General features: G+C 44.0%; 1 protein-coding gene across 2 annotated transcripts; it reads left to right on the top strand.

Annotated features, from left to right (window-relative positions):
* Positions 1-28914: 28914 nt before the first annotated feature.
* Positions 28915-52484, top strand: LOC132822871 (androgen-induced gene 1 protein-like). 2 transcript variants are annotated; one of them, XM_060836248.1, is made up of 6 exons: positions 28915-29286; positions 34400-34549; positions 34678-34779; positions 34988-35103; positions 35473-35624; positions 42809-44382. In XM_060836248.1, the coding sequence occupies exons 1-6, from the start codon at positions 29128-29130 to the stop codon at positions 43426-43428; spliced, it is 1299 nt and encodes a 432-aa protein (XP_060692231.1). In that variant the 5' UTR covers positions 28915-29127; the 3' UTR covers positions 43429-44382. The 2 variants fall into 2 exon arrangements, with proteins under 2 accessions (XP_060692231.1, XP_060692232.1); XM_060836249.1 differs by lacking the exon at positions 42809-44382 and adding an exon at positions 49628-52484 and having other exon boundaries at positions 28952-29286.
* The last annotated feature ends 19605 nt before the right edge of the window (positions 52485-72089 follow it).

The raw sequence follows: 72089 nt of genomic DNA, 5'->3' as shown, positions 1-72089 counted from the left end.
AGGAAGAGCATATCGCTCTACTAAAGGCCATTTTTGCTCCTTCACAATCTATAAATCCAGAAAATAGCACCATTTTATTGCTCTAAATAACACTGCTCCAGGCGAATTTACTATTTATGGATTATGCTTTTAAAATTTAATCAAGAAACAGATTTCAATAAAACACATAATCAAGAAAGAACCCACTCTACTCACTACTGTATTCTTACAGCAAGGTTACATGTGAAAAACTATGCATTTATCTGTTCCTGTGCTGTAAGATCTCCCACACAGGTTCCTCCAAGATCAGTTGTGAATTTCGCTGTTTGTTACGTTTTCCTAGACACACTCCAATGTTCAGAGATGCATGAATTCAAACAGCAAAGGCAGATTCATTGCTGAGTTAGTTAGCAATGTAGGTTTCTTTCTGTCTCCCCCACAGAGACCATGCAGTGGCTGCCTTTTGTCTGTCTTTCTCCCTTGTAAACGTGCTGTGTTGTTTACTCCTTTTTCCACAAAGCTTCCAAACAATGCAACAGCTTATAAAACAGTTTCTGGAATTCGAGGAAATCACCTCCAACACCTGAAATACCTCAAAAAAGGAGCAGATCTTACAGCCACAATTTTTCCGTCCTCCATCTTGGATTACCCGAGAACTCTGTGGGAAGCTAGGGAAGTGATTACTGGGCCCCTTGCTAGATATTTGTATCAATGATAGTCACAGGTGAGGTGCTGGGAGACTGGAGATTGTCCAACGTGATGCCACTATGTAAGAAATTGGTAAGGAAAAAACAGGGAACTATAGACTAGTGAGCCTGATATTGGTGGTGGGCAAGTTATTGGAGAGAACCCTGAGGGATAGGATGTACATGTATTTGGAAAGGCAAGGACTGATTAGAGATAGTCAACATGGCTTTCTGTGTGGGAAATCATGTCTCACAAACTTGATTGAGTGTTTTGAAGAAGTAACAAAGAGGATTGATAATGGCAGAGTGGTGGCTGTGATCTATAAGACCTTCAGTGAGGCATTTGACAAGGTTCCCCATGGGAGACTGGTTCGCAAGGTTAGATCTCACGGAATAAAGGGAGAACTAGCCATTTGGATACAGAACTGGCTCAAAGGTAGAAGATAGAGGGTGGTGGTGGAGGGTTGTTTTTTAGATTGGAGGCCTGTGACCAGTTCAGTGCCACAAGAATCAGTGCTGGGCCCACTGCTTTTCATCATTTATATAAATGATGGTGAGCTTAAGAGGTACAGTTAGTAAGTTTGCAGATGACACCAACATTGGAGGTGTAGAGGACAGCAAAGAAGGTTACCTCAGAGTACAATGGGATCTTGATTAGATGGGCTAATGGGCTGAGGAGTGGCAGATGGAGTTTAATTCAGATAAATGTGAGGTGCTGCATTTTGGAAAAGCAAATCAGAGCAGGACTTATACACTTAATGGTAAGGTCCTAGGGTGTGTTGCTGAACAAAGAGACCTTGGAGTGCAGGTTCATAGCTCCTTGAAAGTGGAGTCACAGGTAGAGAGGATAGTGAAGAAGGTGTTCGATATGCTTTGCTTTATCAGTCAAGATATTGAGTACAGGAGTTGGGAGGTCATGTTGCGGCTGTACAGGACATTGGTTAGGCCACTTTTGGAATATTGTGTGCAATTCTGGACTCCTTCCTATCGGAAGGGTGTTGTGAAACTTGAAAGGGTTCAGAAAAGATTTATGAGGATGTTGCCAGGGTTGGAAGGTTTGAGCTACAGAGAGAGGCTGAACAGGCTGGGGCTGTTTTTCCTGGAGCATCGGAGACTGAGGGGTGACCTTATGGAGGTTTACAAAATCATCAGAGGCATGAATAGGGCAACTATACAAGGTCTTTTCCCTGAGGTGGGGGAGTCCAGAACTAGAGGGCATAGGTATAAGGTGATTGGGGAAGAAAAGGGGACCTAAGGGGAAACATTTTCACTCAGAAGGTGGTACATGTATGGAATGAGCAGCCAGAGGAAGTGTGGAGGCTGGTACAATTACAATATTTAAAAGGCATCTGGATGGATATATGAGTAGGAAGCGTTTAGAGGGATATGAGCCAAGTACTGGCAAGTGGGACTAGATTAATACAGGATATCTGGTCGGCTTGGACGAGTTGGGCAAAAGGGTCTGTCCCATGTTGTACATCTCCATAACTCTATGACTCTGTGACTGACTTCGAGCTGGCTAATATAATATATAATCAGTGTTATTCACCACATCCGACATCTGCACACACACATGATATGGGTGCGGGGCAATAAATAAGCACTACACTGTTTGGCAGTAGTGTGGGAGAAAGCAAGATGAAGAAGGGGGGAAAAAACCCAGATTAAGTTGCCCTTTGTGGATTTTGTCTTCATGTGTGGACTCTGTCATTATGTATGGACTCTGTTTTTATGTTTGGATTGTGTCTTTGTACATGTACCTTGCCTCTGTGTCGATATGTAGAGCTGACCTAACAGATAGCTTGGCCTGTGTATCGGCCGACCAATAGCTTGGCCTCTGTGTAGGCTGACTGATAGCTTGGTCAGTGTGTAGGCCGACCGATAGTTTGGCCTATGTGTAGGCTGACCGATAGCTTGGCCTCTGTGTAGGCTGTCTGATAGCTTGGTCAGTGTGTAGGCTGACCGATGGTTTGGCCCGTGTGTAGGCCGACTGATAGCTTGGTCGGTGTGTAGGCCGACCAATAGTTTGGCCTGTGTGTAGGCCGACCGATAGTTTGGCCTATGTGTAGGCTGACCGACAGCTTGGCCCGTGTGTAGGCCGACTAATAGCTTGGCCTGTGTGTACTCCGACCGATAACTTGGCCTGTGTGTAGGCCGACTGACAGCTTGGCCTGTGTGGAGGCCAATTGATAGCTTGGTCTTTGTGTACTCCGACTGATAGCTTGGCCTGTGTGTATTCTGACCGATAGCTTGGCCTGTGTGTATTCCGACCGGTAGCTTGGCCTGTGTGTAAGCTGACTAATAGCTTGGCCTGTGTGTACTCCGACCGATAACTTGGCCTGTGTGTAGGCCGACTGACAGCTTGGCCTGTGTGGAGGCCAATTGATAGCTTGGTCTTTGTGTACTCCGACTGATAGCTTGGCCTGTGTGTATTCCGACCGGTAGCTTGGCCTGTGTGTAAGCTGACTAATAGCTTGAAGAATGTGTGTTTGTCTGTAAAATTTTGTACTACTGATTGATATGAGATTTGCTTCTACACAATGTTTATGTCAATGCCTCTGTTCTTCAGCAATTTGTCTGATGTATGGTGACTTTGCCATGTATCATGGCTGATGTATCATGGCTGAGACACTACCTTTATATGGACTAGAACTTACTGTTTAAAATGCGATGTGCTTTTGCGGATGTTCTCCATAGTTTGTCATGTCGTATTTGCAGCATCTTATGTGGACTTCAATTTACTGTTTGAACTGAGACATTTCTCTGTAGTATGCTCTTTGTAAAAAAAGATATAACCTGGCAATGAGAATATTCTCAAATCGGGTGACTGACTCTGAAGTGGCTGGCCACAGCCAGTGTACTGGGCACAAATACAGGGTGACAGGGTACCGATCTCTCTGCAGTTATTTCACTAGGACTCCTAAGTCTCTTTGTGCTTCTCATTTCCAAAGTCTTTCCCCATTTAGAAAATAATCTATGCCTCTAGTCTTCCAACACTTTCCCACATCGCATTCCACCTGCCACTTTTTTGCCCACTCTCTCAGCCCATCAAAATCCTTCTGCAGCCTGACAGCTTTCTCAACACCGCCAGTTGTAATGATTGTAGCAAGGTCAGCCAGGTGGACTTCATACAATATGGGTTCCCTTACTCAGGCTAATAATCTGTTCCAGTTGAGAGTGTGGTGCTGGAAAAGTCCAGCAGGTCAGGCAGCATCCGAGGAGCAGGAGAATCGACATTTCAGGCATAAGCCCTTCATCAAGAATGCTGTCAATTCTCTTGCTCCTCGGATGCTGCCTGACCTACTGGACTTTTCCAGCACCACACTCGCGACTCTGATCTTTAGCATCTGCAGTCCTCACTTTTTCTTAGTTGATAGTCTGTTCCAATTAGGGACAGATAAAAAGAGGAGTGTCAGATATTCTGACAGTCTGAGAACTGGCTCTGAGGGAGCTGGATCAATGTTTAGGACTTTCTGTGTGTAAATAAAGGATGACTTGGTGACAGGATACCGGCCTCTGTGGAGTTATTTCAATGGCAACAAGAGAAAAGCATGGTCTTGAAGAAATTTGTTCACAACAGTCATCTTTTGAGTTGGGGTAAACATCTCTGGCACCATACCATTATTTGGGAAGCTTGACTTATTTGATCTTGCCATCGAAGACTGGTCCCAGTATGTGGAAAGGATGTATTATGTTTTCCAGGCAAATGATGAAAAGCAACAAGTATTTCTCCTGACAGTTTGTTGACCCACAGCTTTTTTTGGTTTTTTTGGAAGCCAGACTTTCCCTGAGGCACCAGATAATAAAACCTTTCTAAAGTTGACAGATATAGTTAAGGAATCCTGAGTCATTATTGTTTTTACTCAGCAATTACAGGAATCCATGTTGGGATTTATGACTAGGTTAAGAAGACTGGCAGAGGCACATGAGTTTGGTTTCACCCTTAATGAGATACTGAGAGTCCAGTTGGTTTATGGGATTAATGTTGTAGCCATGTAAAAGTGCTTACTAACAAGGTCCATCTGGACTTCAAACAGGCACGACAACTGTCTTTATCATTGCAAAATGCAGTAAATGAAGCATATGTGCAGCAGGGCATTCTGGTGGGAGTGGACACCCTCGCCAGTCTGACTGAACTTGGGGAACACTGCTTAAGTGAAAGCAATCGCATAGCCTCACTCAGGACATAACCTAAGCAGTGGGACCCCAGGTCAGCACACGGCAAAATCCCAAAACAAAGCCAAGCCTCAGCCAAGTGGCTAAAAGATCCTTCAGGATCCAGGCCGGCTAGCCAGAGACACTAGGCCTAGAACGAGTAAGAGAACTCATGGGCCAGTATTCAGGAGAGTGCACACCCTGGAAAGTCTACCTGCATCTGATTTGGAACAGTTAAATTGCTTAGCAACATCCAAATCATAACTAATCAAAATAAACCTCATTTGAAACAGTCACCCAGTTCTAATGGAGGTTGAATGGTTAGATGGATTAGCCATGGGACGTGCAGGGTTGGAGGGATGGGATAGGTCTGTGTGGGATGCTCTTCAGAGGATCAGTGTGGACTTGATGGGCCAAATGAGCTGCTTTTACACTGTATGATTTTATACACTATATGAAATGTTTAAAAAGTAAGGGTACAACTTTGGTGCTGGTCTCTTACGAGAAGCAGCTGGTTTAGTTACCACTGATTGTAGTAAAAGGCTCAGGTGCAAATGTGTTGCTGGTCAAAGCACAGCAGGCCAGGCAGCATCTCAGGAATAGAGAATTCGACGTTTCGAGCATAAGCCCTTCATCAGGAATAAGAGAGAGTAGCCAAGCAGGCTAAGATAAAAGGTAGGGAGGAGGGACTAGGGGGAGGGGCGATGGAGGTGGGATAGGTGGAAGGAGGTCAAGGTGAGGGTGATAGGCCGGAGTGGGGTGGGGGCGGAGAGGTCAGGAAGAGGATTGCAGGTTAGGAGGGCGGTGCTGAGTTGAGGGAACCGACTGAGACAAGGTGGGGGGAGGGGAAATGAGGAAACTGGAGAAATCTGAATTCATACCTTGTGGTTGGAGGGTTCCCAGGCAGAAGATGAGGCGCTCCTCCTCCAGCCGTCGTGTTGTTATGTTCTGCCGGTGGAGGAGTCCAAGGACCTGCATGTCCTCGGTGGAGTGGGAGAGAGAGTTAAAGTGTTGAGCCACGGGGTGGTTGGGTTGGTTGGTCCGGGCGTCCCAGAGGTGTTCTCTGAAGCGTTCCGCAAGTAAGCGGCCCGTCTCCCCAATATAGAGGAGGCCACATCGGGTGCAGCGGATGCAATAGATGATGTGTGTGGAGGTACAGGTGAACTTGTGGCGGATATGGAAGGATCCCTTGGGGCCTTGGAGGGAAGTGAGGGAGGAGGTGTGGGCGCAAGTTTTACATTTCCTGCGGTTGCAGGGGAAGGTGCCGAGGGTGGAGGTTGGGTTGGTGGGGGGTGTGGATCTGACGAGGGAGTCACGAAGGGAGTGGTCCTTGCGGAACGCTGATAGGGGAGGGGAGGGAAATATATCCTTGGTGGTGGGGTCCGTTTGGAGGTGGCGGAAATTGCGGCGGATGATACGTTGTATGCGGAGGTTGGTGGGGTGGTAGGTGAGAACCAGTGGGGTTCTGTCTTGGTGGCGGTTGGAGGAGCGGGGCTCAAGGGCGGAGGAGCGGGAAGTGGAGGAGATGCGGTGGAGGGCATCGTCGATCACGTCTGGGGGGAATCTGCGGTCCTTGAAGAAGGAGGCCATCTGGGCTGTGCGGTGTTGGAATTGGTCCTCCTGGGAGCAGATGCGGCGGAGACAAAGGAATTGGGAATATGGGATGGCGTTTTTACAGGGGGCAGGGTGGGAGGAGGTGTAGTCCAGGTAGCTGTGGGAGTCAGTCGGTTTATAATAGATGTCTGTGTTGAGTCGGTTGCCCGAGATAGAAATGGAAAGGTCTAGGAAGGGGAGGGAGGAGTCTGAGACAGTCCAGGTGAATTTCACGTCGGGATGGAAGGTGTTAGTAAAGTTGATGAACTGTTCAACCTCCTCAGGCCCAAGCTTGATGGGGTGAAATTGGTTGAAAAAAAATCACCAAGATTGTTTGAACATTTTTCAATTAGAAAATGGCTGACTGAATGAAGTCCTAATTAAATAGCCGAACATTTTTCAATAAGGTCTAGGAACTATCAAAGGAGACAAGGCCACCTGACATGTTGATCAGGACGTAACTCCATGGTTCTGTAAGGCCCACCCAGTGGTATTTGCCTTACAGGCAAAAATAGAGGCAGAAATCAGAAGACTGAAAAGCAAAGGAATCATCAAACCAGTCCAGTTTTCAAAGGCTGTGAAGTCCAACAGGCTGGTTCACCATTGTGGAGGTTTTAAAGCTGGATATACACATAGTGGATTTATAGATATAGCTATTGGAGGGGTGGGAGCGCGCTGGACATGAACCATGAATACTTACAATCACGGTTAGATGAGGATTCCCATACACAAGCTACAATTCACACTCATAAGGGTTTGTACCAATCCGCAAGACTACCATTTGAGGTATTATCAGCTAGTACAATTTTTCAGTAGACAAAAGAGAACATTTTACAAGGTATACCCTAGGTGGCCACTTGACTAAATGATGTGCTAATAACAGGGAAGATCGATACAGAGCGCTTAGAGAACTTGGACATAGTCCTTAGACGTTACTCCCAGGCAGGTGTATGCTTCAGAAGGGAACAATCTGTATTCCAGGCATTCCAAGTTACCTATTTAGGCTAAAGAGTTGACAAGACCAGGTTACACCCATTGGAAAATTAAGTGAGGGCAATCAAAGGTGCCCCGGCTCCCATTTCTGTACCAGAGCTTAGGTCTTTCCTTCAGCTGGTGAATTATTGCGGAGAGTTCATACATAACCTGGCTTCCATCCCGGCTTCCATTCCTAAAAAAAAATCACGTAACCAAGCCATAGCTTTCAGGGAATTGAAGAGACAGCTATCATCCTATGATCCCAAGCGAGATCTGGTATTGACATGCGATGCCTCATGAAGGTAGTATTAGCTCCTAAGTGGTCCAATGTAAAGGAATGTCCAAAAATGCAGATCATAAATATACCCAAGTAGAGAAGGAAGTTTTAATGGTCATATTTGGAGTCAGGAAGTTCCACCAATAGCTTTATGGATGCCAATGTGTAACAATAACAGACTAAAAGCTGGGTCTACTTAACGAAGGCAAGGTAGTACCGCCCACAGTTTCAGGCTGATATCAGTAATGGGCTGTAATACTAAGTGCGTATAATTACAAGTTGGGACATCATCTGAGAAGTCAAGTAGCAAATGCAGGTGCATTGAGCTGTCTCCAACTGGCAAATACACCACTGATAGTACCGCCACTAGAAGAATGATTTTAAGTTTGCTGGACACACTTCCCAGTCACAGCTGAGATTACACATTGGACACAGAAAAATCTGGTCCCAGCAAAACTGAAACAACTGGTGGTAATAGGGAAACCCAAAGGGCCATCAGAACTAAAACCTTTTTGGACCCAATGAGACCAGATCACAGTTGAGAATAGCCTATTATTATGGGAAGCAAGAGTAATTGTCCCAAGTAAAGGTCGCAGCCAGATACTGGCTAAGCTCCACCAGTGTCATCCAGAGGACTTCCAAATGACAATGTTAGTGAGAGGTTAGGTCTGGTGGCCAGAATTGGATGGAGACATAACCACATTGTTGGGGTAGTGCTCAGAGTGCCAACAAGGGCCAGCAGCTACCCCACATTCGTGGGAATGGCCAGATAAACCTGGACTCAGTTACGCATGGGCTATGCAGGTCATTTCCTGGGCCTAATGGTCTTAGTCATTGAGGATGCCCACTCAAAGTTGGATGTGTATAAAGTTCAATTGTCAAACTTTGGGGATATCGACATAAAAAACTACTTGCATCCTTTGCAATACACGGACTCCTGGAAGTGTTGGTCAAAGACAATGGGCTTTCTCCAAGTGAGACAGACAGTATACTACAGGGAGCAAGGTTTGGTGCAGGAATCACGGAAATAGCCCTGCATGGGTGAGAGCTTGGTCTACATGAGGTCAGGTCGAGTGACATATAAAGTTTGGGTAAGAGCGATGCTCCTGAACAAACACATGGACTATATGAAAGCTGCAAACTCACAAACGGTGTAGGAACAAAACACACCTTGCTCTTGGAAGAGTCAGAAAGGTTGTTGAAACATGTGGGTTCTCCCTCTCCATCAAGTGATTTCAGAATCTGAGATGGACATGGTGGATGTCACCTCATTGACTATTTCACCACCAGAAGAAGAGAATGAAATTCCTTAGACATGTTCCAGGTACAACAGGCAAGTTACTGTGTGTTACATGCTGTCCTTTTCTAGAGTACAATCAGAGGAACCTGACCCAGTGCTAAAACACCCCAGGAGAAACTGCAAGAGAAAGAGCCAGCCGATGTCCTTGCACTCAAAGGAGGAGGGATACAGTGATTGTAACAAGGTCAGCCAGGTGGCCCTCATAGAGTATGAGTTCCCTGATTGGGGCTGTTATTATGGCCCAATAAGGGAGTCCTGGCTGACAGATGAAAAGAGGATTGTTAGAGACTCTGGTACAATGAGAGTTGGCTCTGAGGGAGCTGGATCAGTGTTAAGGACTTTCCATGTGGAAATGAAGTGACTTGGTGATGGGATACTGGTCTCTGTGTAGTTATTCCACCTGTCCTTTCACCTATCTTTGTGTTGGTGGATAGAATTGACCCCTTAATTTGGAGAAGAGAGGGATATTACCTCAGTAACGACAAGTGACAGACCTGTAATATTACCATGTTATGTGTCTACGTGCTGACTATTACTTTCTCGTTTTGCACATTTTTCTGTTTATGGTACCATAAATAGAACATGAGTTAGGTAGAGAGTAAACTTGAATGGGGAATACTTTTTGTAAATCCTCCTCTTCCTCATTGAATGTCACTCTCCCTTTCCATACCTCTTTGATTTTCTCTGCCTCACTCTGTACCTCTCTGTCTCATTCTGTACCTCTCGCTCTCTCTTAGTCTATATCTCTTTCTGATTTGGAGATGCCGGTGTTGGACTGAGGTGTACATAGTTAAAAATCACACAACACCAGGTTATAGTCCAACAGGTTTAATTGGAAGCACTAGCTTTCGGAGCGACGCTCCTTCATCAGGTGATAGGACTATCACCTGATGAAGGAGCGTTGCTCCGAAAGGTAGTGTGCTTCCAATTAAACCTGTTGGACTACAACCTGCTGTTGTGTGATTTTTAACTTTGTATCTCTTTCTGTGACTGTCTCACTTTGTACCTCTCTCTCTCTTACTGTCTTGCTATGTACCTCTTTCTGTAACTACCTTGCTACGTGTCTCACTGTCTCACTCTGTCTCTCTGTCTCACTGTCTCACTCTATACCTCTCTCTCGCTCTCTCATTCTGCATCTCTTTCTGTCACTATCCTGCTCTGTGCCTCTCACTAACTCACTCTTTATCTCTCACTGTCATGTTTCTGTATCTCTTCAACCATCTCTTTCACTCTCTCACTGTCATGCTCTGTACCTCTCCCGCTCACTATCTCTTTCTGTTACTGTCTCATTCGGTATCTCTCTGGTACTATCTCACTCTCTACCTGTCTCTCTGTCTTGCTCTGTATCTCTCTCTGTCTCAATAAGACCATAAGAAATAGGAATAGGCCATTCAGCCCCTTGAGCCTGCTCCAACATTCATTGGATCGTGGTTGAGCTCTGGTGAGTAGAGTCACTGTTTACCGTCATTCATAAGACAATTCCCCCAAATGAGAGATCATTCTAGTGAAGATTCTCTGATCTGCCTCCAGTGAAATGATATTTTTCCTTAAATAAAGGAACCAAAACTGCTCACACTACTCCCGATGTGTGGTCTCACCACTATTTTGTACAGTAGCAGTAAGAATTCCCTACACTGTTCCAACCCCCATGAAATAAGGGCCAACATTCCATTACCCTTTCTGATTACCTACTGTGCGAGTTTTCAGTGTTTGAGTAGTGAGTACCCCAAGTCCCTTTATGTTGCAGCTTTCAACACCTTTTCTCTACTTAAGTAATACCCTGTTCTTTTGTTCTCTCTTGCAAAATGAACAACTTCACAATTTCCCACATTATACACTATTTGCCAACGTTTTTCTCACTTAACCTATCAATATCTCTCTGCAAACTGTCTGTATCTCTCTCACAGTCTGCCTTTCCACCTATTTTTGTATTGTCTGCAAACTTGGCTCCAGTAAATTAGCTTCCTTTCTCCAAGTTATTAATATATACTGTAAGTAGTTGAGGTCCCAGCACTGATCCCTATGAAACTCCACAGGTTACAGGTCGTCAATGTGAAAAAGAACCCCCCTCCTGACTCACTGTTTCCTGCCCATTAGCCAATTCTCTATCCACGCAAATACTAAACCTCCAACACTATGGGCTCTTATCTTTCAACTTAACCTTTTGTGAGGTACCTTGTTGAATGCCTCCTGGAATTCCAAATGCAACACGTCTACCAGCTCTCCTTTATCAATTCCGATTGAGACTTTTTCAAAAAAAAACTCAAATAAATTAATCAGGCACAATTTAGCTTTCACAAAGCCATACTGAATATGCTTGGGTAGATTATGATTTTCCAAATGTGCTGCTATTACTTCCTTATTAACCGATTCTAACATTTTCCAACAAAAAATGTTAGGCTCACTCTGTACCTCTCTCTGTCTATACCTCTACCTGTTTATGCCTCTTTGCCAGTGCCTCTCTCTCTGTGTGTCTCTCTCTACTGATCTCTCATTCTGTGCCAGTGTCTCATTTTGTACCTTTTTCTGTCTGTACCTCTCTCTTTCTGTGCCTCTATCTGTACCAGTGTCTTGTTCTGCACAGCTCTGTCATTTTTCCTGCTTCCTTTCACTGGTTCTCCCTTCCCATCCAGCCTTTCTCTGCTTCCCTTCCTCTGCCTCCCATGTTAATATGTTTGTCCCTCTCCCACACTCTGACTCCCTCTGACATTGCTTTTTCCTCTATCCTTCTCTTTACCTCCCTATCTCTGTCTACCTCCCTCCCTCCCTCCCTTAGACTGCTATGGTCTCTCTCCCTCACTTTGCCTTTATCTCCCTCCATCTCATCATTCTCTCTGCCCACCAATCCTCTCCGTTTTCTCTCTCTCTCTCTCTCTCTTTCCTGCTCACACTCTCTCATTTTTCCCCCACCTTCCAAACCACATCAATTCCTCACTGGGTTTCTGGAAATTTGAAAAAAATGCTTTATAATAGAGATTTGATACAGAGCGTGTAATATTGAGAGAACACGTTTCACCAACAAAGTAGGAGGCTGCCTGTTGCGATTTCTGCAGTAATGTTATTTGGTGAATTCTCCTGCCCTTCAGAGTCTACCCCCACCAACAGACCCGGTTGCAATCTCCACAGCCTGAAAGAATCGGGACCATATTCTACCTTTCAGCCTCTTACACAAGAAATAGCAAAGGCCAAGATCAGAACATGGTAAAAGGAGCTGAAGGATAGCAGCAGTTTTAGCTGAGACTGGAGAAAGACCCACACACAATGCCTCTAACCTGCTGATGCTGGGTGTTGCTTTGCTGCTGAGGGGAGCGGATGCTTCACGGTTAATCTGGAGCACAGCCACTTCCTACTCACTCTTCACATTGATGAAGGTTGTCGTCTATTCATATGTCCGCAGCACTGCTGCCCACACAAGTGTGGGAAGTGTTTTCAGAGCTAAGCCGAGCAGTCTGGAGTCTTGGAGCACTGAGTGTTTTCCAGCAGGGGTTGTGTGGGTGTACATAATGACAGGCCTGGCTTCAAACCACACAGCAAGGGCTGAGGGAATCATCACCACATTCTGTGAAACATAGCACAGCACTGATCAGCCCACCGTGCTCCCGTGCTCCCAGATTCGGGGGGGGTGGGGGGGTGGGGAAATATGCTGGCAATCTCAATCGAACTGTGTAAGCAGTCTCCAAGTTACTAACGGAGCTTCACATCACCAACAAGGAGTAGCTCCAATGGAGGACTTTGCAGTGAGTCGAGAACCCAAATAAAGCAGCAACTGCGATATTTCAGGAATCTGATCAGAATGTTGGAACAAGAGGAGGCAGATCCAGATCTATGACGTTCACTCCTTACTCATCTCATCGGCAATACAAGCAGTAAAACCGGCCTTCGAATCTCTAGGTTATAGAGAAAGGAAATCACCCTGGACTCCTGCTCCAATTCATTGTCCAGTGAGCACCTCATGAGAGAGAGGAGAATCCTGAACAGCCAGCGTTGAAACCTGGGTTAAAGAGATGTGACATCACCCAGGATTCCTGACTCTGATGATGGTGCAGGTGTTAGACTGAGTCAGGGAGAATACCCGCTCCTGATCACTGTGTAAAGAGCTCGAGTTGAAAGAAAGTTGAAATTTTGCCAGGTTCACTGCTCCTGGTCATCAGGTAATGAAAATTTGCAAAGCAACTTCCTTCCAAACAAAACTCAGCAACTATGGCAGTATCTCTGGACAGGGAAACAGTGTTAATGCTTTGAGTCCAGTATGATTCTTCTTCAGAACCAGCTTTTATTTGACCTCCTCCTGATCATTGTCCAGTGAATTCAGCTGTGGAAATTGGGAAATCAGCTGTACAGTGGATCACTCCTAAAAAAATCAGGAGAAATCCAACTCAACTAATTACTGCCCTATGTTTCCTCTCAATCATCAGAAAAGTAATGGAAAACAGTGCTAGCAAATACCACTTATTCAGCAGTAACTTGCTCACTGATGTTCAGTTTGAGTTCTACCAATGATAGTGAGGAGGGAAGTCGAAGACAACAGGCTAAAATAGACTGGCTGGTCAGATGGGCTGAGCAGTGGCAAATGGAGCGCAATCCTGAAAAATGTGAGGGGTTGCATTTTTGTAGGACTAACATGGCAACAAAGTACACGATGAATGGTAGGACCCAAGGAAGTACAGAAAATCAGAGGCACCGTGGAGTGCATGTCCACAAGTGGATGAGGTATTTCAGAAGACATATTGGATACTTGCAGTTGAGGTGTGGAATATAAGAGTAGGTAGGGTATGATGGAGATGTATATAACTTTACTCATGCACCTGGAGTACTGTGTGCAGGTCTGGTCACCACACTAGGAGCAGTGCAGAGGAGATTCACCAGGATGTGAAGTGGAGTCACAGGTAGACAGGGCAGTGAAGAAGGCTCACTGATCTTCATCAGTCAGCCATTGAGTATAGAAGTTGGGAAGTTATGTTGCAGTTATACAGGACGTTGATAAGGCCATACCTGGAGTTTTGTTTTCAGTTTTGGACACCTTCTTATAGGAAGGTTGTTATTAAATTGGAAAGACTGCAGAATAAATTTACAAGAATGTTGCCTGGATTCAAGGGTCTGAATTATAGGGAGAGGTTGGATAAGCTAGGACTTTTTTATTTAGAGCGTAGGAGACTGAGCGGGTCCTTATAGAGGTAGATAAGATTATGAGAGGCATGGATAGGGTGAATGCACTCAGTCTTTTTCCCAGGGTTGGGGAATTGAGGACTAGAGAGCATCAGTTTAAGGTTGGAGTGGAAAAGAATAAAAGGGTCAACTTTTTTACAAAGAGGTTGGCATGCATTTGGAATGAGCTGCCAATGGAAGTGGTTGAGGCGGGTACATTAACAGCATTTAAAAGGTATTACGTGAATAGGAAATACATAGATAGGAATGAATTAGAAGAATATGGGCCGAGTGCGGGGAAATGAGGTTAGAGTGAACAGACATTTTGATTGGCATGGACTAGTTTGGGACTCTATCACTCTATGTTGCCTGGGCTGGTGCAAGTCAGAGGTTGGATAGGCTGGGGATGTTTCCCTTCAAACAGAGAAGGAAAAGGAGGGATCTCATTGTGGTATACAAATTTATGAGAGGCATATATAGGGTATACAGAGGGAAACGTTTCCCCTTAGTAATAGAGTCAATGACTGGGGGAAGTTTAGAATGAATTTAAGGACAGATTCTTTTCACTCAGAGGTTGGTGAGTAACTGGAACTCTGCCTTAAAGTATGATGGAGGCAGGAGCCATCATAATATTTAAGAAATTTTTAGATGATCACTTACGAAGTGTTATACCATGCAAGGCCAAGTGATGGAAAATGGGACTAGACTAGATAGGTACTTGCTGACCAGCAATGGGCATGAGAGCTGAATGGCATCTTTCCATGTTGTGAAACTCTGTGGCTGTATAAATGCAATGACCCTTGCTTCAGTTGGGGATCCACATGGAACTGACGGTTCCTCCAGTAGCTCATTCAAGCAACAATTCATCTCGAGTGAACAGACTCTTGCACCCTCTGTCCACACTTGTATTTCTCAGTCAGTCACTGGTTAATGCCCAGAAGTTGGAACTCTGCATCTCCCATGCAGTTCAGGAGTGATCAACCAACTCAACATAAACCTATCATCTTCCCAGAAATAGTTCTATGTTCCACAACGTGAGCAATTTATATTGTTTCACATGCCTGCAAATAATTTGATTCACCTCAGTTGGCAACTTAAAATGGCCAGAGTTCTCATCCTGACACTGAAATGAATTACCAACTTATTCCTTCCCCAACATTAGTTAATATCCCCCTTAATATCCCCCACAGACTTGTTTTGCCTGGCTTCAGTGCTCTCTCTCTCTCTCTCTCTCATTGTTACTTCCACAAAGTTAATCACCCAACAGCAATTCAGGAACGAGTGAGCTGCTGAGAGTCAATAAAGTGGATGAATTAGTCTTGCACCTAAATGTGAATGGGTATGACATTGTTTGGATTACAGATGCATGGCTGCAGGGCGACCAGAGATGGGAACTGAGTAACGAGGGGTATGTGATTTTTATGAAAGACAGAAAAAAGGGAAAAGGGTAGCACTGCTGGTTAAATAAGCCATTAACGCAGTAGAGGGGAAGGATATTAGCTCAGGTCAAATAGAATCCAATGGGTAGAGCTTAAAAACACCAAGGGGTTTCTAATAGTGAAAACAATAGTGGGGGTTATGTGTAGATAACCAAATAGTAGTGGTACTCTTGGGGAAAGCATTAAATATGAAATTAGTGATGCAAGCAATAAAGGTACAGCTGTGATTATGAATGCCTTTACTCTGCATTTAGATTGGGCAAATCAAATCAATAACAATACCACAGAGGGGGAATCCCTGGAATGCGTACGGGATGGTTTTCTGGACTTCAAGAAGTTGAGGAACAAACCAAAAAATAGACTATCCATAACAGAAGATTGTGTAATCAGAAAGGAATAATTGGACATCTAACTTTGCTCTTTGAGGGAAGAGTGACTATAATATGATGGAATTCCTCATTAAGATGGAGAGTAATTTTGTGGATTCTGAGACTAGAGTCCTGAATCTAGTGGGCGGCACGGTGGCACAGTGGTTAGCACTGCTGCCTCACAGCGCCTGAGACCCGGGTTCATTTCCCGACTCAGGCGACAGACTGTGTGGAGTTTGTACGTTCTCCCCGTGTCTGCGTGGGTTTCCTCCGGGTGCTCCGGTTTCCTCCCACAGTCCAAAGATGTGCAGGTCAGGTGAATTGGCCATGCTAAATTGCCCGTAGTGTTAGGTAAGGGGTAAATGTAGGGGTATGGGTGGGTTGCGCTTCGGCGGGTCGGTGTGGACTTGTTGGGCCGAAGGGCCTGTTTCCACACTGTAAGTAATCTAATCTAATATAATCTAAACACAAGGAGATATGAGCTGGCTATGGTAAATTGGGGAATATTACTTGAAGAGATGTCAGTGCATATGAAATAGCAAACACTTAAAGAATACATGAATGAACTACAACGATTGTGCATTCTTCGAGAAACCATAGGAACTGCTGATGTTAGAAATCTGAAACAAAAAGAGAAATTGCTAGAAAATCTCAGTAGATCTGGCAGCATCTGTGCAGAGAAATCAGAGTTAAAGTTTCGGGTCCAGTGATCCTTCCTAGACTCATTCTTCACAAACTCCAGTTCTGAGGAGTATTTAGGTTAGTCTGATCTTAGAGTAGGATAAAAGGCCAGCACATCAAGGGCCGAGGGGCCTGTACTGTTCTGTGTTCTATGTTACAGGGAACATAAAAATTTATCGCAAAAGCTTTTATAGGCATGTGAACTGAAAAAGATTTTTAATAGGCATGAGAAGTGAAAAAGATTAGTGATGACAAACGTAGGCCCCTTATAATCAGAAATATGGGAAGTTATAATTGCGAACAAAGAGTTGACATACTGATTAATGCATATTTTCATACAATCCCAGTGTGGAAGCAGGCCAAACAACCCATCAAGACCACACCAACCTTCCGAAGAGCATCCCACCTAGATCCATCTCCCTATCCCTGTATCCCTGCATTTTCCATGACTAATCCACCCAGCCTATGTATTCCTGGACACTATGGGAAATTTAGTTTGGCTAATCCACCTAACTTGCACATTATTAGACTGTGGAAGGAAACTGTAGCACCTAGAGGAAACCCACTCAGACATGGGGAGAATGTTTGGCATAAAACAAAGAATCCGAAAAAGTGGGTCTTTCTCTGAATGGCAGACAGTGACTGGTCAGTTATTGCAGAGACCAGTGATGGGAACCCAGCTATTCACATTTTTATATTAATGATTTAGAGTAGGAAACTAAATGTATTATCTCTAAGCTTGCAGAAGACACAAAGCTAAGTGGGAGGGTGAGTTGTGAGGAGAATGCAGATGCTTCAGTGTGATTTGGTCAAGTTGACTGAGTAGGCAAATACACAGCAGATAAAGTATGATCTGGATAAATGTGAGGTTATTCACTTTGGTAGTAAGAAAGGGAAAGCAGATTATTATCTGAATGTGCGATAAATTGGAAAAGGAAAAGGTACATCAAAACCTGGCTGTCTTTGGACACAGTCACTGAAAATGAGCAATGCAGATGCAGCAGAGGATGAAAAAGGCAAATGGTATGTTCTCTTCATAGCGAGAGGAGTATAGGAGCAAGGATTTCTTGCTGCATTTGTATATGGCCTTGGCGAGATCACAACTAAAGTATTAAACTCAGACCCAAATCATTAACTCTGCCAGACCTGCTGAGCTTTTCCAGCAATTTCTATTTCTATTTCTGATTTACAGCATCTGCAATTCTTTCAATTTTTTAGATACACTAAATGCAGGAAAGATGTTCCCAAGAGCAAGGGAGTCTATAACTAAGGTCACACTTTAAGGATACACGGTAGGCCATTTAAGACTGAGGCGAAGAGAAATTACTTCATTTAGAGAGGTGAGCCTGTGGAATTCTCTGCTGCAGAAATCAGTAGAAGCCAAAATGTTGATCGTTTTCAAGTAGTTTTTTTGGGCAAAAGGGATCAAAAGGTATACAGAGAAAGTAAGAACAGAATACTGAGTTAAATCACCAGCTACAATTACATTAAAAGACGGAGAAGGTTTGAAGGGCCAGATGGCCTACTCCTTGTCCTATTTTAGAGTCATAGAGTAATACAGCATGGAAACAGGCCCTTCGGTCCAAACTGGTCCATGCTGACTATAATGAAAGTGAGGTCTGCAGATGCTGGAGATCAGAGTCGAAAGTGTTTTGCTGAAAAAGCACAGCAGGTCAGGCAGCATCCAAGGAGCAGGAGAATCAACGTTTTGGGCCGGAGCCCTTCATCAGGAAAATCAGGAATGCTGAATATGGTGTCCACTCACCTATTTCCAATTGTCTGTATTTGGTCCATATCCCTCTAAATCCTTCCCATCCATGTATCTATTCAAATATTTTTGAAGTATTGCTGTTGTACCTGCCTCACCACCTTTGTGGCAGCCCATTCCATGTGTGCACCATTCTCTGCATGAAGGAGTTGCCCCTCAGGTCCTTCCTAAATCTTTCCCTTCTCACCTTAAACATATGCCCTCTAGGTTTCAATTCCCCATCCCTGGTGAAAAGGCTATGTCCTATCTATGCAACTCATGATTTTATACATCTCAATAAGGTCACCCTCTCATTCTCCTACATTCTAAGGAATAAAGTCCTATCCTGGCCAAACTCTCCCTATAACTCAGGCCTACAACCCTGGCAACATTCTTGTAAATCTTCTTTGCATTCTTTTCAGTTAAATAATGACTTTCCTCTAACATGGTGACCAAAACTGTACACAATACTTCAAGTGCAGCCTTACCAATGACATATACAACTGTAACACAATATCTCAACTCCTGTAGTTAATGCCTCGAATGATGAAGGCTAGCATGCTGTTTACCTGTGCCACCACTTTCAACAAGCTATGTACTTGTATTCCGAGGTTCCCCTGTTCCACAACACTCTTCAGGACCTTACCATTTACGGTATAAGTCCTACTTTGGTTGTACTTTCCAAAGTGCATCACCTCACATTTATCTGTATTGAATTGCTCAAGACTGTCTGCTCTTTACACTTTCACTGTATTTATGTATTGTTTTATGCACTTAAAAAAGATATCCGTCTAATATTTAAGCAGTTATAAAATTATGTTTTTGAAATGTTGTGATAGTTGCAAGTGCAGTGAGTGAAACTCAAAGTGATTTTGATCAAGTGAGCACAACAAGAATATTTCCATTTATGGGGAAGAGGGTAACGAGAGACCATCAATACAAAACGGTCACCAAGGATCCCAATCAGGAATTCAGAGGCAAGTTCTTCAGAGAGTGGTGAGAATGTGAAACTCACTATCACATGGAAGTGAATTGTTTTGATGTATCTGAGGGGAAACATAGAAAATGTTAGTTGACTATAAACGGTGTAGAAGCACACTTAAGAGGGAGTTCAGAAGAGGAAAAAGAGGGTATGAGATAGATCTGACAAGTAAGGTTAAAGATAACCCCAAGAGGTTCTATAGCGATATTAAGTGGCTAGGGAGAGAATAGGTCCCCTTAAAGATCAGCATGGCCATCTATGTGTGGAGCCACAGGAGATGGGGAGAATACTTCTCCTCAGAGTCATGGATGCTAAGGAAATAAGGGAAACATGTGGGATGTTTGGACCACATGCATATTACTAGAGAGGAGGAATTTACAACCTTAAAGCACATTAAAGTTCAAGGTTTGTGCGAAGATTTGTAGCTCGGGTGCTCGTTGTTGTGGTTCTGTTCGCCGAGCTGGAAGTTTTTGTTGCAAACGTTTCGTCCCCTAGCTAGGAGACATCACCAGTGCTCTGGAGCCTCCTGCAGGAGGCTCCAGAGCACTGATGATGTCGCCTAGCCAGGGGACGAAACGTTTGCAACAAAAACTTCCAGCTCGGCGAACAGAACCACAGCACATTAAAGTGGATAAATTCCCTGGGCCTGATTAAGTCCATTCTTGGAGGTAAGCAAAGAAATTGCAGAGGCCCTCGCACAAATTTTTGCTTCAGCTGGAAAAGTTCTGGAATTCTGGAGAATGGCTAATGTTGTTCCATTGTTTAAGAAAGGAAGCAAACAAAAGCCAGAGAACTACAGGCCAGTGAGCCTGACATCAAAGATCGGCAAGTTATTGGAGAGGATACTGAGGCACAGGATCAACCAACATTTGGATAGTCAAGGACCGATTAAGGATAGTCAGCATGGATTTGTGAGTGAAACGTCATGTCTGACAAATCTTTTTGAAGAGCTAAGCAAGAGGATAGATGAGGGTAGAGCAGTGGATGTTGTCCATATAGACTTTAGTAAGACCTTTTACAAGGTCCTGCATGGTAGGCGAGTTATGAAGGTTAGGTCACATGGGATCCAGGGAGAGCTAGCTAATTATCGACCATAGAACATTACAGCGCAGTCCAGGCCCTTCAGCCTTTCATGTTGTGCCGAGCTGTGAAACCAATCTGAAGCCCATCTAACCTACACTATTCCATTATGATCCATATGTTTATCCAATGATCATGGAGGTGAAGGATCCAGTAGCTGTCATCCATGTTGCTACCAATGACATTGAAAGGACTATAAAGGAGATTCTGATGAAAGATTTTGAACAGTTTACAGCTAAATTGAAAAACAGAACCTCCAAGGTAATAATCTCTGGATTAGTAGATAGAATGGCTTTCAGTTAATGAGGCACTATACCCATACAAGGGGTAGAAAGGAGCTATTGTAATGCAATGGACTTTACTTGAACCATGTGGGTTTGGGACAGGGGAAATGTAGGTTTTACAAGGCAAGAAGATATAGAAGCAGTACAGAGCAGATATTTGGATGACAATACCTAAAGTAGGACAGGAAGCAACTGAGTCTAGAAACATAGTAAAGCAGCAGTAAATAGGGTCATAGGGATAAAAAAAATTGTGAAAAGGCAAAAATAGTGTTATTTACTTGAATGCATGTTATATTGGAATTAGATAAATGGATTAATGGCACAAACATAGAATAACAAATATGATCTTATAGCCATTGCAAAGACATGGTTACAGGGAAATCAAAGCTGGCAATTAAATACTCAGGGATATGTGACTTTTTGAAAGTTCAGAGTGTGGTGCTGGAAAAGCACAGCCGCTCAAGCAGTATCCGAGGAGAAGGAAAATCAACATTTCGGGCAAAAGCCCGTCATCAGGAATGAGGCTAAGGGTTGGCCACACCAACCAATCCCACCACCCCATGGCCAAACCCTTCAACTCCCCCTCCCAGTGTGGCGAGGACATGCAAGTCCTGGGCCTCATCCATCACCACTCCCTTACCACCTAACGCCTGGAGAAAGAATGTCTCATCTTCAGCCTTGGCACCCTCTAACCCTGTGGCATCAATGTGGACTTCATCAGTTTCCTCATTTCCCCTCCCTCCACCTTATCGCAGTTCCAACCTTGCAGCTCAGCACCGACCTCATGACCTTCTCCCTCCCCCACCCTCCCCCATCCATCTCCCTTCCCACCTAGCTGCTCCACTCAAACCTATCACCATTACCCCCATCTCCATCTACCTATCAGACTCTCAGCTACCTTCCTCCCAACCCCACCCCCACCTCACTCCCATTTATCTCTCCACCCCCAAGGCTCCCAGCCTCATTCCTGATGAAGGGCTTTTGCCTGAAACATTGATTTTCCTGCTCCTGGGATGCTAAACGGACCTGCTGTGCTTTTCCAGCATCACACATTCAACTCTGATCTCCAGCATCTGTTGTTCTCACTTTCGCCTTTTTTGAAAGTTCAGGCAGAAAGGAAAGGGTGATGGGAATGGCGTTGTTGGTACTGGGTGGAATAAGTATGATAGTGAGACATGTTCTTGAATCAGAAAACATATGGGTGGATGTCACACATAAGAAGGAAAAGAAGACACCGGTAGGAGTAATTTAAAGTCTCCCTAACAATAATATACAGTGGGACAGAGGATGAATCAGGAGATAATAAGGGGATGTAACAACGACAATATAGTAATCAGGGGTCATTTTAATCTTCACATAGATTGGGATAGTCAAACTGGCAGAGGAAGCTATGGGGAAGAATTGATTGTGTATCAGGGACAGTTTCTTAGAATAACGTATTGTGGATCCAACCATGGATTAAGCTATTTTGGATCTGGTGATATGCAATGAAATAGGTTTAATAAATGATGTCAGAGTAAAAGATCTCTTCAGAAATAGTGACCATAACATTGTAGAATTTACCATTCAGTTTGAGAGGGAGGAACTTGTGTAAGAAACAAATGGTCTAACCTTACATTAAGGTAATTATAAATGAATGAGGGCAAATCTGGCTGGAACAGATTGGAAAAGGGGTTTAGCAGCAAAGACGGTTGGCAATCAAAAAATAATAAAGAGGGAGAAAAGAACTTACAAGTAAAACCAAGACAGATAGTAAAAGCTTCTTTAAATATATAAAAAGTAAGAAATAAGCCAAAGTGATCAGGGGTTCCTTAAAGAATGAGGCTAGGGAAATAATAATGGTGAACCAAGAAATGGCAGAGAATTTGAATTAATACTTTGTATTAGTTTTCACAGTGGAAGACACGAAGATTATTCCAAAATTATGAAACAATCAAGGGGTTGACAGAGGGGAGGAAATAAATATAATAATTATCAATAGAGAAAAACTGCTAAGAAAACTAATAGGATTAAAGAACAGTAAATTCGCAGGACTATAGAACAGAAACAGACCCTTAAGTTCAACTCTTCCATGCCAGTCAGGTTTCCTAAACTGAACTAGTCCAATTTGCCTGCATTGGGCCCATATCTGTTCAAATCTTTCCTAACCATGTACCCATCTAAATGTCTTTTAAATTTTGTGATTGTATTCGCCTCTACCACTTCCTCTATGAGCTCATTCCATATAGGAACCACCCTCTGTATTTTTTATTCATTCACAGGATAAGGGCATCTTTGGTTAGGCCAGCATTTATTGCCCACCCACTGATGGAAGTCAACCAAATTGCTGTGGGTCTGGAGTCATATGTAGACCAGGCCAGGTAAATATGGCAGTTCCCTTCACTAAAGGGCTTTAGTGAATCAGATAGGTTTCTCCTGACAATTGACAATGGATTCATGGTCATATTTAGATTACAAATTCCATATTTTTTAAATTGAATTCAAATTCAAACAATTGTCATGGCAGGACTCAAACCCAGATCCCTAGAATATTACCTGGGTCTTTGGATTAACAGTCCAGCAATAATATCACTAGGCTACTGGCTCCCACATTGTGAAAAATTGCCTCTCAAGTCCCTTTTAAATCTTTCTCTTCTCACCTTAAATGCATGCCCTCTAGTTTTGGACTCCCCTACCGTGGAGAAAAGTCCTTGGCTATTCACCTTATCTATGCCCCTCGTGATTTTATAACCCTCTCTAAAGTCACCCCTCAGCCTCCTATGTTCCAGGGAAAATGGTCCCAGCTTATCCAGCCTTTCAACTCAAAACCTCCAGTCTCAGTAATATTCTTGTCAATCTTTTTGCACCCTTTCCAGTTTAATAACATCCTTCCTTTAGCAGGGCAAACAGAATTGTACACAGTACTCCAAATGTAGCCTTCCCAATGTCTTGTACAGCCATAACAGGTGGCACAGTGGTTAGCACTGCTGCCTCACAGTGCCAGGGACCTGGGTTCAATTCCCGCCTCAGGTGACTGACTGTGTGGAGTTTGCACGTTCTCCCCGTGTCTGCGCGGGTTTCCTCCGGGTGCTCCGGTTTCCTCCCACAGTCCAAAGATGTGTGGGTCAGGTGAATTGGCCATGCTAAATTGCCAGTAGTGTTCGGTAAGGGGTATATGTAGGGGTGTGGGTGGGTTGCGCTTCGGCGGGTCGGTGTGGACTTGTTGGGCCGAAGGGCCTGTTTCCACACTGTAAGTAATCTAATCTAATCTAATCATAACATGGTGTCAACTCCTGCACTCAATTCTCTTACTGATGAAGGCGAGAGTGCCAAATGCCTTCTTCACCACCCCGTCTATCTGTGATGTCACTTTCAAGGAACTATGTACCTGTATCTCGAGATATCTCTGTTCAACAATACTCCACAGGACCTACTATTAGTGTTTAAGTCCTGCCCTGGCTTGTCTTACCAAAATGCAAGACCTCATTTTTTAAAAAAATTAAACTGTATCTGCCATTCCTTGTCCACTCTCCCAGTTGATCAAGATCTTGTTGTACTCTTAGATAACCTTTTCACTTGCCGTCTTTCTTAAATAATTAGCAACCCTCCAGTGTTCCGGCACCTCACCTCTGGCTGTGCCTGAACACCTCTTCTGTAATGTGGATCCTTTCAAGACATCTGTATTATTTCCCTGAATTCCCTAGCTTCCATGTCTTTCTCCACAGTAAATACTGACGTGAAATATTTATTTCGGATCTCACCCATCTCCCATGGTTCCAACTATAGATGGCCTCGTTGATCTTCCTAATCTTTCCCTAGTTACTCTTTTGCCCTTAATATTCTTATAAAATCTTGTTGGATTTTTCTAAACCTTATCTGCTAAAGATCTCTCATGTCCCCTTCTTGTCCTTCTGATTTCCCTCTTAAGTATACTGCCTATACTCCTCAAAGGATTCACTTGATTCTAGCTGTCTTTACCTGACATAAGCCTCCTTCTTCTTGAACAGAGCCTCAATACCTCTGGTCATCCAGTGTTCCCTACTCCTGCCAGCTTTACACTTCACATTAACAGGAACATGTTGTCCCTGAACTTGTTTGACTTGCTTTGAAAGCCTCCCACTTGCCAGACCTGTGAACAGCCTCCCCCTGTCAACTTTTGAAAGTTCCTGTCAAAACCATCAAAATTGGCCTTGCCCTAATTTAGAATTTTAATTGGTGAATCAGACCTATCCTTTTCCATAACTATTTTAAAACTAATAGAGTTATGGTCACTGGTCCCAAAGTGCTCCCCACTTTCCCTGCCTTATTTCCCAAAAATAGGTTGAGGCTTTCCCCTTCTCTAGTAGGGCCATCTATATATTAATCGAGAAATGTTTCTTGAACACTTAACAAATTCTCCCCATCCAAACTCTTAACATTAAGTTGGTCCCAGCCTCATTTACTGCATCTGTCGCTCTCAATGTGGTCTGCTCTACACTGGGGAGACAGAACACCAACTCGCAGAGTGGTTCAGGGAACATCTCTGGTCCGCACACACCAAACCCTACCGCCCTGTGGCCAACCACTTAAACTCTCTCTCACACTCAGCCAAGGACATACAAATCCTGGGCCATCTTCACTGCCAAATCAAAGTCACACGCCAACTGAAGGAAGAACACCTCATCTTTCACCTCAGGATCCTACAATCACATAGTATCAACAGTGACTTCACCACTTTTCAAATCTCCCCTCTACCCACCTCATCACAGATCCAACCCTCCAATTCGGCACCTCTCTCACAACCTGTCCTACCTGTCCATCTTCCTTTTCACCTATCCACTCCACCATCCTCATTGACTTATTACAATCACCCCCCACCTGCATCCACCTATCACCATCTCACCTACCTTCCCCCAGCCCCACCTCTACCCCCCACATTTATCTTTCAGCCCCATTCACCTTCCAGATTCTTGATAAAGGACTTACACCTGAAATAGTGTCTCTCCTGCTCATTGGATGCTACCGAACCTGCCGTGTTTTTCCAGCACCACACATTTTGATTCCGACTCTCCAGCATCTACAGTCCTTACATTCTTCCACTCCATGTTTGGAAAGTTAAAATCCCCTACTATTATAAACCTATTATTCTTATAGCTATCTGTTGTATCCTAAGGTATTAAAGTAAGTAGCAGATGCACTGGTTGTTATCTTTCAAGAATTCTTAGATTCTGGAAACGTCCCAGAGGACTGGAAAACTGCCAATGTAACATCTATTTTTAAAAAGGGAAGTAGAGAAAAAACAAATGACTATGGGCCATCTGTTATTGGGAAAATGGTATAATCTATTATAAAAGATGCGATAGCAGAACATTAAGAAATGCAATGGCATGATGGCTCAGTGGTTAGCACTGCTGCCTCACAGCGCCAGGGACCCGGCTTCAATTCCTGCCTTGGGCAACTGTCTGTGGGGAGTTTGCACGTTCTCCCTGTGTCTGCGTGGGTTTCCTCCCACAGTCCAAAGATGTGCAGGTTAGGCGAATTGGCCATGCTAAATTGCCCGTAGTGTTAGATGTAGGGGAATGGGGCTGGTTGTGGACTTTTTGCTGAACTGTAGGGAATCTAATCTAATTATAATATGACCAAGCAGAGTAAGCATGGTTTCACTAAAGGAAAACCTTGTCTGTCAAATTTAAGAGAACGTTTTGAGGAAGTAACAAGAAGAATACATAAAGGGAAAGCAATACTTTGGATTTTCAGAAGGTGTTCGATCAGGTACTTACTTAATAAGATAAGAGCACAAAGTGTTGGAGGCATTATATTAGTATGGATAGACAATTGGCTAACTAATGAAATCAGAGTTGGGATAAGGGGCCATTTTTAGGATGACAACCTATAACAAGGGGTGTGCCACTGGGGTCAGTGCTGGGGTCACAACTATTTACAAAATGTATTAATAACTTGGGTGAGGAAGGTAAATGTACTATATCTAAATTTGCAGATGACACAAAAATAGGTGTGAAGGCAATTGATGCAAACACATGGTCTGCAGAGACATATTAAGAGACAGGTTAAGTGAATGGGCAACGATGAGATAAGTGGAAAATAATGTGGGAAAATGTGAGGTGACATTTGCACTTAGGAGATGAATATTGTAGAAAGCTTTAAAAAAAGGGGTTTGGGAGTTCTTCATCAATGAATCACAAAAAGCTAGCAGCCAAGTTCCACAATTAATAGAGACAATACTGTAAACTTGTCTTTCCTCATGTGTCACTTTGATTGTTGGCCAAGTAGAATGTTGGCCTCGATTAGCTCTGTTTTTCTCTCCGTAGATGCTGTCAGATGTGCTGAGTTCTGTCGCATGCTCTGTGTTGATTTAAAATGTCAGCATCCATAGTATTTTCCCTTATAACAGTGGGGAGCTTTTGCTACAATTATCCAGGGCACTGGTTAAATGGAATCCTATAAATGCTATGTTTTTGAGCTCCAGTCAGTCGAGAGGAGGTTCCCTAGACAGTTACCAGGTAAGCAATGGCAATCTTCTGAGGAGAGATTGAGTAGGTTGAGCTTGTACTCATTGGAATTTGGAATTTATAAGAACCAAATTGAAACATTCAAGATTCTGAGGGAACTTGACAATGCAGTTGTGGAGACATTATTTGCCTTGTGAGAGAGTCTACGATCTGAAGGCATAAGGGGTAACTCGTTTAAGACATAGATAAGGAATTCCTTCTTTCAAAGAGTAATGACTTTGTGGAATTTGTTTACTGCAGAGGGCTGTCAAGGCTAGTTATTAAGTACATTCAAGGCTGAGACAGGCAGAGATTGGAATGGTCAAGACTGGAGGTTGTAAAAGCATGAATAAGATTGCAGCAGCAGATGAGGGTTAGAAAGGTTGGACAGTGAGAGCCTTTTTTCCTCGAATGGCAATGGCTAGCACAAGGGGACAAAACTTTAAATTGAGGAGTGATAGATATCGGACAGATGTCAGAGATAGTTTCTTTACTCAAAGAGGAGTCGGGGCGTGGAATGGACTGCCTGCAACAGTAGTAGGCATATCCTGGTCATTGGATAGGCATATGGATGAGAATGGAATAGTGTAGGTTAGATGGGCTTCAGATTGGTTCCACAGGTCAGCACAACATCGAGGACTGCAAGGCCTGTACTGTGCTGTTAACGTTCTAAGTTCTGTGATTTGAGGTAAAGGTGGATGATACGGAAACTCAATAATCTGATTTGTCCTGACAGAGGTAAAAACCAGCAGCAGTTGGGTTGTTAATTGGAATATATAGGAAGTTCAGTTTCGCCTCTTCGGTTAAAATGTTGTGTGGCACATTGGTAATGTCCCTATATCTAGGCTAGACAGTTTTGGTTCTGTAGGAGAAAGTGAGGAGTGCAGATGCTGGAGATTAGTGTGGAGAATGTGATGCTGGAAAAGCACAGCAGGTCAGGCAGCATTCAAAGAGCAGGAAAATCAAGACCTTCTGGGCAAAAGCCCTTCATCAGTTTTGGTTCTGTAGCTGTGTCTGAACAGGATTGATTTAAGAATTTATCTTAGACTCTCTTGTTACCTAGGGACAAGTTTGAGAAGATTTCAAGGAAATGACAGGGGAGTGGAAGTGATTCTGCTGCTAATCTGACCATAGCGCATATTGTTCTGGCAACCACCATGTTGGTGGCAGGGGTGGGGGGTTTGGAGAAAGGGGCTTGGTTAGGAGTTGCGGGTAGGACATGGAGATTGGGAGATGGGTATTGTGATGAGGAAACGTGGGTTTAGTGTCAAGGCTGGGGTTTAGGTTGGGGAAGGTGATGGACATGGGGTTTGCATTGAGTGTGGAGGTGGAGTTCAGATGGGAGTCAGGGATCTGAAGATGGGTGTTGTAGTTGGGAATGTTGATCTGGGTCCCAGGGTGAGGGCATGGGGTTGCGGACAGAGGTTCAGGGATGGGGATTGGGATGGGATTGGCACGTGGATTTGGGTTGGGGGTTCAGGGATGGGATTGGGATGGGGTGAGACAGGGAATGGACGTTCTGGGATGGGTGTTTGGGTTGGAGTTCAGTTATGAGTGGGATGAGGGTGGAAGATGACAATGGGAATGGGGGCTGCAGCAGTGCCGACTGAGCATGCTCAACACTTCTTAGTTTGAATTTTACCAGGACCTCCGCGCATGCGAGTTACCCCAGCGGCGGTTGGGTTGTACCACTCCGCCCGGAGTGGGGGGGAAACGGGATTTGGATGGCCTCAGTCACCGGGTCTTGATGTTTTAGGAGATGTGTTTGCACAGGAACCAGGGTGTCTCGGTGTGGTTGACGGGAAGTGAACTCCCTAACCGCGGCTAATCCGTCCTGGGTGGGGGGAAAGTGCACTTGGTACACAGGGGAAACCCCGGAGCTGGGGTTGGACCCTGCAGGCCCCGCCCCGGGACACGGACTCGGCCTCGGCCTCGGCCCTGACCCTGACCGTCCCCTGAGCTACCGGCAATGGCGTCTCGTCGGGCCCCGCTCCTCCTCCTCCACCTGCCCGTGTTCCTGTGGTATCTATTCGCCCTTCACAAGGAGATGCTGCTGACAGGCGCAGGCCGCCTCCTCGGCGCGGACACTTACGGAGGCCGTTGGAAGTACCTGACCTTCATCAACATGGTAAATGTCCGGAAGGTGGGACTAGTGTCAGAGCTCACACCCGGGGTTCCCCACCCCCACCCCCCCACCCCCACCCCCACCCCCCACCCCCACCCCCCACCCCCACCCTCATCCCCACCCCCATCCCCACCCCCACCCCCATCCTCACCGCCACCCCCCACCCCCATCCTCACCCCCACCCCCCACCCCCATCCTCACCACCACCCTCACTCTCACCCCCATCCTCACCACCACCCCCCACCCTCATCCCCCCCACCCCCACCTTCACCCTCACTCTCACCCCCACCCTCACCCCCCACCCCCACCCCTCACCCCCACCCCCCACCCCCATCCTCACCCCCACCCCCCACCCCCATCCTCACCCCCACCCCCCACCCCCATCCTCACCACCACCCTCACTCTCACCCCCACCCCCACCCTCACTCTCACCCCCATCCTCACCACCACCCCCCACCCTCATCCCCCCCCACCCCCACCCTCACCCTCACTCTCACCCCCACCCTCACCCCCCACCCCCCGCCCCCACCCCCACCCTGACTCTCATCCTCACCCCCACCCTCACTCTCATCCTCACCCCCACCCCCATTCTCATCCTCACCCTCACCCCAACCCCCACCCCCACCCTCACCACCCACCGGGGGTTCCTCACCCTCACCTTTACCCCCACCTTCACCCCCCACCCTCACCCCTTACTGGGGGTCCCTCACCTTCACCCTCACCTTCACCCCCACCTTCACCCCCCACTGGGGGTCCCTCACCCCCACCCTCACCTGGTCCCTCACCACCACCCTCACCTTCACCCCCATCTTCACCCCCCCACCCTCAACCCCACCCCCTCACCCACCCTCAACCCCACCCCCTCACCCACCCTCACCCCTCACCCTCACCATTCCCCTCACCCTCACCATTCCCCTCACCCCCACACCCTCACCACCCACCGTGTTCCTCACCCTCACCCCCACCCCTATCCTCACCCCCACCACCCACCGGGGGTCCCTCACCTCCACACACTCCTCACCCCACCCCCACCACCCACTGGGGGTCCCTCACCCTCCCCACCCACCGGGTTCCTCACCTTCACCCTCACCACCCACCGGGAGTTCCTCACCCTCACCACCCACCGGGGGTTTCTTGCCCTCACCACCCACCGAATTCCTCACCCTCGCCCTCACCACCCACCGAATTCCTCACCCTCACCGGGTTCCTCACCCTCACCACCCACCGGGATGGGATCTGAAAAAAACTTAATGACAAAAAAACAGAAATCGCCTCAAAAACTAGCCTCTGCTGCACGCAGAACGAAACTAGGTGCATGTGACAGCAATAAAGCAAATCGAACCAGGATTGGCAGCATCCTCGTTTCCGAAGAAGGGCTTATGCCCGAAACGTCAATTCTCCTGCTCCTTGGATGCTGCCTGACCCGCTGCGCTTTTCCAGCAACACATTTTTCAGCTCTGATCTCCAGCATCTGCAGTCCTCACTTTCTCCTAGCATCTAGGCAGAAGCCGAGTTAAGGTTTCGGGTCCAGCGACTCTCAATTTCTGGTTTTTTTTCTGTTTCTGATTTCCTGGCTCTTCATTTGGAGGAAACCCCCGTGTTCTGCGGCAGTGTAAAGGCAGTTTTACACTGTCCACAGTCAAGATGAGAGTGGTGCTGGAAAAGCACAGCAGGTCAGGCAGATTGTATCTACAGTGTTGAGGGAGCTTTATTCTGATCTAACCCTGTGTTATACCTGTCATAGAGATGTACAGCTTGGAAACAGACCCTTCAGTCCAACCTGTCCACGCCAACCAGATCTCCCAACCTAATCCAGTCCCACCTGCCAGCACCCAGCCCCTATCCCTCCAAACCTTTACTATTCATATACCCATCCAAATGCCTTTTAAATGTTGCAATTGTACCAGTCTCCACCACTTCCTCTGGCAGCTCATTCCATACACATACCACCCTCTGCGTGAAAAAGTTGCCCTGTAGGTCTCTTATATCTTTCCCCTCTCACCCTAAACCTATGCCCTCTAGTTCTGACTCCAGGGAAAACACTTTGCCTATTTGCCCTATCCATGCCCCTCATAAATGCTTGAAGGAAAATGGCTGATATAGAAAATGTCTTGTTTACTGTGATCTTTGGCTAATCCAGGCTGACATGATAGCGTTACAAAAATTTCACTAGTTTTTAGTATCTTGCATATGCTGCTTGAGAATGTAGAGGAGGCAGTTCAGTTGAGCATTGAGTTGAACCTTTCTTTAGATGGAGAATGTGCAGCGTCGCAGGGAGAAACCAGAACAGCGACAAACTGAATTGTTCCAAAAGAACGAACGCACGTGGGCTGAATGGCCTCCTGTGCTAGATTAGTTGTGTGACTGGAAAACTTCTTAGCTGTAAACGATATTTCTGGATAGTGTGTGTTCAGCAACAGGAACCTGAACAATCAAAGCCTGATTGAAGACACAGATAGTGAAGAGCAGGAAAATTCTCCCCTGTGTCTAAGCCAGTATTAGACTCCCTATAAACGGACTGGTCGTTTTTCAGCGCCTTTATTTGGAAGCATGATGTGTGCAAATTGTCTGCCCTTCCATATCATAAGTAATCAGGGCTGTTGTGCTTTCTTGCGTTCCCCATTCCTGCACCTGCGCTGTTCTCTTCACCACCTTCCCCACCCCTTTGCCAGCTCACCCACATTTCCCTCTCTCTCTGTGCAGCCACTTTCCCTCTTTTGTGTGACCATCATATCAGATATGATTTGAGGTGGGGGGAATGAACTGATTCCTTTCAAGTCCTACTTCTCCACTGGTCACAAGTTTTAAAATTTAACCAGAATGGTTAATTAGAAACAGCTTTAGACTTTGGTTTATAAACAAGTCAGCCAGGGTTTTCTTAATCAACAAAACATTTTTTATAAATAAAATTTACATAAATGTACATGGAAAGATTATTAACAAGAGATTTGTACTGTAACAATATAGATAATGACTTGTATTCTAACATTCCAAATTTAACATGGGGCAAATATGGGTAACTCACCAACTCTGTTCGAAGGCGCCACAGAACACATCAACAGCAGTTGTAGTCAGAAAGGTTTAATGGCTTTCTTACCCATGCCCCCCCTCAGATTTAATGGTTTTGTAGGTTCTGAATATAATAAAAAAAAAACTGATGATACAAGTCACCAAATCTCATTGAAGCTGCAAAGAAGTTTGAAATTCCCTTGAGCTATTGTTAGTTTACCTTCCTTTCTTTGGATTACAGTTCCCTGCATTCTAGAAACTGTTACTTGTGGCACAGCAACAGCTTTTAATGGATACCAAGGCAATACTGTTCTTGTTTGTTTCCTGAGTTCTAATCAGTTGCACCAAGCAATTACTGCTTGATGGTTTCCAAATATTCTTCATTCTGCTCACAACTATCCAATTGTTCTTAAGTCCAAAAAGCTGAGAAGCAGGACAGTTCAATTGCCATCTCCATGGTACAGCATAAGTCATTTTCTTTGTGAAACCTCCTCCTGTCTTCTGATGAACTATTTTTCATGACACTTGAACCTTTATAGATCTTTTTAAAACCTTGCAACAAACCCCACCAAATGCTAAGCAGTATTGAATATAGCATTGTGAAGTGTCAGTGGATTAGTAATCCAGTATTCCATGCTCATGTTTTAGGGACATGGGTTCATATTCCACCATGGCAGATCCAATAAAAATCTGAAATAAAAAGCTAATCTAGCAACAACCATATAACCACAATTGATTGGTAAACCAAATCAGTTTTTATAAGTGTCATTTAGGAAAGAATATCTTTCCTTGCTAGGTCTGATCTACTTGTGAATCCAGATGCACAGCAATATGATTGACTCTTAACGGCCCTCTGGGCAATCATTTCCAGCCCAGCCCACACCACGTGAATGAGTAATAATTTTAAAAAGTGGGTTAAAAGAAAGTAGTTTTGTACCAAGTTGCATAATGGTTTTCACATCCTGGTGTATCTCTTGTCTTAGTATTGACATTTCATCTCCTGGAGAGCTAAGTCATTCCATTCCTGTGGTTTCTCTCTCACGATCAGTTTCTCGGACAAGCTTGAAGTCTTTGCTCTTTTATTACTTGTCTCAAGCTCCCAAAATCCCCCTCTTTGGTGTCTTTCTATATTGTGCCCTGCTTCGAAGATTTCCAGCTTTGCTATTTAACAACGCAGTGTATTTAATAAAGCCATGTATTAAGGAATTTACTTGTAGTTTGCTTTAATTATTTTTGGCAACTAATATCTTGCAACTAACCTAATAATTTTACAGTGATTGTTTCCTACATTGTACCCTTAAGAGAATTCAGAAGTTGTTTCTGTGATTATTGGTTTTGTTACAGGGTGAAGTTGGAAAGGCTGAGGTTGTTCTCCTGATCGAAGGTCGATTTGATAAAGCTGTATGTGATAATGCCAAATATATATGAGAGAAATAGAAAAAGAAAAACTCCTCCCATTAACTGATTTATACAAGGGCTACTTAAGATTTTGGATAAGAATTGCATAGAGATGTGAGCAAGTTTTTTAAGCATCATGATAATAAAATGGATCATGCTGCCTCTGTGGATAGTAGAAGTGGAGATGATGATCATCCAATTTCCTCTTGAAATCATTGGAGATTTAAAGCAAATAAACTTGCAGGACTCTGGGAATGGAGCAGGGGAGTGGGACTGACTGGATTGCTTCGCAGGAAATTGACATGAACCCAATGGGTTGAATGGCTCTCCTGCTGTAAATGTCTCTAACAATGTTTCCAAAATATCTCTAGCTGGTGCGCTTTGGGCATTTTGAGGTCATTGGTGACATTATATAATTGCAAATCAAATTATCTGTTTTCACTTTATGCAATGTTCATAACACTACAGTAGTTTGAATTTGCAATGTGTTAGTGGTAACAGCTTTGCTGACTTGACTCCAATCAGAATGGTTATACCCAGACTCCTTTCTCCTAACCAACTACCATATCTATGTCTCTGGTTGTCATACCCCACAATTGTTCTCATATGTCTTGCATACTTTATCTACTGCACTGTCCAATTCTCCCCAGTCAGGTTATTGTTGGATTCGTATAAATTGATCGTCTTATTGATGTGATTCTCTCTCTAGGTCCTGCAGACTACATTTTTTGGAGTGTGCGTCCTCACAGACCTAGTATGGCACCTGTCTTGGTCTGATAAACGTATGCAGCAATTGTCATTGAGGATGAGTGCTCTCCAGGATTGGCTGTTCTCAGCTCTTGCCTTCCCCATTGGCTTTGTAAGTACAACATTCATCTTCACCAAGATGTGCATCGCTGAGACTGGGATGTGCGTGTATTCCCAGCTCCATCTAATTCAAATGGAGTGCTTGGAGTTCCTGACTGATCCTTTTTCTTTTTCTGTCAGTTTGTCGTTGTGAGTTTCTGGATTCTTTATGCCTATGACCGGGAACTTGTTTACCCAGAGATACTCGACACGATCATCCCGACCTGGCTGAATCATGCCATGGTGAGTGAGAATGTGTGTGAAACCCTCAGACTGCCAGTTGGAATCAGTCTGTTTTCCCCATATTCTGGCTGCTTGCAGTCAGACTGGATGTCCCTGCACTCTTATCAGCTGATCCATCTGTGCTTTGTCCTGCCTTTCCCCTACCTGTGATCCCACCCTACCCAGCCAATCTCAGCTGCTCATGTTGTATTTCTGTTGTTCTTTGCAGCACACGGTGGTCTTGTTGCTGCTCATGTTGGAGCTGATTGTGGTTCAACATCACTGGCCCAGCCACAAGGGATGCCTGACTGTGCTTATCACTTTCTGCAGTTCCTATTTGGCCTGGTGAGTTTCATTCAGGTTCTCAGGTATTGGGTTGATACAAAAACAGGCACCGACTTCAAACATGTTCCATTGGACAAAGTTCCATTTCCTGTTGGTATTGATCCAACCTTTATTCCCTGCTATCTAACAGAATCTCTGTATGCACCCATAGAGCTTGTGGTTTTCACTTTTATTCCTCCTCTCTTACATTGCTCCGCCTTCCCATGCCTCCCTTCTCTCCTATGTGCTCTCTCCACCCCCTCAAGTCTTCCCATGTACAATCTGCCTTCCTCCTTTGGAAGGGGCTGTGTGCATTTTTATTGCATCTTTTTATGTGGTATCACATAATGAGTACAAAAAAATCCATAAGTCTTGCTATCTTTTTTTCAGGGTATTTTGGATTCGCCACAGGTCAGCTATCTGGGTCTACCCCATTCTGGAGGTACTCAGTCCCTTTGGGCTGGGTATGTTCCTGACAACAGCTATCCTTGTAACTATCTCTTTGTATGTTGTTGGTGAGAAACTGCATTACTGGAGATGGGGTAAGTCCAACCAAACTGAGCAGGACCTTGTCCTGACTCAACCCCAGGGCAAACTCCATTAACACTAAGTTATGTTTGGGTCTTGTGTTGATCTTGTATAGTATTCATTTGAAAATGTAAGTGTTTGTCCTAAGTACTTGAATTTGATTCAGTCTTCATGTCCTAACTTGATCTCAGTACTGACAATCTAGTGGATCGCTGTTGAAATACTCTGATCTGTAAATTGGTGTTTGACTGGATCTCTAAGCAGTGATTTGCTCATGGGTTTTGAAGCTGAGATTTCAATCATTATTGAGTGATTTGACTGTCAATGCTGGAATATGGAGTGGAGGAGGGTAGGGTTTCTATATCTCTGTTGTACACAATTTCACCAGCAGATCTTACGCTATCCCAATCTCAACCATCTCTTTAGGTGCACAAATCCAGGCATACCAAATACCCTCTCTGACACTGGTTTTTCCACATTGTCTGCAAATCTCTCAATTCAGGATATCAATATAGTGTTTCATAAATTGCATTATATATCATTGAAGATGTTTATCAAACTGTTTATTATCTATTGTGCTCTTATTATTTAAGATCTTTCACTGGAGTTGGGATCCAGGGTTAGGTACAGAATACAGCTCTCTCTACGCTTTTTTATAAAATTGAAAATAGAACTTTCTCTATGCTTTACCATTATTCACTCCCAGAGCACGTGCAGCACTATTTAAATATACAAGCATGTAAGAAGGTAAACTTTACATTCCACAAGAGAAAGCAGCAATAAAAATTGTTACCAGGCTTAACTGTTAGTTATTGAGGGTGTTCTACTCCAGGAGGCTTGGTGCTGGAGATTAAACCTCCAGAAAAGCAATAAGATAATCCAGGCAACTTATAGACTGGTGAGTGTCTCATTGGTATTTGGGAAACTTTTGGAGAGAATTCTTAGGGATAGGATTTACACACATTTGGAAAAGCATGGCATAATTAGGGGACAGTCAGTAGGGGAAGTCATGTCTTACTAACTAAAATGAATTTTTCAAGGAGGTGATAAAGGTGATTGAGGGTAAAGCAGTGGATATTGTCTACGTGGATTCTAGTGAGGCTTTCAGTAAGGTCCTTCATGGTAGGGTCATCCAGATGGTTAGGATACATGGGATCCATGGTGACCTGGCCACGTGGATTCAGAATTGGCTTGCCCATGAGAAAGCAGAGGTTAGTGGTGGAAGGTTGTTTTTCAGGCTGGAGGTCTGTGACTAGTGTTCCACAGGGATCCACACTAGGACCTCTACTGTTTGTGATGCATGTAAATGACTTGGATGAAAATGTAGGTAGGGGGTTTAGTAAGTTTTCAGATGATAACGTGGAATTGTGGATAGTGTAGAAGTTGTCAAAGGACACCGGGATGTGGATCGGTTGCAGATTATGGGCGGAGAAATGGCAGATGGAGTTTAATCCATGTATATGTGAGCAGCTGTATTTTGGGAGATCAAATGTTAAGGAAAAGTATATAATTAATGGCAGGACCCTGAATAGCATTGATGTACAGAGGGATCTTGGGGTTCAAGTCCATAGCTCCCTCAAAGTGACCATGTAAATATGTAGGGTGATAAAGAAGGTATATGGCATGTTTGTCTTTATTGATCAGGGAATTGATTACAAGAGTCAGGATGTCATGTTGCAGCTTTAAGAATTTGGTTAGGCCACACTTTAAAGTATTGTAGCCAGTTCTGGTCGCCACACTATAGGAAAGATGTGGAGGCTTTGGAGAGAGTGTGGAAGGAGTTTACCAGGATGCTGCTTGGATTAGAGGCTATGAACTATAGGGAGAAAAGTTTGGTTTATTTTCTCTGGACCAGTGTAGGCTGAAAGAAGACCTGATAGAAGTCTATAAAATTGAGATGTATGGGTAAGGTTGACAGTCAGAATCTTTTTCCCAGAGATGCAATGTCTAAAACTGGGGCATTTAAGATGAGAGGGGGAAAGTTCAAAGGAGATGTGAGGGGCAAGTTTTTTTTTAAGACAGAGTGGTAGGAGTCTGGAACATGCTGTCATGTTGGATGGAGATACGATAGGAGTGTTTAAGAGACTTTTAAATAAGCACATGAATATAAGCACAAGGAATGAAGGGATATGGACCAAAGGCAGGCAGAATGTAATTTGGCATCAAGTTTGGCATAATTTCGTGCATTGAAGGGCCCATTCCTGTGCTGTACATTTCTATGTTCTGTGTTCAACTGCCAGGTATTGCCCAGGCTTGTGTAGCTCTGAGATTGTGATATAGTGTACGATGACTCTATGGAATTTTTTTTAAGATGACTGTGATGAGTCATGACCCAAGTGGTCTCCAGCATATAGATTGGCATTCTCGGTAAAGTTTTCACTTATGAGGGAGGGCTTCAGAGCGGATGAAATGGACTGGGTAACTCACTCTCTAAGCACACAGTACTGAGTTTTAGCAGGTACCCAGTGATGGTGTGGGGATTCCATTCATTGTTGGTTACTTGGTGCTCTCTGCTTTCTCTTCAGTTCTGCTACTTGCTCTTGCTGCTTATTGTAGAAAATGTGCTTTCGTGCTGAGCTTGTTTTAGTGACACAGATTGTGAATGAGTCCTGTCAGCTACAAAGAGTTAGCAGCACTCCAGATACTGGTGTGGAGCCAGTCAGGATTGCAACCAACATCTTCAGTCAAGGTAAGTAGCTATCTGATCCCTTGCCCCTCTCTGATCTCCGCCCAATTCATATTCACTCTAACTTTGTTTTTGTGTTTGCACTGTGCTGCCTGAATTTGCATTTGAAACTATTGTGGTCCGAGCTGTACCCAGTATCTTGCCAGTGCTCTGCCATTAGTGTTTGCTTTGCTGCATAGTATGTGACTACCTAAGTATCTGTCCCAAGCCCTGACTGACAGGATATTTGGGGAGGAGGGGAGTTACATGACTGATAGGGAGGCTGTGGTGAAGAGCAGTGCTGCTGTGGTAGATAGGAAGGGGAGTGAAGAATCATGAGACAGAGGTGAAACTTGTTGGTCGGTTTGCTAAGCTAGTTGATTTTCTTGCAAATGTTTTGTCTCTGTCCTGGGTGACATCTTCAGTGTTGTGTAGCCTCTGGGTGAAGGACTGTCGTGATCTGCCTGAAATTTATATGATTCTGTCTGTTCTGGCAGGTGGTTCTACTTCCAATTTTGTACTATAGTGGTCTGTAGATGGTGTCTATTTAAACGTGTTTGTTTATGGAACCACTAGATGAATACCAGGCCTCCAGGAATTCCTGAGCTTGTCTTTGTTTAGCCTGTCCCAGTGTTATGACATTGTCCCAGTTGAATTGGTGTCCTTCATTCAGTGTGTATTGATATGAGGGAGGACTGGTTGTTTCATTTTGTAGCAAGGTGATGCTCATGTAATTTGGTGGCTCAGCAAAGACAAGCTCAGGAATTCCTGGAGGCCTGGTATTCATCCACTGGTTCCATAAACAAACACGTTGAAATAGACCCCATTTACAGACCACTATAGTACATAATCAGAAGTAGAACCACCTGCCACAACAGACAACTGTGCAAATTTGGGGCTGATCACAACGATAGCACTTCATTTGGATGCCACACAGCAGTGAAGATGTCACCCAGGAGGGAGATGAAACGTTTGTAAAGAAATCAACCAGCTCAGCGAACTGACCAACAACTTCGTCCACAACCCAAGCTACAGATCCTCACTAAAACATTTGTAAATAGAAGTGATTGGAAGGAGTCCACTTCATCCTCTGCATGCAGACATTGGCTGAGAAGCTTGCTCAACTGCCTGTTACTAACTTGGCATGACCAGTGTCAGCATTCAGGTCAACAACAAGCAACATGATTGAGAACCAAGGGGGTTTGGTGATCTGGGAATGCGGAGCATGTAGCTAGCATTCTAGGAATGAAGAGGCAGAGGGCCAGGGGTCCAGGTATGAGGCATGTGACTAGGAAGTGAGAGTAGGCATGTGGTTTGGGATAGCAGGTTCCTGGAATGAGGGAGTATGGGTCCAAAGTGAGTGGGGCCAGGTAAGAGTGGGTATGGAGCTGAAGCTAAGGAGCAAGGGGCCAGGGTTCCAGGGTCTTTTGGACATGAGGCCAGCAATGACGGAATCAGGGAATGATGAGGTGCAGCCCAGGAGCCAATTATAGAGACACTGAGTCATACAGCATAAAAACAGACCCTTCAGTCCACCATGTCTAGCTGACCAACAAACACCAAACTATACTTATCCAACGTCAATTGTATCCAATGTATACTTATCCACTTAATCAATTGTCAGACTATGTCCTGGCATTTTATGTGCTCATCCAGGTGCTTCTTAAACGTTGCTAGAGTACCTGCATCCAATACCCCCTCAGGCACCATGTTCCATATATCTACCACCCTTTGGCTGAAAAATGTTTTGTCATATCTCCTCTGAACCACTTGCTCTGCACCTTTAAAGTTATGCCTTCTAGTCTTAGACATGTCTGCCATGACGGAGAGATTCTCATGACCTAAGTCTGCCAATTTTGTTTATCTCTATCAGATTTTCTCCCACCCTGTCTCCTCTGTTCCTAGGAAAACAAATTCAGCCTATCCAGACTCTCCTTATACATGAAACTTTCATCTCATGCTGGTAAATGCCTCCGCACCCTTTCCAGTGCAATCACATCAGCCTGATAGTGACGACCAGAACTGCACACAATATTCCAACTGTAGTCCAGCCAATGTTTAAGAAAGTTAAAACAAGACTTTCTTTCCTGGCTAATTAAGGCAAGTATCTTATATGCATTATCCACCACCCTGTCTACCCGTGCTGATACCTTCAGGGATCTAGGGCCTTGGATACTAAGGTATTCCTCAATAGTCCTTAGGTACATACCATTCATTGTGTATACCCTGTTGGAGCTCACAAATTGCATTGCCTTGTACTTACCAGGATTAAATTCCATCTGCAGTTGCTCTGTCAAATTTACCCTCTGACCAATATCAGACTATAACATGAGACATTACCCTCCCTATCAACACTGCTAATTTTTGGCCTCTGCAAACATAATTAAACCTTGTAAATTCATGTCCAAGTTCATTAATGTACGTAACAAACAGCAAGGTTTCCAGCACTGATCCCTGTGGTACTGCTGGTCACAGGCTTCCAATTAGAAAACAACTCTTCTCCATCACATTCTGCCTCCTGCTTGTAAGTCTATTTGGAGACAATTTGTCAGCTTACCTTGGCTCCCATGCACTTTTCTTTGGACCAACCTTCCATATGGAACCTTGTCAAAGGTCTTACTAAGTCTATAAACTTAGTCCATCAACTGCACTACATTCATCAATATATTTAGTCACCTTTTCAAAAACAATTTAAATTAATTTAGGTAGACAGGATCTCCCTCTAACAAATCTGTGCCAACAATGCCTAATCAGTCCCTGCCTTTCAAGTGTTCATTAATCCTGTCCTTCAGAATTTTTTCAATAATTTCCCCACCACTGATGTCAGACTAACTGATCTGTAGCTATGCTGTCCTGATGGCCTTTTTGAACAAAGGAACTGTATTGGCTGGACCATTTGCCAATGACCAGTGAAGTATAAATATATCAGCCAGAGTCCCAACAATCTCCTCCCTTGTCTCCCATTGCAGCTTGGGTTCATCTCATTAGGTCTTGGGATTTATGCATCTTAGGTCTGCTAAAACATCTAGTAATTTCCTCCCCAATGTGTTTAGATTAGATTACTTACAGTGTGGAAACAGGCCCTTCGGCCCAACAAGTCCACACTGACCCGCCACCCACCCATACCCCTACATTTACCCCTTACCTAACTCTATGGGCAATTTAGCATGGCCAATTCACCTGACCCGCACATCTTTGGACTGTGGGGGGGGGAAACCAGAGCACCCGGAGGAAACCCACGGGGAGAACGTGCAAACTCCACACGGTCAGTTGCCTGAGGCGGGAATTGAACCCAGGTCTCTGGCGCTGTGAGGCAGCAGTGCTAACCACTGTGTCACCGTGTTCTAGAACCTCATCATCACAATTGATATCCCCAGCTCCAATGTCTTTCTCCTTTGTGAATACAGAGGAGTATCCGTTTAAGGTCTCGCCTAAATCCACTGCCTGTGTATAAATTGCCCCTTTGCTTTCTAATAGGTCCCATTATTTCCCTGGTGGTACTCTTACTCTCAATATAATTATAAAAAGCTGTACGGTTTTCCTTCTGTTAAAGATATTTCATAGCCCTGCTTTGCGTTCTTAATTTGCATTTTAGGCAACCTCCTACCCTGTATAATTTTGAAGGGACTCCCCTGTTTTTAATGCACTACTTAACATATTCTTCCTCGTTTTTCTTTATCAAACTCTCTATCCCTTGACATCCAGGGTAGCCTGGACTTGCTGTCCTGGCCCTTAACTTAGGACCAGTGAGTTCCTCTAAGAGTATTCACTGTACAGCTTAGTCACGGTCACAGTCCCCAAAATTCTCATTCAGTGAGACTTTGTTAAATACAAACAGACAAGAGTTCCTTTTAGAACAAGACTGCAATAGCTACCATTTCTCTGATTTAGAGAAATGAGGAAAGACATTCTGGCTATTGAGGGAGTGCAGCGTAGGTTCACGAGGTCAATTCCTGGAATGGAGGGATTACCTTACACTGAAAGACTGAAGCGACTGAGCTTGTATACCCTTGAGTTTAGAAGACTGACAGGGGATCTGATTGAGACATTTAAGATTATGAAAGGATTGGATACTCTGGAGGCAGGAAACATGTTTCCGCTGATGGGTGAGTGCCGAACCAGAGGACACAGCTTAAAAATACGGGGTAGACCATTTAGGACAGAGATGAGGAGAAACTTTTTCACCCAGAGAGTGGTGGCTGTGTGGAATGCTCTGCTCCGGAGGGCAGTGGAGGCCCAGTCTCTGGATTCATTTAAGAAAGAGTTGGATAGAGCTCTCAAAGATAGTGGAATCAAGGGTTATGGAGATAAAGCAGGAAGCGGATACTGATTAGGAATGATCAGCCATGATCATATTGAATGGCGGTGCAGGCTCGAAGGGCTGAATGGCCTACTCCTGCACCTATTGTCTGTTGTCTATTAGTCTTTGTATGATATCAGTCTGAAACAGTGGGAGTATGTGGGTTCACTGTTTAATCACCTTTATGAACTGCTGCAGATGTTTATTGATAAAGTTGAATTCTATCCCAACAGGTCTCCCGGATCAGTGTGGGAAGGAATCTTGGTGCTTTGATCAAGATCAGGCACAGGAGTGCAGGCTGAACTCTGCCAGCGTGGCTGCAAGTGAGAAATGCAGCAATCCTGACATTCTTGACTCTGCAGCTCCATCCACCACAGCAACTGTCTCCCAGTCCTTTGGGAATCTCACCCCATTCTCAGACCCTTTCCAGCAGAAGCTTCTAGATCTTCATAAAGATGGGTTTGAACATTTGGCAGGAAAGTTGGACCAGATGATTGACCTGATGAGAACTATTGCCCAGAGTTTGAGTGCACTGGCCCTCATCCAGTCTGAGCCAGCTATTCCTGTGATTCGCTGTCCGTCTCCTGCTACAGTTAGTCACAGAGCAAAACCATCTACCCCTGAACAGAGTGAGACAGCCACTGACCCCCCTGGGGAACCTGAGCTGGACACCAACACTCAAAAAGAGATTGACAATCCAAAACCTATTCGCCTCCCCTTAAAAAGTCAGCTGCCTAGTCTCCGAAGGACAGTGAAATCTCCCTCCTCAGCGAGTTCAGGCGTACATACAGCACCAAGTGTGGAACTGAGGCAGGCAGAACAAGGGTCTCCCAGCTTGATTCCCAACCTATGATGTCTCACTGAAAGGTACAATTTGACCTTAGCACCACCAGCTCCTTTGTGGGGAGTGGAGAGGGGTTGGTTGGGAAGAGGTGTGATTGTAGAGTGGGAGAGGGTGATGTAGAATGAAGATTCATTTGAAGTTGCTATTCCTGATCAATCAGATGAAGCCCAGACCTGTCTGACTGCAGGCTGCTTTTTTTTAGATGTGCTTCCAACTAGTTTAGGGAAAATATTGCAATTCATTATAGATTGCTTTATTAGCTATAAAGGATATTGGCGACGTCTAGCCTAGCAATGATCTCTGGAAGTGGGAAATGCTGATAAATTGATAAATCCCAAGTTTGTGACTCAGTGATGTTGATGGTATGATGCTGAGTACGTGGGACTCCAAAAGAGAAGGCGCCACAGCTGTCCTCATCTTAGGACAGTGGGTCATTAACATGTTGTCCCCACCTGGATTGAAAGAAGCTGTTTCATCACTGTCAGCTTCTGTGCTCAAGGAAGTGGAATAACCTGTCTCTCTGACTGCTCTCATTTAAGATTCAAGTTTCCTTTTACTTTTCTAAAAGCTGACATCTCAGACTGGAAGGTACTCAGACTGTACAACGAGATGGAATTCTGAGGCAACCCTGTGACAGTCCTGTCCACCAGCATACTGTCTGCACAAATGCAAGTTGTGTAACTATTGCCCCACCCCAGCTCCCAGCAGCAGTCTTTCAGATAATTGGGCTGAAGTTCCAAAGGATAGAAATTTTATGAAAAGTGGTATATTAACTCAGGCATGAATTCCTCAGTGTTTGGGCAGATTCCCCAGGAAATGTATTGTTTACAAGTATCATAGCCAAGCTCTTGGTCCTATTTTTGCATTTACTGTTTGTATCAAGTCAGCACCTGCCACAGGGAAAAGTTTGCACGTTTCTTTTTTAAATTGTAAAACATTGAAATAAAATGATCGGCAACGCAACATCTTTAAAACTCCATTTGTGTTTAATGTACAGGATCATTGTCACGAGAGAGGTCTCTGTTAGAGCACCAGATCTTCTCATACCAACAGTAACAGATGTAGAAACATCATTCAGTGTTGAGCACTGGGCCCTGTTTTGTCCTGAGGGACTATTTCATGCAGAGTATTTTCAATTGATTCCCATTATTACCAGTTTTGCTGGGAATTCTTGACATCACACCCAGCCAAACACTGCTTTAATGTCAAGTGTAGTCACTCTTTCTACTCACCTCTAGAATTAACCTCTTCTCTCCACAATTCATTCAAAGCTGTAGTGAGGTCAGGAGTGGTCGAGCGGCTGTGGCAGAACCCAAACTGCATATCATTGAGTAGGTTATTCCTTTGCAAGTGTCATTTGGTAGCACTATTGACTACCCCTTCTGTCACTTCAGTGATCAAGAGTAGACTGATCAGGTGGTAATTAGTGAGGTTGGATGTTTCCTGCTTTTTGTGCACATGACATTTTGTTGAGTAGATGCCAGTGTTCTAGCTGTAGTTGAACAGCTTGGCTGCTTTTTTTTTTGAAGCATGAGTCTTCCACACTATTGCGAGAATGTTGTCAGAGTCCTCAGCCATTTCTAGATATCTTAGAATGACTTGAATTTGTGGAAGACTGGCATCTATAATGCTGGGGATTAATGAAGGAAGGCAAGATGGATCATCCATTCAACACTTGTGAAGTTGGATACAAATATTTCAACCTTACCTTTGGCATTCCTGTTCTGGACTCCTCTTCCTGGGGGATTGGAATATTTGCGAAGCCTCCACCTCCAGTGAGTTGTTTAATTGTCCGTGGATCAGAGTTTACATATGATCTGTTGGATGTAATGTTGCGTAGCCTTGTCTATTACATGCTGCTACCACTGTTTAGCTTGCAAGTACTAATTTGTCACAGCTTCAGAAGTTCACACTTCATTTTTAGGTATACCAGAGACAGCTCCTGGCATACCCTCCTGCACACCTCATTGAACCAGGGTTGATCTCATGGTTTGATGGCAGGTGTAGATTGTGGTTGAACACTGTGCTGTTGTTGATGATGCAGGCAGAACTTTGTCCAGCAATGACCTTGTTGTGATCAATCTAATTCATACTTCTGTGGATATACTCATCTTTGGCAAGTAGATTATTGAAGACAAGATCACAGAAGATTTTCACTCTTGGTTCTCTTGGGCTATCTTTAAGGACACGAATCATCAGTTAGTGGTGCTACTAAGTTTCTTTCCATGTTGACTTAATGTCAGGAGATAGTGGTTCCTGTAATCAAAAGTTGAGAACTCCCAGGGTAATAACAATAGAAATTGCTGGAAAAGCTCAGCAGATCTGACAACACCTGTGGAGAGAAATCAAAGTAAATATTTCTGGTTGAATGACTTCCTCAACTCAGAGGATAACCCCTCCTCCTTGCCTGTGTGCTGCCACCTCTGGATATCTCCAGTGATGTTGGTGTTTGGTATGATTCCATGTAAATAACTGTGACAGGCTATAGCTTGGCAGCCCTCTGAATTTTGACACTCACCCCCAGTATTGTTTCCTGTATTCTTTCTAGAGCCTGTGTGGAATTCTGAGCAGCATGCTGCATCCATTGAGAGAAGGTGGATTGCAATTTTTCTTCCACTGTTTGTTTACTGTTAAGTGTGCGTATATATTATTTTACTGCCACAGGTATTCTCCTTGATGCAATAAACAGAATTTTGCTGGGCTTAAAAGTCTGGGCCCCCTTTTATGATGGAACACCAAATATACTATGTGACTGAAAAATTACACTAATAATTTATTCATTCCTTTGGCAGCTTTTTGCACATATCTTTAATTGCTGCCCAGTGATGGTATATTCATTCAGCTTGACATTTTGTCCAGATGGAATGAATGACTTAATTTACATCAAGTTGTCCAATTGAACTGTTTATGGATTTACACACAATCAAGTTCGTGAGGTTAAATCCACATTCACAGTCAGCAGTTGATGTCTAAAATGTTGCATAAATATCCAACAGGGACTTTTTTTTAGACTGGTCATTGTTTAGAGTATATTTCACCAAATCACTGTCTGAATAGAATCTGTCTTGACTTAGCTTGGTATAAAAGTGGAAAGTTTTGATATGGTTTGCACAATGCTATCTTTCAAATTGCAATTTGATCAAGTTGTCTGCTTTTCTTGTAATTTCTGGTTTATTTATTTATTTATTTATTGGATCATGCACTTATTCACTTGCTCTTTACAATACTCAATCAGATGTCATGGTTTTGCATTAGCACACTCTCGATAAAACATCTTGACAGCCAACTCCCTTCATTGAGTTTGAAATGCCATAATATTGACAAAATTATCAAATTCTCCATCTTCACAGTTGACCTTTGTGCGGGGAAATCATGTCTCACAAACTTGATTGAGTTTTTTGAAGAAGTAACAAAGAGGTTTGACGAGGGCAGAGCAGTAGATGTGATCTATATGGACTTCAGTAAGGCATTTGATAATTCCCCATGGGAGACTGGTTAGCAAGGTTAGATCTCATGGAATACAGGGAGAACTAGCCATTTGGATACAGAACTGGCTCAAAGGTGCTGGTGGAGGGTTGTTTTTCAGACTGAAGGCCTGTGACCAGTGGAGTGCCACAAGGATCGGTGCTGGGTCCACTACTTTTTGTCATTTAATTAACTGATTTGGATGCGAGCATAAGAGGTACAGTTAGTAAGTTTGCAGATGACACCAAAATTGGAGGTGTAGTGGACAGCGAAGAAGATTACCTCAGCTTACAACAGGATCTTGACCAGATGGGCCAATGGGCAGAGAAGTCGCAGGTGGAGTTTAATTCAGATAAATGCGAGGTGCTGCATTTTGGGAAAGCAAATCTTAGCAGGACTTATACATTTAATGATAAGGTCCTAGAGAGTGTTGCTGAACAAAGACACCTTGGAGTGCAGTTTCATAGCTCCTTGAAAGTGGAGTCGCAGCTAGATAGGATAGTGAAAAAGGCATTTGGTATGCTTTCCTTTTATTGGTCAGAGTATTGAGTACAGGAGTTGGGAGGGCATGTTGCGGCTGTACAGGACATTGGTTAGGCCACTGTTGGAATATTGCGTGTAATTCTGGTCTCCTCCCTTTCGGAAGAATGTTGTGAAACCTGAAAGGGTTCAGAAAAGATTTACAAGGATGTTGCCAGGGTTGGAGGATTTGAGCTATGGGGAGAGGCTGAACAGGCTGGGGCTGTTTTCCCTGGAGCTTCAGAGGCTGAGGGGTGACCTTATAGAGGTTTACAAAATTGAGGGGCATGGATAGGATAAATAGACAAAAGTCTTTTCCCTGGGGTCGGGGAGTAAGATATAAAAGAGACCTAAGGGACAACTTTTTCACACAGAGGATGGCACGGGTATGGAATGAGCTGCCAGAGGAAGTGGTGGAGGCTGTTACAATTGCAACATTTAAAAGGCATCTGAATGGGTACATGAATAGGAAGGGTTTGGAGGGATATGGGCCGGGTGCTGGCAGGTAGGACTAGATTGAGTTGGGATATCTGGACGGGTTGGACCAAAGGGTCTGTTTCCATGCTGTACATCTCTGACTCTATGACCTGTTGAAAGTTGTACAAATTATTGTTAGAAGTATTTCAGTATTGTGCATAAATGATACCTTTGGATCGAATGTTTCCAAATCTTCTCTGAGCAATACTATTTTGATCTGACAAGTACCTGATTTTGTTGCAAGACTCTGCTTCATTTGATATAAATATTACCATCTTCTATAAATCAAGATCATTGTTAATATAAAATTGCTTGATTGCTGCCACAAAAGAGAAACTGTTGCAAACAGTCAGTTTAAAGATCTCTGCAAAGACAGTCTTGTAAGCAAGTTCAGATTCTGGTTGGAAAACAAAATGTTGCTGTCCCTGCCTTACTCCACTGTCAGGGTGTGAAAACTAGAATTGCAGAATTTATCCAACAACTGTCTGTCTCTGTACAACCAACCCAATGCACTCTACAACATGTAATTCTTGCTGCTCCAGCTCTGTGGTTGGTGAATACTTTGCAAGATTATGAAGGTCTTACACCAATGGCATGGACACCTTCATCTTTACTGCAGATATTACATTATCGATGAGAATTTTCACCACTTCAGAGTTGGTCTTTTTGTGCTCTGTGCACACTACATTCCTCTCTCAATTTCCTGGTGTTTTGGAGCCTCAAAGCTCTTTTTTTTTAGTTTTGGACATTTTAAAGACATCAAAGCTTTAGAATACAAAAGCTTAAATAATTTGCTTGTGTCATATCTGAATTCCTTCAGGGGGTGGTAAAGAGTAAAGAGAACTTTCAGTTTAAAAGTAGAAGAAGCTTTATATTTGGTTTAGAAGAAGGGAAGGAGCTTTTCTCTGTCTGCACCTATGCAGTTTCTGTCCTCGAGTATTTGATGGGGACAGTGTCATGAGGGTTTTGCTTTCCATTTAAAGAATTAGATTGGGCTTTACTCTATATCTAGTCCTGTACAATACCTGTCCTGGTGGTATCTGATGGAGACAGTGTCAAGGGAGCTTTACACTCTATCTAACCCCACGCTGTACCTGTCCTAGGAGTGTTTGATGTGGACAGTATAATGGTAGTTTTATTCTGTATCTAATCCTATATTGTCTCTATCTGGGGAATGTTTGATGGGAAAAGTGTTGAGGGAACTTCACTTTCAGATTAAAAGAATAGCGACAGCTTTACTCTATCCTCTGCTCTAGAGTATCCTGGGAGTGGTTGACAGGGGAACAATGTAGAAAGGAGGTTTCAGATTAAAAGAGGAGAGAGATATATACTCTATTTAATTCCATACTGTCCCACTCACATGGTTGTTTCGGGACAATGTTGAGGAAGTTTTCTGTTTTTGTTCGGAAGAGTAGAGGTACCTTCACTTTATCTAACCCCCTACTGATCTGTCCTAGGAGCATTTGATGGGGACGTAAAGAGAGCTTTACTCTTTATCTATCACCATGCTGTACCTGCCGTTGCAATTGTTTATTGATGACATTGTAGAAAGTGTTTTATTTTGAGTTTAAAAAAGTCAAAAGAGCTTTAGTCTGTACCTAACCTTACGTTGGACCTGTCCTGTGAATGTTTGATGGGGACAGTTTTGAGGAAACTTTCTGTAACCTTTAGCACATAATTACATTCTAGCCTGTCTATTGCTAATACTTGCTGTTATTCTGACTGTTTTTGTGTTGTTTTATTTCAGGGAAGTGTGGAATCCATGAGAAAATCAAAGTGAGGTGGTGACTATTTAGATTTGAATACCATGATGGCTGGTGAAAAGTTGCTGTGACTTCTTAATTTTGAGCCCGTGATCACTTAGTGTAAGGGTGACCAACAGTAGCAGTGTTCACAATGAAATACCCTTTCTTTCTCAGATTTTTACTTCTGGTTAATCTCCAATAAGATGGAATTCTGTGAGAACTATCTGTTGCATTGAGTTACTAAGCCCCACCCCAGCACCACAATCAGACAACTGAAGGTAGTCGAGCAGTTACACTTGCTTGCAGCTGGTGACATAATCAGTAACCGGTCCTTAAGTCTGTGTCGGGCTCTAGTCTCAGCTGGGCTCAGTGAGCCTTTGTCAGGCCTCAGTCTCTGCTGGCCTGGTGATTCTATGCCGAGCCTCAATCTGCAAGCGCCTTGTGATTTCCTACAGCATGGAAACAGTCCTTTCGGTCCAACCCATCCATGCCATCTGGATATCCCAACCTAATCTAGTCCCACCTGCCAGCACCCGGCCCATACCCCTCCAAACCTTTCCTATTCACATACTCATCCAAATGCCTCTTAAATGCTGCAATTGTACCAGCCTCCATCACTTCGTCTGGCAGCTCATTCCATACATGCACCACCCTCTGTGTGAAAAAGTTGCCTCTTAGGTCTCTCATATCTTTCCCCTCACACCCTAAACCTGTGCCCTCTAGTTCTGGACTCTTTCTCTTCCCCCACCCCAGGGAAAAGACTTCGTCTATTTATCCTATCCATGCCCCTCATAATTTTGCAAACCTCTATAAGGTCACCCCTCAGCCTCCAACGCTCCAGGGAAAACAGCACTAGCCTGTTCAGCTATCAGCTCAAATCCTTCAACCTGGCAACATCCTTGTAAATCTTTTCTGCACCCTTTCAAGTTTCACAACATCTTTCCGATAGGTCTAAATAATGGCCTGTACTCAATACTCTGACCAATAAAGGAAAACATACCAAACGCCTTCTTCACTATCCTAGCTACCTGCGACTTTACCATTAATCAAATTTCTAGATCTAACAACTGGCAGGAGTCGTGCCTTAACACAATAGGGTAAAGTGCACATCTCATCTCTGGAGAATATGTGCATTCTGCTCACGTAAGGGCTATTCCAGCTGAGTCACAGCCTGTTCTGTTTTGTGCTCTAATTCATTTATACCTGAACTCACCAAAGACCTGGTTATTGGGAAAAGGAAAAAACAGAAATACTGTTTAACCCAAAACTCGCTCATGGGGACAAGCTTAAAAGAGCTCATTTGGCACCTTGAACCTGCTATGCCATTCAGTATGATCGTGGCTGGTTTGATTGTGACCTTAACTTTCCTGTCCAGGGTCCATGATGCTTGACTACCTTTGTGATCAAAAATCTGTGTAGCTTAGCCTTGATTATTTTCAGTGACCCAGCCTCTGCTGCTGTCTGGAAGAGAAATGTCCGAACAACCCTCAGAGAAGAAAGATCTCTTAAATGGAAACCTCTTATTCTGAAGCTGCTTCCTGAGTTCTAGAATCCTCTGAGCACCCCTCCTGACAAGCCCTTTTTAAAAATAAAAGAAGCCCTTTTCATTTGTCTAAACTCCAGTAAGTTTAGGCCAACCTTTATACTTGGAGATGATGGTGTAGTGGTAATGTGACTGGACAAGTAGAGGCACAGGCTGTCTAGGCATGTGGGATCTAGTAGAATTTAAATCCAATTAATAAATCTGGAATTGAAAGCTGGTCTTAGTAATGGTGACCATAACAGTTATCATTTATTGTTGTGAAAAATTAATTAGGTTCACTAATGTCCTTTTGGTAAAGAAATCTGTCCTTACCTAGTCTGGATCTGCATGTGATGCCTGACCCACAGCAATATTGTTGATTCTTAACTGCCTCTGAAATGGACCTAGCAAACCACTCGGTTCAAAGGCAGCTAGATATGGGAACAAATACTGCCCTCGTCGGCAATGCTGACATTCCATGAAAAATGAAAGAAAATAAACTTCTTCATCTTAGGATTTTATGAAGTGAACCTTCTCTGAACTGCCTTCATTGCATGTTTATCCTTAAACAGGAAACCAAAACAATACACAATATTCCAAGTGTGATCTAACCAATGCCCTGTGCAATTGTACCAAGATTTCCTGACTTTTATCCTCCATTTCCCTTGCAAATAAAGGCCAGCATTTCATTTACCTTGTTACTTCCCTTACCTGCCTGCTAACCTCCACTGTTTCATGCACAAAGACATCCAAATCCCTCTGTACTGAAGAATTTGAATCGTGACAAATTGGACAAGGGTCGAGAGTGTGTTACTGGAAAAGCACAGCAGGGCCGACAGCATCCAAGGAGCAGGTGAATCGACGTTTCAGGCAAAAGTCCTTCATCAGGAATGGAGGGCTGACAAATTGGACAAGCTAATTTTCACATTCCATCTGTCAAAGTTTGCCATCACACTTAACCTATTCTATGTTCCTTTGTAGACTATTCACAATTTGCTTTACTATCTATGTTTGTAGCATCAGCAAACTTGGTTACAAATCATTGATATTGATTGTAAACATTAGGCTCTAGTACTAGTACATGCAGCAGCACACTACTTTGCTAGTCTCTTAATGATTTTATCCCAATTCTCTGTTTCCTGTTAATTACCCAATCCTCCATCCAAGCTAATACATCCATCCAATTTCTTGTGCAGTAGCCTTTTTTAGGTTAGATTTATGTGGCACTTTATTGAATGTCTTTTGAAAATGAAAATGCACTACATCTACTGGTCCCACTTTATCTACCTGTTGTATACTGAAAGAATTTTAATAAATTTGTCAAACATGATTGTCAAACCTTTCCACAATACAGTGTTGTTGCTGCCTGATCATATTGTGTTTTTTTTCAATGACCTGTTACTGCCTCCTTAAGCAGGATCGGTGAGCTTGGCACAGTCAGGAAGGAGAGATCATATCTGGAGTGAGGCACAGCTCATATGAGTATACATTTTGGGGATTTTAGAGCAGTGTGGGAATTTAGTGCTAAGGGGAACAGGTGCTTTTTTTGCTTAGTTTTTTGGTTCATAGTTTGTAAGGTCTCTATAACAGGATAATTGAGTTTCACATTCGGGGGCCCAGCACGAAAGAAGTGACATCACAGGACAGTATGAGGCAAGAACTTGCGAAAGCTGATTGGGGGCAGATCTTCGCAGGTAAAGGGATGGCTGGAAAATGGGAAGCCTTCAGAATGAGATAACGAGAGTCTAGAGAAAGTATATTACTGTCAGGGTGAAAGGAAAGGGCAGGTATAGGGAATGCTGGATGACTAAAGAAATTGAGAGTTTGGTTAAGAAAAAAAGGGAAGCATAAGTAAGGTATAGACAGGATAGATTGAGTGAATCCTTAGAAGAGTATAAAGGAAGTAGGAGTATACTTAAGAGGGAAATCAGGAGGGCAAAAAGGGGACTTGGGATAGTTTTGGCAAATAGAATTAGGGAGAATCCAAACAGCTTTTACAAATACATTAAGGACAAAAGGGTAACTAGGGAGATAATAAGGCCCCTCAAGATCAGCAAGGCAGCCTTTGTGTGGAGCCGCAGAATATGGGGATGATACTAAATGAGTATTTTGCATTAGTATTTACTGTGGAAAAGGATATGGGGGATATACTCTGTAGGGAAATAGATGGTGACATCTTGCAAAATGTCCAGATTACAGAGGAGGAAGTGCTGGATCTCTTGAAACGGGTAAAGGTGGATAAATCCTCAGGACCTGATCAGGTGTACCTGAGAACGTGTACTCGGGAAGCTAGAGAAGTGATTACTGGGCCTCTCGCTGAGATATTTGTATCATTGATAGTCACAGGTGAGGTGCTGGAAGACTGGAGATTGGCAAACGTGGTGCCCCTGTTTAAGAGGGTGGTAAGGACAAGCCAGGGAACTATAGACCAGTGAGCCTGACCTCAGTGTGGGCATGTTGTTGGAGGGAATCCTGAGGGACAGGATGTACATGTATTTGGAAAGGCAAGGACTGATTAGGGATAGTCAACATGGCTTTGTGTGTGGGAAATCATATCTCTCAAACTTGATTAAGTTTTTTGAGGAAGTAACAGAGGATTGATGAGGGCAGAGCGGTAGATGTGATCTATATGGATTTCAGTAAGGCATTTGACAAGGTTCCCCATGGGAGACTGATTAGCAAGGTTAGATATCATGGAATAGAGGGAGAACTAGCCACTTGGATACAGAACTGGCTCAAAGATAGAAGTCAGAGGGTGTGGTGGAGGGTTGTTTTTCAGACTGAAGGCCTGTGACCAATGGAGTGCCACAAGGATCAGTGCTGGGTCCACTACTTTTTGTCATTTACATAAATTATTTGGATGTGAGCATAAGAGGTATAGTTAGTAAATTTGCAGATGACACCAAAATTGGTGTAGTGGACAGTGAAGAAGGTTACCTCAGATTACAACAGGATCTTGATCAGATGGGCCAATGGGCTGAGAAGTTGCAGATGGAGATCAGATAGATGTGAGATGCTGCATTTTGGGAAAGCAAATCTTAGCTGGACTTATACACTTAATGGTAAGTTCTGAGGGAGTGTTGCTGAACAAAGAGCCCTTGGAGTGCAGGTTCATAGCTCTTTGAAAGTGGAGTTCTAGGTAGTTAGGATAATGAAGAAGGCATTTGGTATGCTTTTATTGGTCAGAGTATCGAGTACAGGAGTTGAGAGGTCATGTTGCAGCTATACAGGACATTAGTTAGGCTACTGTTGGAATATTGTGTGCAATTCTAGTCTCCTTCCTATCGGAAAGATGTTGTGAAACTTGAAAGGGTTCAGAAAGGATTTACAAGGATGGTGCCAGGGTTGGAGGGTTTGAGCTATAGGGCGAGGCTGAACAGGCTGGGGCTGTTTTTCCTGGATCGTTGGAGGATGAGGGGTGACCTTATAGAGGTTTACAAAATTATGAGGGGCATGGATAGGGTAAGTAGACAAAAGTCTTCTCCCTGGGATCGGGGAGCCCAGAACTAGAGGGCATAGGTTTAGGGTGAGGGGGAAAGATATAAAAGAGACCTAAGGGACAACTTTCTCACACAGATGGTGGCACGGGTATGGAATGAGCTGCCAGAGGAAGTGGTGGAGGCTGGTACAATTGCAACATTTAAGAGGCATTTGGTTGGGTATTTGAATAAGAAGGGTTTGGAGGGATATGGGCCGGGTGCTGGCAGATGGGACTAGATTGGGTTGGGATATCCGGCTGGTATGGACGGGTTGGACTGAAGGGTCTGTTCCCATGCTGTACGTTTCTATGACTCTAAAACCGTAAATTGGTTGATAATAGCTACTAATCTGACTATCCATTCTAAGTTACTTTCTGATTAAAGTTAAATAGAAGTATTTTAAAGATTAAAAATGAAAAGTCCAGTGGGAATGTTTTTCAAAAAATGAAATGCTAAGTAAATAAAATAGACATGCGAGGTCACACAGGGCTGCAGGTAGGTAGCTAGGAAGGCGAGAGATAGATGAAGGTGGGGGGGGGTGATGGTGATAGGTCAGAGTGGAGTGGATAGGTAGGAAGGAAGATGGACAGGCGGGATAGTTCAAGAGGATGGTGCCATAGTTGCAAGGTTGGCCCTGGGGTAAGGGGGGGAAGGGGAGATGAGGAAACTGGTGAAATCGATGTTGATTCCATGCAGAGGGTCCCAAGATGGAAGATGAGGTATTCTTCCTCCAGTCGTCGGGAGGCTAGAATTTGGTGGTGTAGGAGGCCCAGGACTTGCATGTCCTTAGCAGAGTGGGAAGGGGAGTTGAAGTGTTTGGTCACAGGGCGGTGGGGTTGTTTGGTGCATGTGTACCAGAGATGCTCTCTGAAATGTTCCACAAATTGGCATCATGTCTCCCCAATGTACAGGAGACCACAATGAGAACACCCCACCAACCTCTGGATGCATCTCCTCCACTTCCGCCCTTGAACCCCACTCCTCCAACCGCAACAAGGACAGCACACACACCCCCTCCCCCCGGTCCTCACCTTCCACCCCACCAACCTTCAGATACAACGCATCATTCTCTGCCATTTCTGCCACCTACAGTCAGACCGCACCACCAAACACATATTTCCCTCCCCACCCCTTTCAGTATTCTGCAGAGACCATTTTCTCCATGACTCCCTTATGTGGTCCACCACCCCTTCACCAACCCACCTTCCACTTCCAGCACCTTCCCTTGCCACCGCAAGAGGTGTAAAACGTGTGCCCACACCTCCCCACTCACCTCCATCCAAGGCCCCAAAGGATCCTTCCACATCCTGCAGAGATTTTCCCGCACCTCCAAACACCTCATCTGTGTCCGATGCTCTAGATGTGGTCTCCTCTATATTGGGGAGAGAGAGGACACCAACTGCGGAACATTTCAGAGAACATCTCGGGGACACAAGCACCAAACAACTCCATTGCCCAGTGGCTGAACACTTCAACTATCCCTCCCACTCCGCCAAGGACATGCAAGTACTGGGCTTCGTCCATCGCCAAATCTTAGTCACCCAACACCTGGAGGAAGAACACCTCATCTTCCACCTTGCGACCCTCCAACCACACGGGAACAATGGCAATTTCACCAGTTTCCTCATCTTCCGTCTATCCACCTTATCCCAGATCCAACCCTCCAACTCGGCACCATCCCCTTGTACTGTCCTGCCTGTCCATCCTCCTTCCCACCTATCCGCTCCACTCTCCATTCCGACTTATTAGCATCACTCCACACTTTTATCTACCTATTGTACTCCCACCCCCCCCCCTTCCGTCTATCTCCCAGCCCCCTTCCCCTCCCCCCCACTCCCTTCATCAGCACTCCTGGCAAAGAGTTTATGCTTGAAACATCGACTCTCCTGCTCTTTGGATGCTGCCTGACCGGCTGTGCTTTTCCAGCACCACACTTTTTGATTGCCTCAAATTCAGTCAGTCATCTGGAACAGGAGCATGTGACTATGGGATAGGCAGTTAAAGGGATCCAGAAGGTAGTGCTGCAGGAGTTTGGGCCCCTGAGTTTGTTTAACAAGTTTGAGATTCTTGTTCCTTGTGTGGTTGAGAGCAAGGTTTGCAGGGAGAATGAGCAAACCAATGTACAAGGAGCCATTCAACACTGAGGAGAAACAAAATATTGTTGTAATCAGGGATAGTATAGTCAAGGGAATAGACACCGTTCTTTATGGCCACGCATGGAAGTTCGAGAGGCTATATAGGCTGTCTGGTGCCCGGATTCAAGATATCTGGGCTGCTGAGGAATATGGAATGTGGGGGAAAGATCCAGTTGTTGACCCCACATAAGTACCAACAATATAGACTGACCAAGAAGAGGTTCTAACGAGGGACTACAAGCAGCTAGGGGCTAATTTAAGCAGAACCAAAAAGATATGAAATAACTCTTCAGAGGCCAGCATCCCGTCACGAATCACGCTTTATTCACAAATTCATAGCCTTTGACATTAGATTGCCTCTCACTGAGTCAGGCTTTCAGAGACTCAATATCCCTGACATTTGCCCTTATCTGTCAGACAGGCCATAGAGTCATCTAGCACAGAAACAAACCCTTTGATCCAACCAGTCCATGCCAAACATTATTCCAACTAAAGTAGTCCAACTTGTCTGCTCCTGGCCCATATCCCTCCAAATCTTTCCTATCATATACTTATCCAAATGTCTTTTAAATGTTGTAATTGTACCCACATCCACCACCACTTCCTCAGGAACTTCATTCCACATGCGAACCACCCTCTATGTAAAAAATTTGCTCATGTCTTTTTTTAAATCTTTCTCCTCTCCATTTAAAAATGAGCCCTCTCATCTTGAAATCCCCCATCCTAGGGAAAAGACAACTACCATTAACCTTATCTATTATTCTATAAACTTATATAAAGTCGCCTCTCAAGCTCTTGCGCTCCAATCAGAAAAGTCCCAGCCTCTCCAGTCTTTCTTTATCTCCCTGATTGGACCAGATTAACAGCCTCAATCAGGGATCTTGTATTCCAAGGTCTAGCTGGCTGACCTTGCTACAGTCACGACAGTTATAATGTCTGGATTACTCCCTGAGCCACATGCTAATTGAATTTAGATTAGAGTGGTACTGGAAAAGCACAGCAGTTCAGGTAGCATCTAAGGAGCAATAAAATCGACGTTTCAGGCAAAAGCCCTTCATCAGAAAACGTCAATTTTACTGCTCCTCAGATGCTGCCTGCACTGCTGTGCACCACTCTAAACTAAACTCTTGTTTCCAGCATCTGCAGTCATTGTTTTTACCTCGTTGATTTTAACCCTACTGCGAATCCTCTTGCAAGGATGCCTGCCTTGAAGAAGTTTTCCGCCTCTCTCTACACAAAGGGCTCTTGCCCGAAACATCGATTTTACTGCTCCTCAGATGCTGCCTGAACTGCTTTTCCACTCTAATCTAAACTCTGGTTTCCAGCATCTGCAGTCATTGTTTTTACCTACATGTTAATTGACACAGGGTCAGCAAGGTTAAAGAGGTAAACATAGCTCAAAGATTGGTGTGGGAGAGATGGGTTTAAATTCATGGGAAATTGATACCAGTAATGAGAAGAAAGAAGCTGTTCTGGCTCTACCTGAATCATACCAGGTCCAGATTCCTATCATAACTAGGGCTATCCTTAACCTATATTTTGGGAGAAGGCGGTGTCGTGTTTAATTGATGGTGTTCAGTTACATGAAAATCAAAGGTAAAAGAGGGGCTGATTGTTATCAGAAAATAAAAGGAAGTAACATTCACTAAATACTTCCTTGTCTTGTTACCATAAGGACGTGGAGAGAATTTAAAGTCTGAATGTGAGGTTTTGTTAGACTCATGTCCATTAGTCAGTGAGGAGAGGGGTGATGGGTAGATGGGATTTGTGTGACTCAGAATGTGGGCAGCAGTTTTGGATGAGCTGAAGATTATGGAGGAAGAACGTGGACAGTGGCCAGGATTGTGTGAGAATAGTGGAGACTGGAGATAAGAAAGGCAAGAGTAAAGGTTTCAGCAACCCATAAGCATCAAGATTCAGCAAAGTCAATGATGATTTCAGGGTGGAAATAAATAGTCTGTGTGATAGTGTAGATAGATTCCTGAAGAAGGGCTCATGCCCGAAACGTTGATTCTCTTGCTCCTTGGATACTGCCTGACCTGCTGCGCTTTTCCAGCAACACATTTTCAGCTCTGATCTCCAGCATCTGCAGTCCTCACTTTCTCCTGATAGTGTAGACAAAAGCGCACCTCAGAATTAGCTCTGACAACGAGGTTGTGACCAGTTTGGTTCAGCCTCACTTACTCCTAAAGATTAAGATGAAGTTGTTGGGTGGTGAACAGTGTTTGTATCAAGGATTGGGCTGCAATTATTCCAGAATTTCTGCTTATCCAATGCTGAATGTCAGGTAAACAGTGACAAATTGGAGAGTGATAGGTTTAGAGGAGAGCTACTGTAGACATGCCCAGTCAAGGTTTTAAGGCTGATGTTGTGTTTTTGGATGGTGTCAATCAGAGGCTGAGGTCAGATTCTCAAATCTTCTTCATTAATCATCATGGACAATCCCAGGGAACTACATTTCCAGAATGACCTGCTGTGTTTTTGGAGAATGCCTCTTTTTAACTGAGAGATCTGACTCTGGCTTTCTCTTTTCTTCAGAGTGAAGATTTCTCAGTTCTGATGTGATTCTGTTTTGTCAGATGGTTCATTCTTCTGCAACTAATGTTGCAGCTCCAAGCTTCCCTGTCAAACTTGCTGTTTGTATGATATTAGTGTGGGAACTCCTACTCTTTCCCACAGGACCATCAGTTCCCTTTTGCTGAACTACAGTGCCAGACATAACACTGTCTTGAACTTTTAAGTTCGTATGTTTGATTTCCGTTGTTTAATACTCTTCAACTAACAGGCTGCCTTTTCATATCTCTTGCATTACCCAAAGAGCATGTCCTTCGGTTGACCATACCCTTTATTTCAAAATGAGGCCAAAATGGTCTTGTTTCCCAGTCTGCGTCATAGAGTCATAGTCATAGAGGTGTACAGCATGGAAACAGACCCTTCGGTCCAACTCATCCATGCCGACCAGATATCCCAACCTAATCTAGTTCCATTTTCCAGCACTTGGCCCCTATCCCTCTAAACCCTTACTATTCATATATCCATCCAAATGCCTTTTAAATGTTGTATTTGTACCAGCCTCCACCACATCCTCTGGCAGCTCATTCCATCCACGCACCACCCTCTACATGAAAACGTTGCCCCTTAGGTCTCTTTTATATCTTTCCCTTCTCACCTTGAACCTATGCCATTTAGTTCCTTGAACCCTGCTTCCTGTTTTATATAGTATGTGTTAATCCCTGGAAAGAATTTATTCTGTCAGTTTTGTGCAGCACAAGCATTCCTAAAAAACCTATTAAACATTTTCTTTGTTATCCAGGTATGTGGTAATTTCTTCCTTCATTGCAGACTTTAACCTTTACTCCTATCCCCTCATTGTTCTGACTACAGATTTCCTTCCCACACACCTAATAACAGATCTCCCATTGTCTCTGTCACTCCCACTGGCTAAATCTCCCACTGTATTGCATAAGTTGTTTCTTTGATGATTATTGAGCTGTTTTCTCCTTTCTTGTTCTTTCTATCTCTGTTCGATGCGTTCATTTACTGTGCTCACTTTTCACAGTGCAGTTTCTATTAAAACTGTTGAATCTAAAGCTCCTGTGAAAAAGCTGCTTCCAGATCCCCCAGTTCATTTCACACCCATAGCTCAGTAGGATGGCAGTCTTCCAAGTGAGAAGGTTTGCACTCAAATCCCAGTGCATAGTGCATATGCTGGAACTCCAGCGCAGAACCGAGAGACTGCTCTAACTGGAATGCTATGCTTTCGATTGATCATTAAATCAAGACTTCATCTGTCCTCTCAGAAGATGTATGAAATCCTGCAGGAGTTATTTCTGCAATCCTGCCAATTATCCATCCCTCAATTAAGATCCGAATAACATCATCATTATCTGCTCATTATCTCATTGCTGTACATGAGAACTTGCTAAGCACAAATTGGTTGCCACTTTTCTTTCATTACAATAGTGACCACTTCAAAAGAATAGCTTTGAAATGCTTTGGGAAATTGATCATGTGAAGGTACTATTTAATACAAGTCTTTCTTTCCCTGAACTCTGACACAGCTGTTTTCCTGATCCTCTATGTATTCCCCCAACTTTCACTGCAACCATTTCCTCTTCTGGAGAAAATACCAAAGATTATTAACTTGTTTTTTGTATATTAGTTTCTTATGCATTTCTTCTTTCAAATGACACACTATTTCACTTGGAACATCTAGTATTTTAATGCTGTAATAAATATTACAATATTATTAAAGGTTGTGCACTCCTATCCCTTGAAATAAAAGCCAATATTCTGATTCCATTCCCTATTAACTGCAGAACAGTTTTGCTAGCTGTTTTTGTGACACATGCACAAAGAACAAAGAAAATTTACAGTCCAGGAACAGAATGTTCGGCCCTCCAAACCTGAGCCGATCCAAATCCACTGTCTAAACCTACTACCAATTCCTAAGCATCTGCATCCCTCTGCTCCCTACCTACTCAGGCACCTGTCCAGACGCATCTGAAATGATGCTACAATGCCTGCCTCTACCACCTCTGCTGGCAATGCATTCCAGGCACCTACCACCCTGTGTGTTAAGTACTTTCCGCGTGCATCCCGCTTAAACTTTTCACCTCTCACCTTGAACACATGACCTCTCGTTATTGAATCCCTCACTGTGAGAAAAAGCTTATCTCTATTCACCCTGTCTATACCCTTCATGATTTTGTAGACCTCAACCAGGTCCCCCCTCAATCTCCTTTTTTCTAATGAAAACAATCCTAACTTACTCAACCTCCCTTCATAGCCACCTTCAGGGTACAATGGATCTGAACTCCTAGATCTCTCTGCTCATCAACTTTTCCCAAGGCTCTTCTGTTTACAGTATATTTCACTCTAGAATTAGACTTTCCAAAATGCATCATCTCACATTTGCCTGGATTGAACTCCATCTGTGCCCAACTCTCCAGTCTATCTATATTCTCCTGTATTCTTTGACAGTCCCCTATGCTTTCTGCTACTCCCCCAATCTTCGTGTCATCTGCAAACTTACTGATCAGACCAACAATGCCCTCTTCCAGATCCTTTATGTATATCACAAACAACAGTGGCCCCAACACTGACCCCTGTGGAACACCAGCGGTCACCTTTCTCCATTTTGAGAAACTCCCTTCAACTACTATTCTCTGTCTCCTGTTGCTCAACCAGTTCTTTACCCACCTAGCTAGAACACCCTGCACACCATGTGACTTCACTTTCTCCATTAGTTTACCATGGGAAAGCTTATCAAATGCCTTACTAAAGTCCATGTATAAGACTTCTACAGCCCTTCCTTCACCTATCAACTTAGTCACTTCCTCAAAGAACTCTATTAAATTGGTAAGGCACAATCTCCCCTGCACAAAACCATGTTGCTTATGCCATGTTGGGGCGGCACAGTGGTTAGCATTGGTGTCTCACAGCACCAGGGTCCCAGGTTCGATTCCAGCCTTAGGCATCTGTCTGTGTGGAGTTTGCACGTTCTCCCCGTGTCTGCGGGGGTTTCCTCCAGGTGCTCTGGTTTTCTCCCACGGTCTGAAATGGCCTAGCAAGCCACTCAGTTGTATCAATCTTTGGAAAGTCACAACAAAACCAGACAGACCACCTGGCCATGCCCATAGGGTTAGGTGCATTAGTCAGAGGGAGATGGATCTGGGTGGGTTACTCTTTGAAGGGTCGGTGTGGACTGGTTGGGCCGAAGGGCCTGTTTCCACACTGTAGGGAATCTAATCACTGATAAGCCCATTCTTTTCCAAATATAAATAGATTTTATCCTTCAGTACCTTCTCCAGCAACCTTCCCACCACTGGTCTGTAGTTACCTGGAATATACCTATTACCCTTCTTGTACAGGGGGACAATGTGATCAACCTCCAGTCCTCCGGCACGTCACCTGTGTTTAAGGATGCTATAAAGATATCTGTCAGGACCCCAGCTATTTCCTCTCTCGTCTCGCTCAGCAACATGGAATAGATCCCATCAGGTCCTGGGGATTTGTCCACCTTAATATCCTTTAGCCTACCCAGCACATCTTCCCTCCTTATGTCAATGTGATCCAGAGTAAACAAACTTCCATCTCTAATCTCAACATTCATCCTGTCTCTCTCCTCAGTGAACACTGATGCAAAGTAATCATTGAATACAGGAATTGGGAAGTCATGTTGAGGTCGTATAGGACATTAGTGTGGCCTCTTCTGGAACACTGTGTCCATTTCTGTTTGCTAGTTGAAGTAAGGATATTATTAAGCTGGAGAGGATTCAGAAGAGATTTATCAGGATGTTGTCAGAAGTGGAAGGTTTGAGTTATAAAAGAAGGCTGGAGAAGCTGGGACTTTTTTGACTGAGGTGTAGGAGGTTGACAGACATCCTTACATAAGTTTATAAAATAATGAGGGGTATAGATAAGGTTCATGGTAGTTGTCTTTTTCCTAGGATGCAAGACTAGGATGCACATTTTTAAGGTGAGAGGAGAGAGATTTAAAAAAGATGAGGGGTAATTTTTGTTTACAGAGGGTGGTACGCATGTGGAATGGATTTCCTGAGGTGGTGGAGGATGTGGGTACAACTACAATGTCTAAAAGACATTTGGATAAATACATGAAAAGGAAAGGTTTGGAGGGACATGGACCAGAAGCAGGCAGGTGGGACTAGTTTAGTTTGGAATTATGTTCGGCATGGATTGGTTGGATCAAAGGATCTAATTTCTTGCTGTATGACTCTATGACCCTCTTTGCTATAGCTTTCTTCATTTAAATAATATTCAGCTCCTCCATTCTTCTTGCCAAAGTTCATAACGTCCCAACTCCCAACATTAAATGCCTTTCCTTTCTAATTCATTTAAAAAGGGGCACATTCCTGTTCAATCTATCCCTTATGCCAGTGTGTTATAGATAGCAAAGTACAGACAACAAAGTTGTTGGTTGAGACTATGTAAGATGGTGAGAGTCCCTCAGTGGTGAACTTTCACCTCTGCGTTTCTCACCACGTTGCCATCCTGTCTCCTAGAGCCATGGACAGTTACTTGTTAGCTCTGCTCAGATTCCTCCTTTATCCCACTGAGATGGAAGAGAGACTAAATGAATATTTTGGGTCAGGTTTACTGTGGAGAAAGACATAGAGGATAGGGAACTTGCAGAAATAAGTATTGATGTCTTGAAAACAGTCCACATAACAGAAGAGGTGCTGGAGTCTTAAAAAAACATAAATGATCAAATACATCCCAGGACACTGTACAAAATTAGGAAAGAAATTACTGGGCCCCTAGCAGATATTTGAATCATCTACAGCCATGAGTGAGGTGCCAGAGGGCTGGAAGGTGGCTACTGTTGTGCCTATTTAAGAAAGGCAGAAAGGAAAAGCCTGGGAACCATAGACCAGTGAGTCTGACAACATGTCACTGGTTGAATGAGATTCCAGGAGAAAGGATTTGCATGTATTTGGAGAGGCAAGGACTGATTAGGGATAGTCAGCTTGGCTTTGTGTGTGGGAAATCTTGTCTCACAAACTAGTCTGAGTTTTTTGAGGATGAAATCAGAAAGATTGATGAGGGAGGAGAGGTATGCATTGTCTACATGGACTTTAGTAAAGCCTTTGTTACACATGACAGACTAACTAGAAATGTTATATCACATGGGATTGAGAGAGAGCTTGCTAATATCAACAAAATTGGCTTGACAGAAGGAGACAGAGGGTGGTCATCTAGGGTTGTCTTTCGGACTGGAGGCCTCTGACCAGGAATGTTCCACAGAGATCAGTGCTGGGTCCACTGCTGTTTGTTATTTATATAAATGAGTTGGACAAGAATTTGTTAGGATTGTTGGTATGTTTGTGAATGACACCAAAATTATGGTCTAGTCATCAGTGAAGAAGGTTATCTAAGATTACAAAGACATCTTGATCAATTGGGTCAATGAGCTGAGGAGTGGCTGAATACATTTCATTTGGATAAATATGAAGTTTTGTGTTTTGTTAAAATGAACAAGAGCAGGACTTATACTGTTAATGGTAGGGTCCCGGATAGTCTTGTTGAACAGAGAGACCTAGTACATAATTCTTTGAAAGTTGTGTTACAGGTGGACAAGGTGGTTAAGAAAGCATTTTGTAGGTTTGCCTTCATTACTCACATCACTGAGTGTAGGGGTTGGGATGTAATGTTGAGGGTGTGCAGGATGTTAGTGAGGCCACTTCTGGAGTGCTGTGTGCAGTTGTGATCGGCCTGCTGAAGGAAGATTTGTAAATTGGAGAAGGTTCAGAAAAGATGTTGCCGGGACTTGAGGGTTTGAGTTATAAGGAGAGGCTGGATAGTCTGGGACTTTTCTCACTGGAGAATAAGAGGTTCAGGGGTGACCTTGTAGAGGCTTATAAAATCATATGGAACATAGCTAAGGTGAATAGCAAAAAGTTTTTTTCCTTAAGGTAGGGGAGTTCAAAAGTAGGGGCATATTTTTAAGGTGAGGGGAGAAAAATTTAAAAGGAATCTGAGGGGCAATCTTTTCACAGAGGGTTTGTACGTGGAATGAACTGCCAGATGAAGTGGTAGATGCAGGTACAGTTACAACATTTAAAACCATTTTAATAGGCATATAAATAAAAAATAATGGAGAGATATAGGCAAAATGCATGCAAGTGGGACTAGTTTAGTTTGAGAAACTTGGTCAGCATGAAAGAGTTGGACTGAAAGGATTGTTGCTATGCTCTATGAATTTATGATTGACATAAAGGCAAAGTAACTCTCATTGCTATGCTAGTACAGTGTGGTTGAAATGATCATGATGTAGGATCAGTTTGGACAGAATTAGGACATCACAAAAGAGCAAGATCACCAATGTGCATAACTAATAGATTTCCTGGCTGTAGCAATATAGCAGGAGAGAAGATAATTTTTTTTTAAAATGAGAACTTTATTGGTATTGGAATAATCTCAGGAGACTTTAATCTTCATATAGATTGGACGAATCTTTATTGTAAAGATACTGGGTTCAACGAGTGTATTTGAGCCAATTTCTTAGTACAATATATCCTAGCACAACCAAGAGACTGGCTATTTTAACCTGGTAATGTAAAATCGACCAATTCATGACCTCATAGAAAAAGATTCCCTGGGTAGTAGTGATCATAACATGACAGAATTTGGAAATGGAAACCTATATATATATATATATATATATATACACTGAATGAGAGGAGAATACAGATTGGTCAGAAAGTGAACTTGGATGGCAAGCAGACTTCAGGCAATGTGTCTACCAATTCAGAGTCCATATGCCAATCAATCAGTACTCTCTCCTTCTGAAGTATAAATGTTAATTTCCCCTTACATTAGTATGGGGAGGCAATGGCCTAGTGGTATTATTAAACCCAGAATAATGTTCTGGTGCCCTGGGTTCGAATCCCGCCATCGCAGATAGTGAAATTTGAATTCAGTTAAAAAAACTGGAATTAAGGGTCGACTGATGACCATGAAACCATTGCCAATTGCTGGGAAAACCAATCTGGTTCAGTAAGGTTTTTTAGGGAAGGAAATCTACCATCCTTACCTGGTCTGGCCTACATGTGACTCCAGAGCCACAGCAGTGTGGTTGACTCTCAACTGCCCTCTGAAATGGCCTAGCAAGCCACTCAGTTGTATCAATCGTTGGAAAGTCACAACAAAACCGGACAGACCACCTGGCACCGATCTTGTAACCAGAAAAGATAACAGCCCTGTCGACAATGCAAAGTCCTCCTTACCAACATCTAAGCGCTAGTGCCAAAATTGGGATAGCTGTCTCGCAGACTAGTCAAGCAACAACCTGACCTAGTTATTCTTACGAAATCATACCTTACAGATAACACCCCAGACACTACCATTACCATCCCTGTAAAAGTCCTGTCCCACCAACAGGACAGATATAGCAGAGGTGGCGGCACAGTGTTTTACAGTCGAGAAGGAGTTGCCTTGGGAGTCCTTGACATTGACTCCAGACTCCATGAAGTCTCATGGCTACAGGTTAAACAAGGAAGGAAACCTCTTCCTGGTTACCATGTACCTTCGCTGATGAATCAGTACTCCTCCATGTTGAACAACACTTGGAGGAAGCACTGAGGTGGCAAAGGGAGCACAATGTACTTGGATGGGGGATTTCATTATCCACCACCAAGAATGGCTCAGCAGCAGCATTACTGATCGAGCTGGTTGGGTCTTAAAGGATATAACTGCTAGACTGGGTCTGCGGCAGATGGTGAAGGAACCAACAAGAGGAAAAAACATACTTGAGATTTTGCTTCGGCTCTACAAGACCCTGCTGAGACCATACTTGGAATTTTGTGTCCAGTTCTGGTCGCCCTATTATAGGAAAGATACGGAGGCTTTGGAGAGGGTGCAAAGAAGGTTTACCAGGATGCTGCCCGGACTTGAGGGCTTGTCTTACAAAGAGAGGTGGACTAAGCTCAGATATCTCTCTGGAGAGAAGGAAGTGACTTGATCGAGGTATACAAAGTAATGAGAGAGGCATGGATAGAGTCAATAGCCACAAACCTTTCCCGAGGGCAGGATTGACTGGCACGAGGAGTCATAGTGTTAAGATATTAGGAGCAAGGGTTTAATGGAGACGTCAGAGGTGAGAGAGTTGTGAGTGCATCAAATGCGTTGCCAGCAGTGGTGGTGGCAGCAGAGTCATTAAGGACATTTAAGCAACTGCTGGACATGCACTTGAATTGCAGTGAATTGAGGGATGCATAGCTTAGATTATTTGATTTTAGATTGGGAATAATCCTCGGCACAATATTGAGGACCGGAGTGCCTGTTCTGTGCTGTACGTTTCTATGTTCTATGACCTCATCCTTAGTATTCTGTCGGCTGCAGAAGCATCTACCCATGACAGTATCGATAAAAGTGACCACTGCACTGTTTGTGGAGACGAAATCTTGCCTTCACTTTGAGAATAAGCTCCATCGTGTTGTGTAGCACTATCATCGAACCGATCTAGCAACTCAAAACTTGGCATCCATGAGGTGCTGTGGGCCATCAACATTAGCAGAACTGTATTCCAGCACAATCTGTAACCTCATGGCCTGGCATATCCCTGACTAAACCATTACCATCAAGCCAGGGGATCAACCCTGGTTCAATGGAGAGTGCAGAGTTCATGCCAGGAGCAGCATCAGGCAAAGCTAAAAATGAGGTGTCAGCTTTGTGAAGCTACCAAAAAGAACTACTTGCGTGCCAAACAACATAAACAGCAAGTGATTGACAGAGCTAAGCAATCCCACAACTAACAGATCAGGTTGAAGCTCTGCAGTCCTTCCACACCCAGTTGTGAATGGTGGTGGACAAAAAAACAACTCACTGGAGGACAAGGCTCCACAAATATCCCCATCCTCAATGATGGCGGAGCCCAGCACATCAGGTGATGCATTCGCAACAATCTTCAGTCAGATGTGCCAAGTGGATGATCCATCTTGGGGGGCTCCTCCAATGGCCCCCAGCGTCACAGATACCAGTCTCCAGCCAATTCGATTCACTCCACATGATATCAAGAAATAGCTGGAGGCACTGGGTACTGAAAAGGCAATGGATCCTGATAACATTCTGGCAATAGTACTGAAGACTGTGCTCCAGAACCTGCCGCTCCCCTAGTCAAACTGCTCGAGTACAGTTAGAGCACTGGCATCTACCTGACAATGTGGAAAATTGCCCAGGTATGTCCTGTACACAAAAAAGCTGTACAAATCCAACCCGGCCTATTACCACCTAATCAGTCTATTCTCCATCATCAGTACTGTGATGGAAAGGGTCATTAACAGTGCTATCAAGCAGCACCTGCTCAGCAATAACCTGCTTAGTGACGCCCAGTTTGGGTTTTGCCAGGTTCATTCAGCTCCTGATCTCGATAAAGCCTTGGTTCAAACATGCTGAAAAGAACTGAATGCCAGAGGTGAGGTGAGAGTGACAGCCCTTGACAATAAGGCTGCATTTGACTAAGAATGGCCCCTGGCAAAACTGGAATCAATAGGTATCAGGGGACAAACACTCCACTGGTTCGAGTCATACCTGGCACAAAGGAATGTAGTTGTCATTATTGAGGGTCAGTCATCTCAGCTCCAAGACATCTCCGCAGGAGTCCCTCAGAGTAGTGAGCTAGGCCCAACAATTTTCAGCTGCTTCACCAATGACCTTCCCTCTGTCATAATATGAATAGGAAGGGTTTGGAGGGATATGGGCCAGGTGCTGGCAGGTGGGACTAGATTGGGTTGGGGTATCTGGTCGGCATGGATAGGTTGGACCAGAGGGTCTGTTTGCATGCTGTACATCTCTATGACTCTATAAGGTGGGAAGTGGGGATGTTCACCGATGACTGCACCGTATTCAGCACCAGTCACGACTCCCCAGATACTGGAGCAGTTCTTGCTCAATGCAACAAGATCTGGACAATATCCAGACTTGGGCTGACAAGTTGCAAGTAACATTTGCGCCACACAAATGCCAGACAATGACCATCACCAATGAGATACACACTAACCACTACCCCTTGACATTCAACGTTATTAGCATCACTGAATTCCACCGCTGTCAACATCCTTGGGGTTACCATTGACCAGAAACTCAATTGGACTCACCACATAAACACAAGAGCAGGTCAGAGACTAGGGATATTGCGGCGAGTAACTCACCTCCTGACCCCCCAAACTGCATACACCATCTACCACTTATAAGTCTGGAGTGTCATGGAATACTCCCTACTTGCCTGGATGGGTGCTGCTCCAACAACACTCAAGAAGCTTGATACCATCCAGAACAAAGCAACCCCCTTGATTGGCACCACATCTACAAACATTCAATCCCTCCACCACCGGTGCTCAGTAGCAGCAGTGTGTACTATCTACAAGATGCACTGCAGAAATTCACTAAAGATCTTTAGTCAGCACCTTCCAAACCCATGACCACTTCTATCCAGAAGGACATAGGGAACAGTTACATGGGAACACCACCACCTGCAGGTTCCCCTCCAAGCCACTCACCACCCTGACTTGGAAATAAACTGCCATTCCTTCACAGTTGTTGGGTCAAAATCCTGGAATTCCCTCAAGAAAGCAGCTCACCACCACCTTCTCAAGGGCAAATAGAAATGGGCTATCAATGCTGGCCAGTCAGCAACACCCAAGGCCCACAAATACATTTGAAAGAAGAATAAAAAGTATTCTTGTGAATTGTCCTGATGAGTGCAAGATGAAACATTTGACAAAATTAGTCCATATTCAGCAATAGTCAAGTTCTATTTTACAATACAACTGTGACAAAGAGAACTGTGCCAGGCCTTCCAACCAACCACTCTTAGATTGCCTGCAGTCTGCTTCCAAGGTTGATGGGCCTGACTCTATTAAACCCTGAAAAATGGGTCTAACGGGTGCTTTAAACCAAGCTGGATATGTCAAGTCAGGTAATTTCCCAACTTGAGCTACCTTACTTGGTAGTGAAACCCTAGCTCTGAGTATGAACAAAAATATATATATCATTCAGGATTCCTTCATCTAAAGCATCAATAAATACAGTGAGATGCTCAAGCTCCAGTACTGATCCCTGAGGAATATTGTGAGTCAAATCCTGCCAAATTGGAGGACATCCCATTATCCTTATTGTGATAGACTGTATAAATTTACATTCACTGAAGTATCTCGAACAACTAACCAGACATATGTTTAGTGACATTAAATAAAGCAATAAATCTGAGAGGGAAAATGTCTGAAGCATTTGCTAGAACAAATAATCTCAGCCTGACTGCTTTGTGAAGATAGTTCAGTTTTACGTGAGATTCGAAGTCTGAGAGACAGGCTTGTTACACTGTGGCCACACACAGCTAGTCAGACCATATCACTTCATTCTTTCCTTTACCCACAGCTTAGCTCCAGATTCCTATGATTTCAGAATTGAGATTAAAAAGAGAGTAACCAGAAAAAAGATTATTCCCTGGTACTCACTTGACTTCAAGTCTGGGTGAACACTGTCTAAAAATGTAAGCCACTGTTTAATTTAGATGAGAGTCAAGGATATCTCTGTGTCACCCACTTTCAGGAATTATACTGCAGTAAATACCAACTGAGCAAAAGTAGCACTGAAATATTCAATGCTATGGAGATACGTTCATGGTCAATGTTACAAGTCTATTCTAATCTCACTGTGCATCAAGTCACCTTGTATCCTTTAAGACAGTAAGGCATAGGAGCAGAGTAGGTCATTCAGCCCATTATCTCTGCGATACTATTCAATGAGATCATGGCTAATTTAAACATCCTCAACTCCAGTTTCCTGCCTTTTCTCCATGATTCTCTTACTGCTTAAAAGTGTGTCTCTCTCAGCCTTGGATTCTACTTAATGACCCATCCTCAACAGCCCTCTGTGGTAGAGAATTCCACAGATTCACCACCCCCTGAGAGAAATTCCTCCTTTTTACCATTGCTTTAAATGAAAGTTTGCTTCAATAACTCTGAACTTCATGTTAGTTCTCACTTGAAATTGTTCAGGAAAATTGTACATGGTTCACTCCAATTTTGGTATTAAAATGTAGGACAGAATTATGTGGAGACAGCAGGGGGTCTCGGCTGGTGGTTATACAGTTTTGCTACCTTCAGGAAGCACCCCCCCTCCCCCCCACCACATTCGGCACCACTCGGGCACCACCTAGCAGGTCAGACACTGGCTTCTTACAGAATCAAGGACCCTGCCATGCGCAGCTGGTCAGTTACAGAGCGGCAACTCTCCTGTAATCAACAGCGGCACTAGGGAGGTGCTGACTACTGCTAGGACTACAGCCAACTTCTTTCCCCCACTCCGCCCCACCACCCAAACCCCGCTAACGCCTCAGATTGAGGAATCCCTCAGGTAGAGATGAGTGATGTGCGAAAGGGGTTTACAGGATTGGGGTCCTGGGGAAGGGAAGATCCTCATAAAGGGCAGGGTGATGGTTTGTGACTGCGCTCACCACACCTCCCCCGCACATTTCGTTCCTGATTCCAGTTCCCTTGAACTGGCACTGAATGCTTTTGAATAAGGGACCCCGAGAAACCTGCAAAGTATTACACCTAGGTTTACTTGTCATGATGCCCACGTGCAACTCTGACCCATACTGGATGAGGCCCTTAAGTGGGCATTACTTAACTACTTAAGGCTCTCATTTGGAAGCAGGGCAGAAGGCCATCCAGAAATATTTCAACTGTGGACTTAATTGAATGGAGGTGGTAGGCAAGCTTCATCTTGTCCAATTAAGTTGCCCTTATGCCACCAAATTCACCGCACAATTCCTTCTGCCCACAGTGTGTGGCAAGAATTTAAA

This window comes from Hemiscyllium ocellatum, chromosome 15 (assembly GCF_020745735.1).
Source record: "Hemiscyllium ocellatum isolate sHemOce1 chromosome 15, sHemOce1.pat.X.cur, whole genome shotgun sequence".
In the NCBI taxonomy this organism is placed as follows: Eukaryota; Metazoa; Chordata; class Chondrichthyes; order Orectolobiformes; family Hemiscylliidae; genus Hemiscyllium; species Hemiscyllium ocellatum.
This window is presented reverse-complemented; position numbering and strand designations above follow the sequence as displayed.

Excerpts from the sequence above, each read along its gene's own strand:
- LOC132822871 (XM_060836248.1), top strand. The coding sequence starts at position 29,128 with ATGGCGTCTCGTCGGGCCCCGCTCCTCCTCCTCCACCTGCCCGTGTTC. Across the intron at positions 29,287-34,399 it reads ACCTGACCTTCATCAACATG|GTCCTGCAGACTACATTTTT; the intron begins GTAAATGTCCGG and ends TTCTCTCTCTAG. Across the intron at positions 35,104-35,472 it reads TGCAGTTCCTATTTGGCCTG|GGTATTTTGGATTCGCCACA; the intron begins GTGAGTTTCATT and ends TCTTTTTTTCAG.